The sequence below is a fragment of the Ictalurus furcatus genome, chromosome 28, assembly GCF_023375685.1.
Source record: "Ictalurus furcatus strain D&B chromosome 28, Billie_1.0, whole genome shotgun sequence".
Classification (NCBI taxonomy): Eukaryota; Metazoa; Chordata; class Actinopteri; order Siluriformes; family Ictaluridae; genus Ictalurus; species Ictalurus furcatus.
In genome coordinates, this window is record NC_071282.1 from 9,196,559 (window position 1) to 9,260,599 (window position 64,041).

General features: G+C 38.2%; 3 protein-coding genes across 3 annotated transcripts in view; 1 reads left to right on the forward strand and 2 right to left on the reverse strand.

Annotated features, from left to right (window-relative positions):
* The window catches only part of taok3b (TAO kinase 3b), an 18,754-nt gene extending 4,456 nt beyond the window's left edge, over positions 1 to 14,298 (reverse strand). The window contains exons 1-5 of the mRNA XM_053618401.1: positions 13,038 to 14,298; positions 9,482 to 9,610; positions 8,380 to 8,583; positions 6,412 to 6,651; positions 4,149 to 4,361 (exon numbers count right to left, since the gene is read on the reverse strand). Of these exons, the coding sequence (XP_053474376.1) occupies positions 4,149 to 4,361; positions 6,412 to 6,651; positions 8,380 to 8,583; positions 9,482 to 9,610; positions 13,038 to 13,223 (972 nt within the window). The 5' untranslated portion in view covers positions 13,224 to 14,298. The remainder of the gene's footprint in view (positions 1 to 4,148; positions 4,362 to 6,411; positions 6,652 to 8,379; positions 8,584 to 9,481; positions 9,611 to 13,037) is intronic.
* Positions 14,299 to 24,259: 9,961 nt separating this feature from the next.
* On the forward strand, positions 24,260 to 27,531 carry m17 (IL-6 subfamily cytokine M17). Its single transcript, XM_053618702.1, has 3 exons — positions 24,260 to 24,450; positions 24,779 to 24,927; positions 25,770 to 27,531. The coding sequence occupies exons 1-3, from the start codon at positions 24,393 to 24,395 to the stop codon at positions 26,229 to 26,231; spliced, it is 669 nt and encodes a 222-aa protein (XP_053474677.1). The 5' UTR covers positions 24,260 to 24,392; the 3' UTR covers positions 26,232 to 27,531.
* A 9,530-nt stretch (positions 27,532 to 37,061) lies between these two features.
* tescb (tescalcin b) lies at positions 37,062 to 48,619 on the reverse strand. The gene is made up of 8 exons (XM_053618434.1): positions 48,432 to 48,619; positions 41,479 to 41,548; positions 41,081 to 41,161; positions 39,339 to 39,478; positions 38,936 to 38,997; positions 38,425 to 38,532; positions 37,956 to 38,003; positions 37,062 to 37,787 (listed from the first exon to the last, which is right to left on the reverse strand). The coding sequence occupies exons 1-8, from the start codon at positions 48,493 to 48,495 to the stop codon at positions 37,710 to 37,712; spliced, it is 651 nt and encodes a 216-aa protein (XP_053474409.1). The 5' UTR covers positions 48,496 to 48,619; the 3' UTR covers positions 37,062 to 37,709.
* Positions 48,620 to 64,041: the final 15,422 nt, after the last annotated feature.

Genomic DNA, 64,041 nt, shown 5'->3' on the forward strand with positions numbered 1-64,041 from the left:
CTGGACAGACAAATCAAAGATATAGTTTTTTGACCACAGTAGCAGCAGTAATGCTTACAAGAAGTTATTTCTGCTAAATGTTTAAATGTTTGCTTGTCCAAATACGCAAAAAAAAAAAAAACGCCAACAATTTCCATGGGGTGTACTTATTTGTTCACATGAATGTAAATGTGGTAAAAGACCCACCTAGATGGCACTTTCGGAACAAATTTATCTGAGTTTTTGTATCCTTTCTGTCAGCTTGAACCAGTCTGGCGATTCTCCGTTTACCTCTCTCATCAACAAGGTGTTTATGTCTGCAGAACCGCTGCTCCCTGGATGTTTTGGGTTAATCAGTTTTTACTCCAGGAAGAGCAGATGCTACATTTAAATGTTTGGATTCATATGGGCTTGAAAATATTCAAGATCTGTATTTACCAAATTCTGATATTTTGATGTCTTTTGAATAACTCAGAAACAAATTTAGCCTGGATAAAATACATTTCTTTAAATATCTCCGCCTTGGAAGCTTTTGTAAAAGTAAATCAAAATAATACATTTTTAATTTTTAATTTTTCTACAGGATGTTTGCTGGTATCCTGCAGAAATTATGAAATCCTGCAGGACACATTGACAAACTGTGCAAGATATTCCTACAGGTTTTAGAACGGAGCCTTCAGTACAACAGAAACATACAGGAATGTCCAGCACATGTACTGCACAAGTGAAAAATACTGCAAGACTGCTGCACACATTCTGCAGAAATAAAATAAACTACCCAAATACTTAATCGATCCTGCAGGACAATTTCTTATTTCCTGTTTAAAAATAATAATAATTCTGCAAGTTATGTAGTCGACAAAATTAATTTAAAAAATGGTAGATCTGCTTTGAGTGAGTTAAAACATGCTGCTTAAACACTATTTCTGAAGTCTTTTAGTAGCTATGTAGGCATGCTCATTTTAGGATAATAAGATATGTTTTAGTCATGAATGATTCAGTTTTAAAGAATCAGTTCAATGAGTCATTCACAAAGCACAAAAAGACGCAAAGGAAGGTAAATGTGTCTTCGACTTATCAGTCGCACAGGTATTCAAATATACAAATTCAACTGTCACCAACCATCGTGTGTCTGCAGCGGTATAATCCCACTTTTATTAAATATTATTTCTTTAATAGTTATAGTGTACTAAATTACTGTTCTGTTATGTATTTGTAACACAGTGGTTAGCATAACATTACCTCGCTTACCATCAAACTAGAGCTGGAACAACTAATCGATAAAATCGATAATAATCGATTATGAAAATCGTTGTCAACGAATCTCATTATCGTATGTTGGTCTGCGTGCGGCATGGGGGAGATTTACTCATTACATTACTTCTGTTCCGAAAACACTCCTCGGAGAGTAAATACTGAAGTTGTGTCCCAAATGAGGTCTACTGTGTGGATATTAGAAAGGTAATATCATCTCAAATACATCACTAGCGGGTTTTTTTTAATAACTGGAAGTATAAGCCGCTTCCTAGTCGATGGCGCATGACGTCATACGCATGCTAGCATTAGCAGACACCCAGAGTCACAGACAATACTGACTTTCTTCAGTTTACTGTTTATGTCAACGTTATCTTTTATTCCCAACACGACCTCATTCACCAACATACGGAGGCAAAATCATCACGTGACTGAGGAAGAAAGTCCTTTAAGGTAGGGATGCATTTTATATTAAACACCGCGGAGATCAAACAGTGCTGCACGAGCACAAAGTTATGTTTATACCCAAAATGCTCCATTGTGTGTAAGGGGCAGGGAAACTGGTGCAAGTTGCTTAAAATGTTTAATTTAAGTTTATTGTCATTATATGCTGTATTTGCATGCTTGCAGTGTAACTTCTGTCGTTTATTATAACGGAAATGATGTATTAGTAATGAGACTGCGTTGCTGATCACGCGCAGTAAACACAAGTAAAATATGTCTAAAGACAGCGAGCAACAGAAACCACAAGGTGCAGTGAAAGTGAGAAAGTTTGTTATTAATTTAGGACTGTAGTTTAATTCAGTGCTTTTTGTGCATCCATAAAAAATAATGCATAAATACCATAAAATAAATTATATAAGTATTTATGCATTATTTTTTATGGATGCACAAAAAGCACCGAATTAAACTACAGTCCTAAATTATTAATATATATTCTGGTGTGTGTGTGTGTGTGTGTGTGTTGGGTTCTTTTCTGTTTTGGACAAACAGTTGTGTAAAGTTTTAGTCTGAAGTTTATATTTGTAACAGTCAGTTTGTGGATTTTATTTTAAATAAACAAAAAAAAAATGTACTGACAGTTTGCCCTGCCCCATCAGATTAATTGATTAATCGATAATAATAATAATAATAATAATAATAATAATAATAATAATAATCGACCAACTAACCGATTATGAAAATAATCGTCAGTTGCAGCCCTACATCAAACAGCTAATTTTATTATTTACCCACAGCAGTTAGCATAACATTAGCTTACTTACTAGTAATAAACACAGTTAATTTTATTATTTATACACAGCAGTTAGCGTAATGTTAGCTATCTTAATATCAAACACAGATCATTTTATTATTTACAAAATAATTCTTACCTTGTTTACTCTGTTTTTTGTTTTTTTTTAGGTGTGAATTGTACTACCACTTGGAAACTTTACACTTTGAACACTTGACTGCATCAGTCGTTATGCAATATCATTTCAATAAATAAAATAATTCCTTTCTGAAAATACTTTGCTTTTGTTGTGAAGTTATTTCTTCTGTATATATCCTGCAGGACACAAACACTGGTCATGTTCTGCAGAATTTCATATATATCCCGCACAATAGTCCTGCAGGAAATGTGTATTTTAATAGACCTGCAGGACATAATTCCTGGAGGACATAATTCCTGTTTTTCCTTCATAGAATTCCTGCAGTTATTTCTACAGGAAAATGAACTGAAAATCCTGTCTGCATCGATATCTGCATAATATTCCTGCAGGATTCCTGTAGGGTTTTTTATTTTTTTTGCTGCATATCAGACTTTTATCCTTTGTTGACATTGTGCTTTTATACAGTATAAACTAAATGCCTGGAATGAGAATTTGTAAACTGAAATCTCCAATGAGGACTGGAAATCATCTTGTGCAGTAACTCACACTCAGACAGTCTAATTTTTATATGAAGCCATTTTTTGTCTCTAAATGTAAATTTGAACAAGGATTTATGTATTCCCCGTGTATAAAAGCAAATAAATATATTGCTGAAAAACTATTTTAATTTAATATATTTACAATTAACCCAATATCAGTTGACTTTTCAAATTCTAAGGCAACAAAGGTTCTTGTTAGTATGGTGTTAACATACAGTTTTCATCTACCCTTAGAAGTTACTACAGCAATAACTGCAATAGCAATTAGTAATAGAAGCTTTAATAAATGAACAAATGACACAACAGGAGCCACTTCTCTATATATTTTGTTAGGATGTTAGTTACTGCCACTAGTGGGCAGTAGATCAGGTGTCTTTTTAGTTGAATAATGGAAACAGTATGAATCCTACTGAACCCTACACCAGCAGGACACAACTTCCAGTGCTCATGTCCATGGAGAATTACAATTATGGACAACTGAAAGACACGGAGGGCCTTGTAAGGGACTAGACATTAAATCCAACAAAGCTAACAGCACTGTTACAGAGCAGCCACTCCACACGAGTGATAGCACAGACTTTAACTTCCTCTGCAAACTAAGCTAACATACCTCACAGAGCCATTTAAATTTTCTGACATAACAAAAATTCATCATGGCCACTGACAGCTCAGTGGAACACTCTCATTGAGCATTGTTACACTCTCACTACAATTCACATGTAATTTAGCTACGATTAAAATATATTGCCAACTAAATTGTGATAAAAATGGTCAAATCAGGTGTATCACCAAACAGGAAGGAAATCACCAAACAGTGATCACAAGAGCTGTGACCCCTAGAAGGCAGCATGCACATTTTAAATTTTGTACTAAACATCTTTTAACACCTTGAATAATGTACTGCTTTTCTCACTGGCTGTAAATACAGCCATTTTTTACAAAACATCAGCTTTCTAGTTAAGTGGTCATAACTTGTTTTATAACAAATCTGGGAGTCTCTTACCGCTTGCGAGGCCATCATATCGTTAATGCTCTGTTCATACTGTTCTGCCAGCACAGCAAGCTTGCGTGTCTGCTCTTCCTTCAGAGTCTTCAGCAGGGCTTTGTGGTCACTCTTAGGGGAGACCTCTAGCTGATGGTTCCTCAGAGCTTTGTACTGCTTATTCTGAACCTTACAAGTGTCCTGGAATTGCTTTTTGATCTGCATTTCCAATGCCTGGTTTTATGGCAGAACAAAAAAATGGGTTTTGTGTAGCATAAAAAATATCACATTCAAACCAATTACAGAATTATTATCATTAAATTCTGTATATATTTACAGAAAACCTTTCACAGATAGAAAACAAGTTAATTTTCCCATTGAGGTGCCTTCATTTCCAATGCAAATAATATAATTAAAAATACAAAAGAAGTCTAATGTTCTGCCAAATATTAACCTGATTTCACTCACAATTCATTCACTGGTGAATTTCATATGAATTTCATTTCATATACAAAAAAACTGTCTGCTTGCCCTGTCCCTTTCCCCAACTATAACTGCATATTCTTATTAACCCTATTATAACTTTTCATGGCAGTTACAAATTTAAACTACAGTATCTCACAAAAGTGAGTACACCCCTCACATTTTTGTAAATATTTGATTATATCTTTTCATGTGACAACACTGAAGAAATGACACGTTGCTACAATGTAAAGAAGTGAGTGTACAGCTTATGTAACAGTGTAAATTTGCTGTCCCCTCAAAATAACTCAACATACAGCCATTAATGTCTAAACCACTGGCAGCAAAAGTGAGTACACCCCTAAGTGAAAATGTCCAAATTGGGCCCAAAATGTCAATATTTTGTGTGGCCACCATTATTTTCCAGCACTGCCTTGGGCATGCAGTTCACCAGAGCTTCACAGGTTGCCACTGGAGTCCTCTTCCACTCCTCCATGACGACATCACGGAGCTGGTAGATGTTAGAGACCTTGTGCTCCTCCACCTTCCGTTTGAGGATGCCCCACATATGCTCAATAGGGTTTAGGTCTGCAGACATGCTTGGCCAGTCCATCACCTTCACCCTCATCTTCTTCCGCAAGGCAGTGGTTGTCTTGGAGGTGTGTTTGGGGTCATTATCATGCTGGAATACTGCATACTGATCATGCTATGCTTCAGTATGTTACAGTACATGTTGGCATTCATGGTTCCCTCAATGAACTGTAGCTCCCCAGTGCCGGCGGCACTCATGCAGCCCCAGACCATGACACTCCCACCACCATGCTTGACTGTAGGCAAGACACACTTGTCTTTGTACTCCTCACCTTTTTGCCACCACACACGCTTGACACCATCTGAACCAAATGAGTTTATCTTGGTCTCATCAGACCACAGGACATGGTTCCAGTAATCCATGTCCTTAGTCTGCTTGTCTTCAGCAAACTGTTTGCGGGCTTTCTTGTGCATCATCTTTCTTGTGCATTTCAACCTTCTGGGATGACAGCCATGCAGACCAATTTGATGCAGTGTGCGGCGTATGATCTGAGCACTGACATACTGACCCCCCACCCCTTCAAACTCTGCAGCAATGCTGGCAGCACTCATACATCTATTTCCCAAAGACAACCTCTGGATAGGACGCTGAGCACATGCACTCAACTTCTTTGGTCGACCATGGCGAGGCCTGTTCTGAGTGGAACCTGTCCTGTTAAACCGCTGCATGGTCTTGGCCACCATGCTGCAGCTCAGTGTCAGGGACTTGGCAATCTTCTTATAGCCTAGGCCATCTTTATGTGGAGCAACAATTCTTTTTTTCAGATACTCAGGGAGTTGTTTGCCATGAGGTGCCATGTTGAACTTCCAGTGACCAGTATGAGGGAGTGTGAGAGCGATGACACCAAATTTAACACACCTGCTCCCCATTCACACCTGAGACCTTGTAACACTAACAAGTCACATGACAGGAGGGAAAATGGCTAATTGGCCCCAATTTGGACACTTACACTTAGGGGTGTACTCACTTTTGTTGCCAGCGGTTTAGACATTAATGGCTGTATGTTGAGTTATTTTGAGGGGACAGCAAATTTACACTGTTACACAAGCTGTACACTCACTACGTTACATTGTAGCAAAGTGTCATTTCTTCAGAGTTGTCACATGAAAAGATATAATCAAATATTTACAAAAATGTGAGGGGTGTACTCACTTTTGTGAGATACTGTATATGACCATGTTGTAAATATTTCACTCCTCCTAGGCATTATGAACTAGGTACTACATGAACCTTGAGGTTCCTGGGCTGCTGTCGGCGCTCCAGTGCATGTTTCCTGTGCAGCTCTCTCTGGCGTCGGTTGTTGTACTCCTCCTGGTTCTCCAGTTCAGTGTGATGCTGCAAACGGATTAGCTCCATGCGAAGCCTGTGCAGACACTCCAACTGCCGTCGCTCCATGTCCTGTGTTGACTCATCTTGCCGGATCATCAATGCATGCTCCATCTCCTTTTGCAGTTTCTTTTTGTTCAGCTCCTGGGATACAAAGGCAAACATTTTCTTAAAGTTGTAAGAGCAACATGATAGAAAGAAACCTGCTCTGGGCTGCAACCAATAATATATATATATATATATATATATATATATATATATATATATATATATATATATATATTTTAATCTTACAACTCCAATTCTAAAAAAGTTGGGACGCTGTGTCAAATGTCAATAAAAACAGAATGTAACGATTTGCAAATCTCATGAACTCATATGTTATTCACAATAGAACATAGAAAATATATCAAATGTTTAAACTGAGGAAATGTACCATTTTAAGAAAAAATAAGGTAATCTTGAATTTGATGGCCACAACACGTCTCAAAAAAGCTATGATGGGTCAACAAAAGGCTGGAAAAGTACGTGTTACTAAAAAGAAACAGCTGTAGCTTAATTGGCAACAGGTCAGTAACATGATTTGGTATAAAAAGAGTACCTTAGAGAGGCAGAAGTAAAGATGGGCCAATCAATGTTCACCAATCTGCGAAAAACTATGTCTACAATTTGTGGAACAATTTCAGAATGATGTTCCTCAATGTGAAATTGTGAAGACTATGAAAATCTCATCATCTACAGTACATAATATCAGCAAAAGATTCTGAGAATCTGGAGAAATCTCTGTGCGCAAGGGACAAGGACAAAAATCAATATTGCATGCCTGTGATCTTTGGGCCCTCAGGCGGCACTGCATTAAAACAGGCATGATTCTGTAATGGAAATCACCGCAAGGGCTCAGAAACACCTCCAGAACTCATTGTCTGTGAACACAGTTCGCCGTGCCATCCACAAATGCTGGTTAAAGCTCAATCATGCAAAGAAGAAGCCATATGTGAACATAATCCAGAAACGCTGCCTTCTTCTCTGGACCAAAGCTCATTTAAAATGGACTGAGGCAAAGTGGAAAACTTCTGTGGTCAGACGAAATGAAATTTGAAATTCTTTTTGCAAACAATGGACGCCTTGTCCTCTAAACTAAAGATGACTAAAAAGGAGAGGGACCATCCATCTTTTTATCAGCACTCAGTTCAAAAGCCTGCATCTCTGTTGGTATAGGGGTACATTAGTGCCTATGGAATGGGCAGCTTTTATATCTGGAAAGGCACCATCCATACTGAAAGGTATATACAGGTTTTAGAGCAACATGCTTACATACAGATTCCATCCCATCTTCACTTCTGAGAGACTCTGCCTCTCTAAGATACTCATTTTACACCCAATCATTTACTGACCTGTTGCCAATTAACCTAATTAGTTGCAAAATGTTCCTCCAGCTGTTTCTTTTTAGTAACACTTACTTTTCCAACCTTTTGTTGCCCTGGTCCCAACTTCTTTGGGACGTGTTGCGGCCATCAAATTTAAAATTACGTTATTTTTTTCCTAGAAATTGTACATTTCCTCAGTTTAGACATTTGATATATGTTCTATTTTCTATTGTGAATAAAATGTGAGTTTATGAGATTTGCAAATCATTGCGTTCTGTTTTTATTTACATTTTACACAGCTTTCCAACTTTTTTAGAATTGGGGTTGTACATGTTGTCAAAAGTAATTCATATATTTACTGTATTTCACAGATGTGAAAGGCTTTTTCTTCACTGCACTAACTATTTATTATCCTTCTCTAACTCCCACCGTGACATAGTAAGACAGGGCACGATTGGAACAAGAAAGTTTGCTAGAAATGAAATATGTGCACTTCACAACTTACCTCCCGTATCTGTTCCTGTTCAAACTCATGTTTTTTTATGAGGCTTCGTCTCTTCAGAGCACGGCAGCTTCTTTCATAGATGAGCCTCTGCTGGTTGAGCAGCTGTGCCTCCTCCTCGGCCTGTGAGCGCTGCATTGTCTCCTTGTGGCGTGACAGCCTCTCCTGCTTCTCCTCCTTTGGTGTGCTAAGGTCCTCATTCATCTCCTGCAGAAGTATTGGCACATTCAAGCCAATTATACTCACTCACTGACTTTCAATAGCCACTTGAAATAGATCACTGTGGACCCAAAATCTGTCCCTGGAACACTGGGCATGGGACAGGAATACACCCTGGATATCAAGGCACCATGCACTCACATTCACACATTTATGCACACTTAGGGGCAATTTATTTTTAGGAGGTGGGAACCAAGAGGACACCCATGTGGACATGGAGAGAACATGCACAGACATTGTGCAAGCCAAGCTCAGGGTTTAGCCTGGAGACGTCAGTAAACCCGAGTTCAGGGATCCTGGAGCTGTGAGGGGTCAACGCTATCCACTGCACAATCATGCCACCCTACAGTTGTATGTAAAAAAATTAACAAAGTTTTGACCCCTGAGTTGCATGACTATTAAGGTTTCCATAACACAGACATACATTGCTGGCTGTCAAAGAGAACATAACTGGCCCTGCTCTCTGGGCAGGAAATACAGCCTTGTTTTCTTCTCCATCTGTCATGTGATTAGTGAAAAGCTAGCGAATCATAAGTGTCTGTTTGCTCATGTATGTAGGATAGAGCAGTTAACACTCAACACCTACTGTATGATGTCGCACAAGCAGACATTCAAAAAGATGTCTGGCTTCACAAATGTTAGTTAGCATTGTAGCAGCTCAGCTTTCACCCTCCATCTGGTATATGTGAAATTGTCTATGACTAAATTTGGACAAAATTAGGTAAAATATAAAAATAAGTTTAAAGAATTTAAACTATTATAATGAAGCTTATGTTTAAAGGACATGACTGTATGCCTAATACACATTGCATATTTTTGGCTTCCTCATAATTAAAAATCATAATGCAGAGTGTAGCAGGAGAACTTTTGACTGAACACCACTCACTTCCTTCATCCTGTCCCTGCACAGTCTATACTGCTTTTTCTGTGTGTCCAAGAAGGTGGTCAGCTCCTTCTTCTGTTGGACCAAGATTTGTTGCTGGATTCTCTTCTCCTCTGTGGCTGATGCCTTCATCTGTTTTGGGATAAAGCCTAACTGGTCAATGATTACCTTAAATCTATTGAATTTCCCAATTCAATCTAATAGTCCATTGATTGTTAGTGAATTGCAGATACAGTGCATCCAGAAAGTATTCACAGCGTTTCACTTTTTCCACATTTTGTTATGTTACAGCCATATTCCAAAATGGATTAAATTCATTATTTTCCTCAAACTTCTACAAACAATACCCCATAATGACAACATGAAAGAAGTTTGTTTGAAATCTTTGCAAATTTATTAAAAATAAAAAACAAAAAAGCACATGTACATAAGTATTCACAGCGTTTGCTCAATAATTTGTTGAAGTACCTTTTACAGCCTCAAGTCTTTTTGAGTATGATGCTACAAGCTTGGCACACATATTTTTGGGTAGTTTCTCCCATTCTTCTTTGAAGGACCTCTCAAGCTCCATCAGGTTGGATGGGGAGCGTCGGTGTACAGCCATTTTCAGATCTCTCCAGAGATGTTCAATCGGGTTCTGGGCTCTGGTTGGGCCACTCAAGGACATTTACAGAGTTGTCCTGTAGCCACTCCTTTGTTATCTTGGCTGTGTGCTTAGGGTCATTGGAAGATGAACCTTCGCCCCAGTCTGAGGTCCAGAGCGCTCTGGAGCAGGTTTTCACCAAGGATGTCTCTGTACATTGCAGCATTCATCTTTCCCTCATTCCTAACTAGTCTCCCAGTTCCCGCCAATGAAAAACATCTCCACAGCATGATGCTGCCACCACCATGCTTCACTGTAGGGATAGTATTGTCCAGGTGATGAGTGATGCCTGGTTTCCTCCAGACATGACACTTGCCATTCAGGCCAAAGAGTTCAATCTTTGTTTCATCAGACGAAAGAATTTTGTTTCTCATGGTTTGAGAGTCCTTCAGGTGCCTTTTGGCAAACTCCAGGTGGGTTGTCATGTGCATTTTACTGAGGAGTGGCTTCTGTCTGGCCACACTACCATACAGGCCTGATTGGTGGAGTGCTGCAGAGATGGTTGTTCTTCTGGAAGGTTCTCCTCTCTCCACAGAGACACGCCGGAGCTCTGTCAGAGTGACCAACCGATCGCTCAGTTTGGTCAGGCGGCCAGCTCTAGGAAGAGTCCTGGTGGTTCCAAACTTCTTCCATTTACGGATGACGGAGGCCACTGTGCTCATTGGGACCTTCAATGTTGCAGAAATGTTTCTGTACCCTTCCCCAGATCTGTGCCTCAATACAATCCTGTCTCGGAGCTCTACAGACAATCCCTTGGACTTCATGGTTTGGTTTGTGCTCTGACATGCATTGTTAACTGTGGGACCTTATATAGACAGGTGTGTGCCTTTCCGAATCATGTCCAATCAACTGAATTTAACCACAGGTGGACTCCAATCAAGTTGTAGAAACACCTCAAGGATGATCAGTGGAAACAGGATGCACCTGAGCTCAATTTTGAGTGTCATGGCAAAGGCTGTGAATACTTATGTACATGTGCTTTTTTGTTTTTCATTTTTAATAAATTTGCAAAGATTTCAAGCAAACTTCTTTCACGTTGTCATTATGGGGTATTGTTTGTAGAATTTTGAGGAAAATAATAAATTTAATCCATTTTGGAATAAGGCTGTAACATAACAAAATGTGGAAAAAATTAAGCGCTGTGAATACTTTCCGGATGCATTGTACATCTTATATTTCATAACATTGTTTATTTACAAAATATTAGATAATGTTATGATATATCCTATAAAAACAAGCATAATATTTATAGAAAAAGAAATAGATCTTATATGCACAGGCAAGATAAACGCAAGCTACCATTTAGTTACATAGAGTGCCTCCAGAACATATTAAACCCCAATAATTATTTCTCTTTGTGCGGTATTGCAACATCAACTTTAAGCATATCAGAATAGGATATTTCACTGCTACCTTTGAAGTGACTCTCTACAGAAATAAAAGTATTTGATAAGTATAAAAGTAATTGAGAAGTATTCATCCCCTTAGTGTGAACTGTCCTATTTCAGCAATTACAGATTTGAGTTGTTTCGGACGTGTGAGCTTTGAACATATTGATTTTGACATTTTCTTCCATTCCTCAATGCAGATTTTCTCCAACTCTGTGAAGTTATATGCAGAATGTTGGTGAACAGCAATTTTTAGGTCATGTCACAGGTTTTGAATTGGATATAAGTATGGGATTTGACTCAGCTATTCCAAAACACAAGCCTTCATTTTTTCAAAGTCATTCCTTTGTAGTTTTTGCCCTGTGCTTTGGTTTATTGTCCTGTTGGAAAATTTTTTTGCCCTAAATCTTTAGGCCAAACTTTATCCTTTGGCTTTAGACCAAATGGCTCAACATTTGTCCCATCAGATCACAAAATCTTTTTTCAAAAGCTCCCAGATTTTCTAACATACCCTTCCTCAGAAATGGTTTTCTTCTGACCACTCTCCCGATCTGTGAAGAGCTGATGATGTTGTTGAGGTCTGCACAGGTTCTCCTATTTCAGCTAGTGAGCCCTGTAACACCTTCAGTGTTTTGTCGCTGGACTCTTGGACACTTTTTGCCTGAACACTCGGTTCGAATTTGGATTGCTAAAATCTCATTCTAATATACTTAAATTTGATGGTGCAATACATAAAAAAATAAAAATAATAAAATAAAATAAATAATAATAATAATTCCTTAGATTTATATAGTGCTTTTCTAGACACTCAAAGTCCTTTACATTGTATGGGGGGAAATCTCCTCAACCACCACCAGTGTTTAGCATCCAACTGGATGATGCTACGGCAACCAAAGTGCGCTAGAACGCCCACCACACACAAGCTATTGGTGGAGAGGAGAGTGATGTAGCCAATTCAGGGATGGAGATCATTAGGGGGCCATGATATATAGGGGCCAATGGGGGGAATTTTGCCAGGACACCGGGGTTAAACCCCTACTCTTTACGAGAAAAGTCCTGGGATTTTGAATGACCACAGAGTGTCAGGACCTCGGGTAACATCTCATCCCAAAGACTGTTTTTTTTTTTTTTTTTTTTTACAGTATAGTGTCACAATGACTATACTGGGGCATTAGGACCCACACAGACTACATGGTGAGTACCCCCTGCTGGCCTCCCTAATACCACTTCCAGCAGCAACATTAGTTTTCCCCAAGAGGTCTCCCATCCAGGTACTGGCCAGGCTCAACCCTGTTTAGCTTCAATGGGAAACCAGGGGAGAGCTGCAGGGTGATATGACATAAAAAAAGAGAAATAATGTGGGGTGGGGGGGGGGGGCACTGTGCATATAGTTTGGCAATTAAATATATTATGCCTGATGACTGATTATCCAAATAAAACTTGAACTTGAACATGAAGTGGCCTTGCACTAATGAAAGCTTTTAAAGAATGCACTGTTCCTCTTGATCTACCGTAGGACTCAGTTTACCTCCTTTTCTAACTGGGCAGCCTGCTTCTTGGCTAACCGCTCCAGTTCAATGTAAGTGTTATTGGCCTGGGTCTCTACTTCCTTCTGCAGCCGGAGCTTGTGCTCATCCATCTCAGCCTTCAGCTTGTTCTCCAATGCGATCAGCTGCTTCTGGTGCTGCCGCCGCATGCGTTTGTACCCTGACATCTGCTCCCGCCGCACAGAGTCCTGCTCATGCTCCTGGATCTGCCTGATGACCTACAGTACAAGCAAACACACATATGAATTTATTCATGCTTGTAGACATAAAAATGTTATTCTCTTATTCGCCTGTGTGACTATAAGAAATTTTGAAATGTCAACTAGAATCATAGAATCCTTTAAAACGTGTGGCAGATGACTGGTGAGTATCATATATAAAATGTTTGACAGCAGCAACCAAAATGTAAAAATACAGAATAAAGTGGAATGAACAATGAAGGTTTATACATTCATTGTAGACTGTCAAGATAATTCAGTGCAAAGAGAATTCCTCATAAAATTGCAAATACTATGCACATAGCTCCTGGTCATGGTTCCAAGTCAGAGGTTCTGGACTGAAGTACACTGTCAATGTTGAATCTCTAAGCTGCTTTTATGGCCCAGAGCGATTGCATGAATTGAGGATATTACCATAGCATACAGCTTCTAATGCAAGCAGCTTTTCGTTTGCTTTCACCTTGGAAAGGAAATGAATACCTCACACCTTCCAGCAAATTTAAGAATGAACAGCTGGTCAGTTGCAAGCTACCGCTGAGAATTAGCTAATAGCTAAACTAAGCTAAGGTACAGGCTCAATATGTCTAGCCACATTATAACTAGGCCTAGTAATTTAATTAATAAATTACTGATCCCTTTCTTAAGGATTAGCAAAGGCAAAAGAAAAGTCACCAACCTAACATGGGCCTGACGGAAAATCAAACTGACATGCACCATACTTGAATAAAAAAAAAAGAAAAAAAAAAAAGACATTACATCATACATGATATGGAAAGAAAAATCTCAAACAAAATGACCACCAAACAAAGCTAGAATGGGGAAAAGGACTAATATTTTCAACGCGTTTTAATATAAACACAACGAGAGAAAAATGAAAGACAGGGAGAGAGACGTGAATGGGGGAGGAGGAAGAGTATGAGAGGGGGAAAGGGCTTATTAACAAGATGTGGTTGCCATAGCTACAGATGCAGGGCCTGCGCGAGCGGCCTGTTCCTTCTTATGCAAAGAAATAATAAAGCGGACAGAAAAACGGAACTGAGAGCCTACCGAAGACGCCGGTGCGACGGTGGCGAAGGGCGTGCGGATGCTACAGGGGCTGTAACTTTAGCGTTGGCGCGCGCAGCTCCGGGTAGAAGAAGCAGGCCGCGGCTCTGGCCCGGCGCGCCCGTCTCGAGCCTCATCCCTCACTCCAGCATCCTCCTTCTGCTGCAGGGGGGGAGCGAACACGCGAGCCACGGATGATGTTGCGGGGTGGGCACCAGCCGCGCGCTCTGCCGCCGGTGCTGCTGAGGATGAGGATGCTGTTGATGAGGAGGAGGATAATGCCGCTGCTGCCGCCGACAATGATGATGCTGCTGCGTCTCCCTGCGTCCCGCGTAAGGCATAGTTCGCGCGCGGCATCCTCTACCTCTCTCCGTTTCCTCCCCTCCCCAACCCGCGGAGTTCAGCGTTCGTTGATCACGGGCGTCGCGCGGCACTCCTGACCGCGAACGAACGCTGCATGGCGGCGCACGTCGCGCGGAACGCCGAGGAGGAGGATGAGGGATATGAGAGAGAGCGAGAGAGAGAGAGGGAAAAGATGCGTTCTGGAGAGGAATATAAGGGGAGAGGTGAGGAGGAGGACGGGGGAGAGGAAGAGGCGGAGGGGAACGGATCCGGTGGGAAAGGGTGAATTATGCAATGCCCGGCGCAAGCATACCGGGGAAAGATACATGTAGAGACCAATTCTTCTGCTTTGAGCTATTAATATGCACACCGCTTTATTACTACAAAGTCAAACCTTTCCTATCTGTTAGTGTGGACTTTGTTCCCAAGTTCACGAAAAAAACGGCCACTTTAATATTTTCTGGTAGTTCATTCAGATTTCTCTGAGTAGCAAGACACACAAAAGCCTATGTCAAAACTACAGTGCGACCACAAAGCCCAAACTGGCAATTAACTAACACCCCAGTATTAAATTTAACTCAGGCTATGTCTACTGTACATTAATTCGGATAGATATCCGTCTACACTGGCGTTATCAAACGTTTTACAAAAATTGCTTGTCCCCACTGAAACATCTGAAAACGCTCACATCCCTACACTACACATACGTAAAAACGTAAGAAGCTCTAGCCTGCATCATTTCTGTAATGGGTTTATTTAAAAATGCAATCTGAAGGTTGTACAAAGTGACATTAATCATTAATAAAGCTATCAAATTGGATAGCAGGCACAACAACTGCAGTACAACAACGTCCTCTGTTTTGTTGGTTTTGAGTTGAATGGGTCGCAAACTGAGTCACGTGACTAAAAATACATCATCGTTTTTGAATAAATCAATTTTCTCCAGTCCACAATACAACGCGAAAAGGTCGTTTATAAATTCATCTATTTTCAAAAAGCTCAGGATTTTGCTGGACAAAAATGCCATCACAGTGTGGACGGAAGGCCAAAACAGAGAAAAAGATGCATTTTCAATTTTATCTGGATTAATGTAGATGTAGCCTCAGTCCTACACTAAACATAAATAGGCCTACTTCCTGTCTAGGGTGTAAATCTCAGGGTTCCACACAATATGATACAATTTTAACTAACAGTGTAACCAATCAAATTTGAAAATAGCATTTAAATTTTCAGGTGACAATATAGTGGCGTCAATGTGTTAGAAAATTTCCAGAGAGTTCGCAGTCATTTGTATTTTGCCAATAGTTGATGAGCATAATTACATTACATTACATTAGTAACTAGTGATGCTTCAAAGCCCTAACCCTATTTGTTAGTATCATGATAGGCATTGCTACTTTACATTGAACTGTGTGGTCTAAGATACAATATTTGCTTGGGTGTTCCTTTCTGTTAAATAGGTATTTTTTTCAATTTTAATTTTAATTTTATTTTATTTGTATAGCGCTTTTTACAATAGACATTGTCTCAAAGCAGCTTTACAGAAATATCAACATGGTATACAGATATTAAAGGTGCGAATTTATCCCAACTGAGCAAGCCACTGAGTGGCGACGGTGGCAAGGAAAAACTCCCTAAGATGTTTTAAGAGGAAGAAACCTTGAGAGGAACCCGACTCAGAAGGGAACCCAAATTCCCTTGTTTTTGTTCCAACAATTTTTTGTTGTATACATTTACATTGATTCATTTAGCAGAGGCTTTTATCCAAAGTGACTTACAAATTAGGAAATACAAGCAAAGAGATAACAAGCGGAGAACAATACAAGTAGTGCTACTAAACAATATTTTTAAAATTGAGTTCTAGAAAAGCAAAGTGCACAGAGTAAATTTGTAAGTGCCAGAGTAAGGTTTTTTTTTTTGTTGTCGTTTGTTTGTTTTTTAAAGGATAATGTGGGGTTGGCGTTTTAGAGGTTAGTTAAGTGTTCACGGAAGAGGTGGGTCTTTAGCTGTTTTTTGAAGATAGTGACAGATTCTGCAGTCTGGATTGAGGTTGGAAGTTCATTCCACTACTGAGGATCAGTTAGTGTGACGGATCTGGAAGGGACCTTGAGTCACACTGAGTAGGCACTACTAAGCGTCGGTCATTAATCGATCGCAGATTGCGTGAGGGAACGTAAGCCTTCAGGAGAGTGTTGAGGAAGCGGGGTGCTGTTCCAGACAAGGTCTTGTACTCGTGAGCATCGAGGCCTTGAATTTGACGCGGGCAGCTACAGGAAGCCAGTGGAGGGAGATGAAGAGGGGTGGGACCTGGGTTCTTATGGGCTGGTTGAAGACGAGGCATGCTGCTGCATTCTGAATCACCTAAAGAGGTTTGATGGAGCTGGCTGGGAGGCCCGGGAGTAGAAAGTTGCAGTAGTCTAGCTTTGATATGACAAGAGTCTGTACTAGTAGCTGTGTAGCCTGTTCGGTGAGATAGGGTCTGATTTTTTTTGATGTTATACAGAATGAACCTACAGGGCCGTGCAGTTATTGAAATGTGGTCTGTAAATGTCAAGCTGTCATCAAAAATCACCCCAGGGTTCCTGGCTGTCCTGGTTGATTTGAGTGTGGTTGAGCCGAGCTGTACATTGAGGATACAGTGTATGATGAAGCCTGCAATTTGGAGTCTTTCTCCAGCTTGCTAGAAGTGGTCTTACAGGTATTCTTACTTATACCACAGTGCAGTTCAGTATTTGACTGGTCAGAAGGTGGGGATTAATTTCATATAATAGCATGGCTCAGACAGTATTTCTGGCTCGGCTGTAACATGAATGATGTTTATATTGTGCTTGTTCTAATACGTTGTTTTTTCTACAGTAACAAGTCACACACAGGGACTTGTACGGCAGATGCTCCACTCAAGATTGCTCACATTTCCACATTTAGAGTTGAGTTATAATAGGAAGGGTCTCAGGAAGTCTCAGTCTTAACTTTTTAGGGGGTACTTAGGTAAGTATAATGTGCATGCAGTACATTTCAGGTTTGAGACTTCTCTTATTTTTTATGGGTCTGAGAAAGTGCAATTTAAAAAAAAAAAAAAAATTCCCCTTATTTTTGGGTTGAATATCTCTGGTGGGGGACCAGATACGAACATGAAATCTTCACAGAAATAAGTCCACTATAGTATTATGTATGTAGCACAGTTGGTACTGTACGGGTACAGATTTACAGTTGTTACTGTATGTGTGAATAGATTTTATAGAAATATGGAATTACAGTGGAATGAACAGTGTCATAAATGCATAAACAGAGTTATGGTATTGTTTCTCCTTTGATAAAAGCAGTAAGTGATTACAGTTCATAAGAAAATGTGTTATGGTGTTCCAATGGTAGGATGTGATGAAAATTACAGGCAGGTGAGTTTAGAGGTTGGAGCTAAACTGTGCAGATTTGAAGACCCCTGTGATAGATCATGCTTCACTGTTTTCAATATCAAATGGAGTAACATTTTAGACCCCACCGAAAACCATAAGCTAGTGGATGTCAATCATAAACATAACTACTGTAAAATATTGTTTATTTGAATGATTTTTATGCTTATATTACATCTGTTCAGTTATCAAAATTCTAACCCTAACCCCAGAGTTCTACTAGCCCTAGCTCTGTAACCAGTGGAATCTCAAACTCTTTATTTATTTATTTATTTATTTATTTATTTATTTTACAGCAGAATGCTATAGGGTACTTATTTCTTTGAAAAGTTTAGGTTCACATCTGGTCCCCCACCAGAGATATTCAACCTGAAAGTGAGAGGATTTTTAAAAACTTGCACTTTCTTGCTTCCATAAAAAAAAAGAGAAGTCTCAAACCTGAAAAGTTCTGCTATACTATACTTTAAATATGATACTAATGCTACTATACTTATGTAGGTACCCCCTAAAAAAATTAAGATTGAGACTTGGACCCTTCCCGTTATAAATTTAACCTAATTGTGGAACTATGAGCAATCTTGAGCATTACATTAGGACTTAAGTTCTAAGTCTAAGGAACAAGAATGTGCAAAGTGCTTATGTATGTGCATGTACCTTGTAATGTGCTCTAGAGATCAGTTTATGTTCCAAGGTGCTAGGACCATCCTGAGCTGAGATATTAAGGTTTCTGTAAACAGCTGTACAACGAAAACTTGGTGTGTGCCATTACACAAAGATGTCCGTCATGGTTAAACCAAGTAAAAAAATGATGGTTTTGCAATGCCAATACATAGAGGTAATCACTCAAAAACATTAAGAAAATTTAAAATGGTCAAGCAACCTGTATTGGACCACTTGAGATGGAATGACCCAGGGGCAGTGCTGCCTCAGTGGTTAAGGTTCTGGGTTAGTGAACAGAAGGTCTGAGGTTTGTTCCAGCCCCAGCACTGCTAAGCTGCCACTGTTGGGGCCTTGAGAAAGGACCTTAACCCTCTCTGCTCCAGGGGTGCCATATCATGTCTGACCCCAGCTTCCTAACAAGTTAGGGTATGTGCAGAAAAGAATTTCACAAATGTACAGTATATGTGACAGATAATGGCTTCTTCATCTTTAGGTGCTCTTGCAGATAGATACCAAATGCAAAATACCAACATTGCAAATGTAGTTAAAATACCAGAAATGCAGTATTAATACGCAACAGAGATTGTCCAATGAGCCCATTGAACCTCAAATGATGATTGACCATACCATACTTGCTCTGGACACAATCCATATGATCCACTTAAATTCAGGAATATCACTGTATGTGGATAGTTTTCCTACCTGAATTTACTATTATTATTGGTTCATGCATTTGACTGATTTGGTCATAATTAACTAAATCTGTGCTGAAAAGGACATGATTTAAGGTGATAAATTAGTGCTCACTGCAACTGTCATGTATTTCTGCACACTTCCAGTTTTGTGTGCTGTTTCTCTGTATGTTATTTGTCTTTTAAAATAAAGTTTGTGCATACATACCTATATACCTTAGTGACCTCACTTGGCCTTTGCATCAAATTAAATGGTGAAGTGAATTAAACTGAAACAAAATCTTGCTTGTTTGCTCCTTATTTTGTATGTATTTTCTCAGAAATGCTGGGGAATTTGCTCACTCAAGCATTTCCTGTGTGGTGAAGAGATTAAGAGAAGGTGTGTTTGATCTTTTTTTAATGTGAAGTTACACATATGTACAGTCTAATCTGGGTAAATACCAAGGTAGATGGGCACTTGTTTGTTAAAATGCCAAATACAATAATTTCATACAAATGTGGCCTTGACATGAGAGTCTCTACCCTTCACCCAAATTTGTTGCACCTATAATGGCCTGATTACACTGATTTGCATACACTGAGGGTCTGTATACAGCTGCTGCCTTAAAAGTAACTGGTGCTGTTCCTTCTGCTTGTACTAGGACCAAATGAAGCTGGAAATAAGCTTTCTGATTACATAGTATCTCTGGATGGCCTTTCTGTTCCATCATGCGCAGCAGTTAAAGACCTAGGTGTGATTATTGACTCCAGTCTTTCATTTGATGCTCATGCAGATAATATTACTACACTCTCAGAAAGGATGTGTTAATATCCTATACATGTTTTGTGTTATTACTATTTCAACACACATTGTGTTAAATTATCCAATAAATGTGTTAAAAAAAAAATTCACACGAGTGACCAACACACCATGTTAAACTATTGTCCAATCACGTTGCGGACTGCACTGCCGAAGTCATCATCCAACTCTGAACTCGCCTCAAAGTGAATGTTCGTTGCTTTGACCTTTTGATTGTGACCACTGGTAAGCGGTCATCACTATAATGTTGCTGAAAATGCCTGGCCGAGTTTGTGATATTTAGGCAGGGAGCTCTCAAAAATGTATTCACTGTAAAACAGTAACTCAGCTAGTGATGATTAACTTTACCTATAGTGACGGCTTCAAAAAATGAATATCATGTACTGCTTCCTCAGTGTTGGCGTTATGCTACTAGTGTCATGTGTTTATGTTGGCTGTGAAATATGGACTGAGGTTAATATATAATTCTCTGGGTCTGCATCTTATCTGAGGCTCCGAGTTAGGGTTAGCTAGCTGGATGCTGTCACCAATCACAGTAGGGATGAGTGATGCTAACCTAGACGCTCACTTGAGCTGATAACATTACTCTAGCATACAGCTCACAGTAATGTTAGATATTCCCATTACCTTTTTGAGATACTTATTCACAATGATGTAATACAGAGAGTGGGTTAGCATTAATTACATTTATCAAGTGTTTTGGACAAGGCAAGCTGTAGTAATTAGCATTAGGAGGATGGGTTAGGGCCATGTTTCGTCATGTATTTGGCGAATGGTAATGCTGGTTAATAGATGCAGTCAGTGGTTAATAGAACTTAGATAACTCAGTAATGTTGAGGCCAAAAGTTCTTCACAAGGTTAATGTGACAAAAAGAGAGGATGGGGATTAGGTTGTAATGCTTTCCACTATCTCTGTAATGTAGGTTAAATTAGTTAGGTTGTGCAAAAAAAATGGTGGTGATGTGCTAAAGGCTGGAAAATAAATACTTGTAAGTCAGCTAGATTTACCTGGTAAGTCTACAGTGCCATTTTGTTCATTGGGAGAGTTGAGGTCACATTTCCTCCACTCAATTACACAATTTGGGATTCTGTAACACAATTTCTCAGTTGAAGTCCAAAGGCATTTGTCCATATTTTGTAACTAACAACTAACCAGTGCCCTTTTACAGCTTTTCAAAGGAAAATAATTACATGTGTCAAATATTTTAATGATTTTAATAAATGTCACCTGAATTTCATGCAATTGTTTATTTTGTGAGTATTTTAGTAGAATTTTAGCATACAAACAAATTGCATTTAAGATAATTGTAGGGAAAAAAGTATAAGCAACACATCTGTGTGTTATTTTGCGTTATTTTTTCAAACATCATTATGTCGAAATGTACTAACACACAGTGTTGTCCTTAACTAGACACAGAAATGTGTTCAAAATTAACACATGGTGTATTATTTTTAACACATCTGTTTTAAGAGTCTGTTTTCACATTGTAAAAAATATAATGTCACTAAGGGTGCACGGTGGCTTAGTGGTTAGCACGTTCGCCTCACACCTCCGGGGTTTGATTCCCGCCGGGGCCATGTGTGTGCGGTGTTTGCATGTTCTCCCCGTGCTGCGGGGGTTTCCTCCGGGTGCTCCAGTTTCCTCCCCCAGTCCAAAGACATGCATGGTAGGCTGATTGGTGTGTCTAAAGTGTCCGTAGTGTATGAATGGGTGTGTGAGTGTGTATGTGATTGTGCCCTGCGATGGACTGGCACCCTGTCCAGGGTGTACCCCGCCTTGTGCCCGATGCTCCCTGGGATAGGCTCCAGGTTCCCCGTGACCCTGAAAAGGAGTAAGCGGTAGAAGATGGATGGATGGATGGATGGATAATGTCACTACAGGATACAGAAAAATTTGTTTGCAACATCTGACTAACAGGTATTTCTTGTTGCCCAAGAGTGCCCTGTTAGACTGATTGTTTAAACAATTAATAGCTCTGAATGTCTATTCTTGGTTTGAGCCATGGGATTTGCCTGTGAAGACTGCATTTGTTGTTAAAAAGTAAAAACCTAAAAACCTACATGAAAAACAACAGTAGTTGATGACAGAAATATTGTGAGAACCATGAAGAAAAAACCCCCAAAACAACAGCAGTGACATCACCATCAACCTCCACAGGGTGGGGTGAAGATAGCACAATCCACCATTTGAAAAACACTTCCAGAGCAGAAGTATAGAGGCCATACTACAAGATACTATCCACTCTTACCAATAGTAAGAATGGGAAGGTCACATTAGATTTCACAAAGAAATATGGAAATGAGCCACAAAATTTCTGGAACCAAGTTTAACCTCTAACAAAGTGATGGAAAGGCCAAATTGTAGAGAAACATACAAGTTCATCTGTGAAACATGGTAACACAGTAGTGTCATGGCTTGGGCTTGCATGGCTGCTTCTGGAATGGGCTCACTAATCTTTATTGATTTAACTCATAATGGTAACAGCAGAATGAATTCAGAAGGAAATGCACTCGAACTAATCAGAAGGAACTTCATCATGCAGCAAGACAATAATCTGAAACACACTGCCAACACAAAGGATTTCATTGGGGGAAAAACTGGATGGTTTTAGACAGATTTATTTTATTTATTTTACATGTTGTATTTTCTCTGTATATTGTATATTCTGTATATTGAAGTCTCTGCTAGCTTCTTGCACAAATCCTTAGACAAACCTGGAAAGTACCATGACCTGGAGTTGAGCGGCTGTTGCTCGTTTTATCTGCATTTTGCTGAGAAGACACAAGAGTTCCCCTCCATACACACAATTTAGCTGCTGACCACAGCAACCTCAGACTTGGCATGAACCTCAGACATTGCATGAAATGAAATCTATTGGTGCAAACGTCACTCAAATTCACCAGAAATAGCAGTGAAAACATTTTTTGTCTAAACTGTAAGCAGGCTACAGTTATGCTTTTAGCCTAGGGGTTTCCCATGTGGCTATGAAGTGAGACCCCACAATCTTAGCTGAGTTTTATGCATTTTAATTCACTCCTTATGTATTAATAGTATTTATCATACAGGATAAAATTTACACTAGTGATGCATTGTATCCGGGGTAATAAGAGGTCTAAAAAATCAAATATAAAGCAAGACCATTCAACTTCCTTCAACATAATTCCTCTAATGACGATGGTTTCTAAGCCTTTGCGTCATATTTTACAAAAACATTAATGAAAGTTTGTTATTGAGAAACATATTTCCTGTTGCAAAGCAGCTTCCTGTTGATCAATAAAAAATAAATGCTTGGGAGTTCAGAAAATATGACATTACAGATATTCTATAGCCACCTTTCACAGTTTAAGAGTATGGCATAATTTTTTTAAATACATTTTGTTGATATAATATTATCCCATTCGAACTCAATTATACTCATGATGCACCTCTCTAGGAATGACTTACTTTAGTAAACATTATAAAATGTGTTAATAAATAAAAAATAAAATAGCTAAAAAAACAAAAAAAAAACAAAAACAAAAAAACCAGTTGAATAAATTAAGGAAAACCACCAGTTGAGAGTGAAGAGAGATAAAATAGCATGTGCAGCCATTGCTGTGAGACTGATGTTCTTTCTCCTCCTCACATATAATCACAGAATATCTTACAACTTCATGGCAGTACAGGCAGATTCAAATTGGACTGTATATATGTAAATGGTGAACTGCTATATTAAGAATTTTAGTAATGAAACATCATCATAAGATGTTTCATTGTAACATCATATATGGTAACACAAGTAAATTAAACAGTAGAGACTGACAAACTTTATCATTTCACCTACGAGCTGATAGCATATCAAGTACATATGAAAACACACCCTTACAATAAAGTGTTCAATTTGTGTAGTGTATTCAATTAGTGTATATAAATTATTGTATATATTAGTATAAAAGGTATAAAATTTTTAAAGTGTGTGCAAAAGTCATCAGTAACTTCAGGAGGCTGGAGCATTACACATAGTGCATGTGATGCAAAGGCAAGAAGAAGAAGAAAAAAATTCTGGGAAATCTTGTTGTCTCACAAGGCTGGCTGCGTCATTTCCTTCAATGACAAATGTGTGGTTTCAGGTCTTTAAAATGTTATGCCGGGCTGCGACCATGACTAGTTTCAACCTCTGTGCATGGAGAAATGAATGGTCATGATAGGAACATGTTTTGGCAGGGCCACAGACAACAATCAACATCTAGTAAGTAGAACAACTACACGATAGCACACAAACCTACTGCAGACACACTTTAACATAATGGTTGAATGGACAATTTTATCTAATGACACAATGACCAAATACATTACTAATGTTAATGAATGAGATTTATTAAATTTACTTACTGTATATTCAAGAGATGTGGGTGCTCTGGTAGTGACACTAAATACTAGTTATGAAAGTGATAAGTCTATCAATAAATATTAAATGTAAATTATTTAGCTAAATTATTTACACCAGTACTTCTGTGTTTTAATCTATTGTTCATGGAAATTTAACTTAATCCTGATGTTTCTTCTATACTTCCCAGGGATCTTTCTCTCCCTTGTTCTGTTAACTGTCATTGAGTTAGTAAACACAACAATTCCATGCAAGGAGAGCTGCAATAAAACTATTCACAAAGGTGTGAAGCTCAGCAAGTTAATGAAGAAGAACACTGCAGAACTAATAAAGACATATGTAAGTACATTTTAAATCTGATGCCTAAAAAACATTCATCTTCATACATTTATGTGAACAGTCATGTTTAGCATTACATCATGGAAACTGTTCTAATCCTAATATGCTCAAATGCTGTCAATTTGTGTATCATGACTGAAAAGATAATGCCTCCCATTCATAAACTCATGTGCAACTTGTGGGTGTCTGTGGGTGTTGGCAGGAACATAAATAGCTGTGACAGTATACAGCACTGGGTCGGTTTCCGCAACACAACTTTGTAGTCTAGCATTTGGAATGGGATGAAATGGGGAACTATCACTCACACATTTAGTCCAGAATTAGATGTAATAGATATAAATAGATATGTCTATAGATATAAACATGTTAATACCACCTGAAAGTGTGTTATTATTTTAGTATATTCTGGTTGATTTAGTGGAAAATGTGAAATCAGAACCAATTGCCTGTTTGCTGTCAGTTCACTTGCAGTTCACTTGGCTCAGGTCACTTTTGAACTAGCTAGTTAAATTTCAATTACTTGCTGCAATTGACCTAATTCAGCTAATCAGTTAAGGTAAAGTATGATGGGAATTGAAAAGGCAATTGAAAAGGTTTTACAATAAAGACAGGCTTTGATTTTGAGAATACTGATGTGAAAAGTATGTAACACTCTTTATGTTATGTTACATTTAGTGAATGAGAGCTATAACGTAAGAAAATCTGCTGATTATCGTTGTCCAAGCAAATATGTGGATTCAATTTTACTGATGTCACATTGTCAGTTAAAGCACTTCAGTTAAAGGCTGAAATATTCCCGTCACTGTCTAAAGTTAATAAAATATTTATGTTCTCTCATGCAGCAAGCCAATGAGGGAGACTTTGCAAAGCAGTTCTGCAAAATGCAGAATGACAACGTTCCGACATCAAGCCTCTCAGGACAAACTTCAGCTGATCACATGTTGAACATTTACACACGTCTAAAGGAGTTCCAGCCTCACATAAAGAAAGTTCTGGAGCAGCAGACAGACCTGCTGCCTTCACAAAGCCCTTTGCTTAATAGCCTGAATCAGACTTTGCAACGGACTGGCCACCTTGTCCACAAGGTGACCTGCATTCTGCAGATCGTGCAGCCCAATATTCCATTATCCGAGCCAGCAGCCAGACCTACCGGAATTCCCCTGCCTCAAAATGTGTTTCAGCAGAAGGTCTATGGGTGTGTTGTCCTGACTCGGCTCAACAAGTTCCTCTCAAGAGTTGTCGATGAACTGAGGTCACTCAAGGGTAGCATGTGTGTAATACGAGAAAAAAAGGAACTGTGGTGATGTCATAGAACTAGTGGACAATGATTTGAAATGATTCGTCTTTGAAGGTTGATGGGTATATTTATTAATTATTTATTTTTCCACATAGAGTAAATATAAGAAAATAGCCCGGATAAACAGGGCATACGTTTGATAGTTTCATTTGCAGAGGTATTTATTCCATTAATTTATTGCTATGCCATAATTAATTAATGTATTACTTGAATGCACAAATGTTTCTAAATGACTATAAATTATACTTAGTAATTTTGCAACATTACATTTTTTGGCAGTGAAGAAAAATCTTATTTTCTTATCAAAGGGTCACTGCAGGTCTGAGAGTTTAATTCAACAAATGATCAACCAATGTTCTTAGCAAGTATTTGATGGTATCAAGCCCGACTTAAGTTAGCTATATCATTCTGTATGTGTTATTCCTCTGTAGATAGACAGATCAGACCCAGTATTGCACTTTGACCCAGATTAAGATTTCTTGCCACTGAGGGTCATATATATTGTTAGATGATGATGTTTGACTGCTCAGGAATTCACAAAGATTGTGATGACAGCTGTTAGCCATATTGGCTTTTATGGTATGTGCTTGAATGAACTGGTGGATGGAGCTGGTGCATTTGGGCTGCTGTCTGAGACATGTGTTGAAACAGGTTTAGCAGACAGGAAGTGAAAGAGACTGTGATATCAGCCCTTAATGACGCATTCAGCTAAACACATCAGATAGGAAAGAAAAAACACTGACTAGCTGTCGCCCCTGTCACAAGATGGATGTCTGAGAGAGAGTGTGTGTGTGTGTGTGTGTGTGGTGTGTTAGGTTTAAGCCACTGATTACTAGGCTAGGACAAGACGACATACTTATTCTTGTGAAATATTTTGCTCAGTTCTGATATTGACGCGCTATATGAAAAATTTACAAATCATTTATATTTAAAATTACTATTTGAGCAATTAATGCATATACTGGCATCTGTAAATACAACAGCTGATACAAACACACACATTTGTTTGTTTGTTTTTCTACAGTTAAAAACATGAGCATTACTAATCATATAGCTCATTGCTCTTTGTTTCAGTTTAGATTAAATAATGATAAGTTTGTATCAAATTAGTTTACCCTTCACCCAGTGTGCAACTACAGCATGTGATGATGAGATCCCAAAGCATAACACAGTGGACAAAACCACTGCTGTCAAAGTTGTAGTCAAGCTATAACAATCAGTGTTTTCTAGTTATCCTGTATTAAAATGCCGATTGGGAACTGTGGATAAAGGAACAAATATATAGGAAGTAGCACCAAAATATAATATACCCTTTTCTCCAGTCACATGTCCCTGTAAAAAATGGAAGCCAGGAGGTACATATTCGGTCAAGTCTGAAGTTCCTTGTTGAGCTCTGTGGGCAAATATCTTACTAAATTAGTGTAGCAAATTAGAGTGAAAGTTTTGGAACTATGATAAAAAAAAAAAAACTAAACAGTTTATTATAGTTCTACATATGGAAAGCTTAGACAGATGATTCCTTTATCATTATTATCCTGGTGCTTCCTCAGAACAAACTAACTATTTGTAATAAGGCAAAAGTATCCTCTCCAAATATTTTCTTAGATACAGTTTGAGGATCAAATCCTGAGTTCTAAGGAACTTTAACCTGAAGAGTTAATTTACTGATTCAAATGTAATGTACCTAGTTTGTTATATTGAGGTTTTCACAGAGAGCTTGAATAACTGGATTGGAGACATTAGGTTCTGTTTGAAAGTAATGTTTTTCCAAAAATGTTCCATTTTAAATCTTTCCACTTGAAAAATGAAAATACCTTTTCATAGTACCCCACAACAAGGGTTCTCAAACTTTTTACAGGCAGGGACCCCTTTAACTTCAAAATAAAATCCACAGATCCACTCAGTAGAGATTCCTTTTATAATTAAAGCCACAAACAGCGATAGATGGGCCCTCGCACCCTGGTGCAAGTGTGGGGCTGCTCTGCCAGGGGAACACCATTCCATTTAGCACTTATATGTTGTTAGGAGTGTATCACGATGTAAAACAAGCAAATTCTTTTTGGCAGTAGGTGGCGCTATGACTATAACTGAATATTGGCATGTAGATATCTTCAGGCCAGGACTCAAACATCTGACGTTTGGTGGAGACTGAACATTGTATGTATGAGTTCAAGCATGTTTAGGACTCAAAAATGTGATTCATTTCATGTCCAACTTCAGGCCACCACAGACACGCCCTTCAATGAAAACTCAAATCTTCGCAATTTAACATCGGTTGTTGTTGATCTGATTAAATCTCTGGGAGGAGTTTGTTCAAGTACAAGGCCTGAAAATGGCTGTTGCCAGTTGGTGGCACTATGACAATAACTGAATATTGACATGTAAATGTATTCAGGCCAGGACTGCTAAACATGTAAAGTTTGGAGCAGATGGGACATTGTATGTATGAGTTACAACAACTTCCCGTTTCATGGCGAAACATAAAATTTGTGAGACCGACATGCCCACACCATGCAGCGAAAACTCGATTTGAATAAATCTCTAGGAGGACTTTGTTAAAGTACAAGGCCTGGAAATGGCAAAATCTGACCAAAAATTTAAGAGAAAAATCAAAATGGCTGACTTCCTGTTGAGTTTAGGGCATGAGTTCAAGAGATTTTTTGTACAGATTGCCAGGTTACACGTCTACCGAATTTCGTATATGTAGGTGAAATGTAGCGCATGGCGCACATCGTTGAAATTTTGTAGGAGGCGCTATCGAGACATTTTGCAACGCTCAATTCTAAAACCTGTATCAGATGTAAATGTTTGCCACTTTTGAGGTGTGTGCAAAATTGCATTTGTTTTCGAGCATGGTTAGGCCTAAAAAATGTGATTCGTTTCATATGGCAATTTGTCAGGCCGCCATGGACACGCCCTTCAATGAAAACTCAAATGCTTCGCAATTTCATATCGTGGACTTTGATCAAACATGTGAAGTTTGGAGCAGATTGGACATTGTATGTTTGAGTTATAACAACTTCCCAAAATATGTTAGACCACCACGCCCATGCTGCGCAGCGAAAACTCAAAAGCTTCGCAATTTAGCATTGTCAAGGCCTTTAGATGAGACTGACCAAATATAATGTCTATCAGTATATTTTTCACCAGATGTGATGTGGCTCCAAAGTTTCATGAGTTTGCAGGTATGTTTAGGCCCTCTAAAATGTGATTCACTTGAGAAAATAATAATAATAATAATAATAATAATAATAATAATAATCTGAGCAGATCCAATAGGGCCTTGCACCATCAGTGCACAGGCCCTAATAATAATAATAATAATAATAATAATAATAATAATAATAATAAACGGAGCAGATCCTAATAACTTTAATAATGTTGGTTTGTAACTTCCACTGTAACTACTATTTTTTCCTTTCTTTTTTTTAAATCGTGGACCCCATGGCTATGCATCACAGAAATCTTTGAGTCCCTGGACCTAACTTTAAGACCTACTGCCATAGAGAACCTCTGTGACAATGACTACGTTTACACAGACAGCAGTAATCTAATTATTGAACTTATTCTGAGTAAGACAATATTGTGATTAAGGTGTTTAGATGAGTTGCTTTTAGCATACTCCTTTCATGCTCCCGTTTTACATGTTATAGAACATGGATCGATTAACAGCACACATCATTACGTCCCCATGCCACACCGTCCAACGTTCCCTCCAGAATTTCACATATCAATATACAGTTCGTTTTTGTTATGGTACCGTACACAGTTTTGGGTGTTTTTATTTTTAATTTTTATGAACACTTCAAGTGCGGTTAATTATTTGTCATGCTGTACGTGAAAATAGACGACTGGTTGAAGCCGTAGGCTGCATCCCAAACCGTGTACTTACAGTATCTCACAAAAGTGAGTACACCCCTCACATTTTTGTAAATATTTGATTATATGTTTCCATGTGACAACACTGAAGAAATGACACTTTGCTAAAATGTAAAGTAGTGAGTGTACAGCTTGTGTAACAGTGTAAATTTGCTGTCCCCTCAAAATAACTCAACAGGCAGCCATTAATGTCTAAACAGCTGGCAACAAAAGTGAGTACACCCCTAAGTGAAAATGTCCAAATTGGGCCCAATTAGCCATTTTCCCTCCCCGGTGTCATGTGACTTGTTAGTGTTACAAGGTCTCAGGTGTGAATGGGGAGCAGGTGTGTTAAATTTGGTGTCCTCGCTATCACACTCCCTCATACTGGTCACTGGAAGTTCAACATGGCACCTCATGGCAAAGAACTCTCTGAGGGTCTGAAAAAAAAAAAGAATTGTTGCTCTACATAAGGATGGCCTAGGCTATAAGAAGATTGCCAAGACCCTGACACTGAGCTGCAGCACGGTGGCCAAGACCATACAGCGGTTTAACAGGACAGGTTCCACTCAGAACAGGACTTGCCATGGTCGACCAAAGAAGTTGAGTGCATGTGCTCAGCGTCCTATCCAGAGGTTGACTTCAGGAAATAGATGTATGAGTGCTGCCAGCATTGCTGCAGAGGTTGAAGGGGTGGGGGGTCAGCCTGTCAGTGCTCAGACCATACGCCGCACACTGAATCAAATTGGTCTGCATGGCTGTCGTTCCAGAAGGAAGCCTCTTCTAAACATGATCAACAAGAAAGCCCACAAACAGTTTGCTGAAGACAAGCAGACTAAGGACATGGGTTACTGGAACCATGTCCTGCGGTCTAATGAGACCAAGATAAACTTATTTGGATCAGATGGTGTCAAGCCTGTGTAGCGGCAACCAGGTGAGGAGTACAAAGACAAGTGTGTCTTGCCTACAGTCAAGCATGGTGGTGGGAGTGTCATGGTCTGGTGCTGTACGAGTGCTGCCGGCACTGGGGAGCTACAGTTCATTGAGGGAACCATGAATGCCAACATGTACTGTGACATACTGAAGCAGAGCATGATCAGTATGCAGTATTCCAGCATGATAACAATCCCAAACACACCTCCAAGACGACCACTGCCTTGCTAAAGAAGCTGAGGGTGAAGGTGATAGACTGGCCAAGCATGTCTCCAGACCTAAACCCTATTGAGCATCTGTGGGGCATTCTCAAATGGAAGGTGGAGGAGCACAAGGTCTCTTACATCCACCAGCTCCATGATGTCGTCATGGAGGAGAGGAAGAGGACTCCAGTGGCAACCTGTGAAGCTCTGGTGAACTCCATGCCCAAGAGAAATAAGGCAGTGCTGGAAAATAATGGTGGCCACACAAAATATTGACACTTTGTGCCCAATTTGGACATTTTCACTTAGGGGTGTACTCATGTTTGTTGACAGTGGTTTAGACATTAATGGCTGTGTGCTGAGTTATTTTGAGGGGACAGCAAATTTACACTGTTACACAAGCTGTACACTCACTACTTTACATTGTAGCAAAGTGTCATTTCTTCAGTGTTGTCACATGAAAAGATATAATCAAATATTTACAAAAATGTGAGGGGTGTACTCATTTTTGTGAGATACTGTACCTACTATAGAGCAGCTGAGATGCATGTATTTCACCTACTATATAGTAGGTAAGTACGCGGTTTCGGACACAGCCGTGCTCTCCTGTTCCTGTCGCAAAATGCGGTGAAAACTCACACACAATGTTAATAGTGTGATTAAGGTGTTTACATGTCTGTAACGCACGCTGATAATGTGACTAAAACAGGAGTACTCCACATGTCTTAATTCGATTTGTGTTTACTTCGAGTATGATTTTAATCAGATTAAGGTAATAAAAAATTGCTGTTTACATGGTAGTTTCTTAATCAGAGTATTGTCTTAATCAGGTTAATATTGGATTATTGTTGTCCATGTAAACGTACTGAGTAATACCTGAGACTTCCTGGGGACATTCTGAAGAAGAAAGGTGGGGATTTCTTACTTTCACACATTGCTTACTACAGAAAACAGACAGCGAGAAAGAGGAGAAATGGGTTTGTCTTACGGTGAAATAGAAAGGAGGGCAGTGAGAACTAAACTTGTCAGTGCTTGCACAACTTCACTTCAAAGTGGCAGTTTTGTTCTCCACTCACAGCAGCTACCAAGAAGTGGTTTCAAGTCTTTGATATAAAAGCAACATCAAAGTTCTGATGATAATTTTCTAAGTGCTACAGGAATTTGTTGCAGAATGAGGGCAGAGCATCAGGGCATCTGGGCTTCAATACCTTCGTGAGTACAAAATTAATAAATAAACAAGCAAGCAAGCAAGCAAGCAAGCAAGCAAGCAAATAAATAAATCAATAAATAAATAAATAAATAATGGATTCTTCATTATATTAGTGCTAACTGCAACAACAGAGTAAAAAAAAATAAAAAATAAAAAGTACTGCAATAGGGATTATGCTAGTTTTAAACCAAATACAGCATTCTGATTTTTCCCCAAAGTAAGACAGAATCAATCCAGACATTAAAGATCACAGAATAACCACTAGAATGAGAGAGAAACAACTTTTTAGTTTGTAAACTGGAACCTGATTAATTGATTTACTGGTATAGAGTACATTAGATTTTGGAGCTTTTGCCGGTTTTCTGAGCCGTAGCATTCTGCTGTCAGGCCTTAAAAATATTGAAGTTCTTTTTGTGTAACTTTGTTCTGAAAAGTTTGGGGACAAGAATGATGACAGGTCAAAAAAAGTCGTGTTATCAATTTACACAGAAAGTGTTTCTCAAGCACTTTTTATTCCTCTGTATCAAACGAATCCCAAGGAAAAGATGACGTTTCTGATTTATCTAGCTTGATCCACACCAGCTTTCTAAAACTCTACAGTCTACAGGCTGACCAAATTGGACTTTGCATAATTGTATGTCATATCATAAAAATGAATAAACATAAAGTCAAGATTGCAGTTTACTGTAAATAACAAATGTCACTGTGAAAAGGCTAAAATGATATTTTACAATCAATTTGTATACACTTTTAAAACGTTGTGTGGACAAAATTACACCTATGCCAATCACTGTTGATTAACCAAATGAAAAAAATCAGATTTTATGTCAGCATCAGATAGGAGAAATTGTGTCTTATAGTCCAGAAAGTACAATACATGGCTGAACATTGACAGTGATATTTCTGGCAGTTTCCACTATATACTGTTACTGTATTATTACTAAAACAAGTTATGAAAATACTACTCTACTGTACAACTGTACTGACATCTGCTGGTCAGCAAATATAACCTTCATTCAAGCTCATCAGGACTGTGGAGTGGTATTCATAGGGCTATGTGACACCTGCATAAGCTCTAATGGAAAGAAAGATACATTAAACATTTATAAAGGCTTATTCCAACAGGTGTTATGTGCTTAGTCAATTTTGATGTCAAGTTGAGCAGAAACCTGAGCAAAGTGACATAGACTTTGTTGATATATGATTGTGTTATGACACGTTCTGCTCTGATCCAAGTTTTCCGACTTTGTAGCTCAGTATACTTCTGGTATGTCAGAGTCACATGATGGTGATAATGTAACATAGCTTGCCAAGATTAAGTAAAATTTTTCTTTGCTCATTTTAAGTCTTCTTTCTCTCTCAAACTCACTCACTAACACACAAACTCACTCTAAAGTCAGCCAAACTATACTGTATATAACAAACAAATTTCTGCCATGGAACTGTTTTCATAAAAGAAAAAAAAAAAAAATCTTCATAGCAAAATGAAACTCAAAAAGAAAATTGTGGACCAGACTTTGTTGTTACAGAGTTGCTGCTACTGACATAAATTTTGCTATGTAAGTTTTGTACAGGAGCTTTCAGACTGGGAACACCACACAAGATCCTCACAATTCTCACCTTGTTAAATTTTACTCACTATAATGTAATTCTGAAATACAGTAATTCTAGTAAGGCCACTGTACAAAATGACATCTTAGTGAGTGGAAATATCTTTAATATAGCCAAATGTACCTAGTATTTCCTATCGTAAGATTACAATTTACCAATATTGAATATCAAGGTTGAAGTAGTCTTGTTTTGGCTGATAATTTAAGATTCTGCTCATTTTAAGCATTTATTTCTAGAAAGAAGCAAAATGATCTACCAGTATAATAAGAAAATGTCAAGCATAAAATTAGTAAAAACAACATTTAGAAATTTTTAGTTTAATAATCTTATGTTTGATTTGTTGTAATCTTGTACGTTGTGTTGTAAGAAATACTAGATTTTTTTTTTTTGCCATTAAAGTGAATGATAATGTAAAAATGATAATAGGACTGATAAAGTTTGTACTTTTTTCATCAAACAGTAATTCATAACAGGCATTAATTTGTTCCCTAATGTTGTGGAAAGTTTGTGAGTAATAAAGGATATTCAGCTGACTTATCCTTGTTGTGGAGTTTTGCCCAGTTGAGAAGTTGTTTAGCTAGAAATCTCATAAACAGAGTAGTAACTAATTTCTCCATATTTTAACATTTTAAACATGTTTATATCAGGCAAGAGTGAGTGATGTGAACCCTCTGCTCACCTGACGTATGTCTTTTTATCCTCTGGTTTGGGTTTTAGCTAACACTACAGGGTTTGTGTCAAACTTTGATCGTCTGGAGAAGAAATATACAGATTATATAACAAAATACACACAGACTTAATTTAAAAAAACCAAAAAAAAAAAAAACAAAAAAAAAAAAACCAGAAGTGACCAGGCATTATAGCTTTGTCTTAGCTAGCTACATCTGGCTAACTTCTGTAGAGATGTATAGAATTCTCTATATTTAGGCCATGGTCCAGTGTTCCGTTTCATTCCAATGTTCAAAACCATGCCGGTAGGTGTTATAGTGACTAACTAGGTTGTGCAGTTGTGTGACTGGCATCTCTTCCAGGGTGTATCCCTGAACTGCACCACATATGTCCCTGGGATAGGCTTGGCATCCATCACAACCCTGAGGTAGGTGTTAGGTCAACTCATGCCATGAACTCCATTTCCCAGCCTGCACTATGGGCTACAAACATGGCCATCATGGACTACAATTCCCATAACACTCACACACTGACACATTCACTCTCAGTTTCATTTTGATCAATACACACCTGCAACTAATTCACAGCACAAACACACACACATAACAAAAGGACTTTTCATTCCACTCACTCATTGTGAGGTTTACACTCCATTCCTTGCATTTGTGACTATACCAAGCCTGTTATACAGTGCATCCGGAAAGTATTCACAGCGCTTCACTTTTCCCACATTTTGTTATGTTACAGCCTTATTCCAAAATGGATTAAATTCAGTATTTTCCTCAAACTTCTACAAACAATACCCCATAATGACAACGTGAAAGAAGTTTGTTTGGAATCTTTGCAAATTTATTAAAAATAAAAAACAAAAAAGCACATGTACATAAGTATTCACAGCCTTTGCTCAGTACTTTACCGAAGCACCTTTGGCACCAATTACAGCCTCAAGTCTTTTTGAGAATGATGCTACAAGCTTGGCACACCTATTTTTAGGCAGTTTCTCCCATTCTTCTTTGCAGGACCTCTCAAGCTCCATCAAGTTGGATGGGGATCGTCGGTGCACAGCCATTTTCAGATCTCTCCAGAGATGTTCAATCGGGTTCAAGTCTGGGCTCTGGCTGGGCCACTCAAAGACATTCACAGAGTTGTCCTGAAGCCACTCCTTTGTTATCTTGGCTGTGTGCTTAGGGTGGTTGTCCTGTTGGAAGATGAACCTTCGCCCCAGTCTGAGGTCCAGAGCGCTGTGGAGCAGGTTTTCATCAAGGAGGTCTCTGTACATTGCTGCATTCATCTTTTCCTCATTCCTGACTAGTCTCCCAGTTCCTGCCGCTGAAAAACGTCCCCAAAGCATGATGCTCCCACCACCATGCTTCACTGTAAGGATGGTATTGGCCAGGTAATGAGTGGTGCCTGTTTTCCTCCAGACATGACGCTTGATATTCAGGCCAAAGAGTTCAATCTTTGTCTTGGTCTAAGAGTCCTGCAGGTGCCTTTTGGCAAACTCCAGGTGGAGTCATGTGCCTTTTACTGAGGAGTGGCTTCCATCTGGCCACTCTACCATTCAGGCCTGATTGATGGAATTCTGTTGAGATGGCTGTTCTTCTGGAAGGTTCTCCTCTCTCCACAGAGACACGCTGGAGCTCTGTCAGACTGACCATCGGGTTTTTGGTCACCCCCCCCGACTAAGACCCCTCTCCCCCGATCGCTCAGTTTGGCCGGGCGGCCAGCTCTAGGAAGAATCCTGCTGGTTCCAGACTTCTTCCATTTATGGATGATGGAGGCCACTGTGCTCATTGGGACCTTCAATGCTGCAGAAATATTTATGTACCCTTCCCCAGATCTGTGCCTCGATACAATCCTGTCTTGGAGGTCTACGGACAATTCCTTGGACTTCATGGTTTGGTTTGTGCTCTGACATGCATTGTTAACTGTGGGACCTTATATAGTCAGGTGTGTGCCTTTCCGAATCGTGTCCAATCAATTGAATTTACCACAGGTGGACTCCAAACAAAAGTTGTAGAAACATCTCAAGGATGATCAGTGGAAACAGGATGCACCTGAGCTCAATTTTGAGTGTCATGGCAAAGGCTGTGAATACTTATGTTCATGTGCTTTTTAAAAAAAAATATTTTTAATAAATTTGCAAAGATTTCAAACAAACTTCTTTCACGTTGTCATTATGGGGTATTGTTTGTAGAATTTTGAGGAAACTAATGAATTTAATCCATTTTGGAATAAGGCTGTAACATAACAAAATGTGGGAAAAGTGAAGAGCTGTGAATACTTTCCGGATGCACTGTATATATAAACACCTTTTAGCGGCTCTAGCAATACATTTCTGAACATGTTCTTATGACTAAAGGAAATACCATGTTGACATATTTGTTTATAATGTGCTTAATACATCAAAATGACACTGGACATTATCTGACATTATTTAATCCATATATATATATATATACACACACACACACACACACACACACACACTTTATACACACGCATATACACACACGCACACACACATTTCTGTGTGTGTTTCACAGTGATAAAGGTAATTTATTGCTATTCTACATCTATTATGTCCCCTGAATAAAGTACATACTTTGCTTTTTAGACAGGTCAGTAGACATGACAATTAAATAACATTCAGGTCTCCAGAATTGAAAAGATCAAAAGTAACAGATAAATTACTAAGTCAATTCTACAAGCGATTCATCACAGATCTTCAAGGTGGTGCTTGCAAAGTCTATTTATGTCTAAATGTCAAGAGACAACTGTCCATGGACTTAAGCATGCCACACCTAAAACTCAATTAATTTACTCTGTGATTACACTGTATATTAGTTGATGATACCTCAGCACAGCAACAGTACTTAGCCAAGTTAATGCTATATTTTAAGTGCAAAAATAACCCATTTACCTTTGTGTTAAGCTTTAGCTTAATAGTTATCATTGGTGCCTTGGAATATCAGTTGAAATATCAGTTGCTGATAGGGCATCATTTGCATAGACTTGTTGTGTCCACATTTAAGAACCGGATGTGCATCCTCGTCTCAATTTCTATTCCTTTCAGAATCTGATTTGAAAACAAATGGATTATTAGGTTTTATATGTTCATAACGTCATTACCTGATAGACAAATCTTAAAAAATATATTACATAGACTAGATGTATTGAGTTACAATAAGGTATAGTTTTACTGATAAACTGTGTATGTGTCACTGAACCAAACATATAGACAAACCTTAACAAAATGCTCAAATGTGATCCCCTCATAAAATTCATCTGGACCCTGTAAAAGAAGAAATTACTCTTACACTGTACACCTGACATTAGTTAGCAACTTGTTAACACATACTGTGTAGTAGTGTAGAGCAGGGGTATCAAACAAAGGTTGACGGTTCTAATTAAGGACACTAAATGAATTTAAAGTCCATTAAGAACTGACAGAACCAAACAGCTAGTCTGTGTTATTCTAGTAGGAAGAAACTAGATAAATTAGTCCTAACTTCGTGACAAAAAGTGCAATCATATGTAATTCTTCATTAGCAAGCTACAAATTGACAAATAATTCCAATTAAGTTAATTTCCCAATTGAGTCCATGTCAAATGTCATCTCAGTTGAACCTGTTTCAGTTGCAAATTTTAACACTACCAATGTGCCAGTTACCAAAGATTAGCTTGACACCCAGTGTAGAGTGTAAAGAGCCTACCATGTGACCCACTGAAATGCTAGCAACCTCCAGCATGGCAGCATCTGCAATGCCCTTGGCTGTCTCCCTTCCGAGTGATCCACTTTTGGAGAGCAGCTCCTCCACCACCTACAGCAGGCCAATATGTTGTAAGTTACTGCACACCACACCTGCTATTTTTATAGAATCTTGATAAATATTGATGTACTTACTGATTTCTTTTCTGGGCTGAACTGAATAACTCAATTCAAAATACTAAGACTGAACAGTTCAATACAATTTGTATAACGTATAAGTATGCAATGCAATAAGAAATGGAGTGGCAGCCCATCTGGCATGAATTCTCAAGCCTTGTACCCCGTGTTGCTGGGACTGACCAGGATAGTGGAACCTAACTAACCTAGCATCTAGTAAATCAACTGATCCTGAAAGATCAGCCTTTTTTTGTTACTACTTCACTGAACCACTTGTGTATTGTATGAAGTGTCACATATGTCCTGTGCTTAACAAATATAGAATTTATATGACTTACATGTTTGTATTCCTCCAGTGTTATGGTCCCATCATTGTCAGTATCATGCATGTTAAACAGGACTGTCAGGGGAGAAAAAAAAAAGAGTGCATAAATTATTAATGTGGTTTGTAGCAGCAGAGTGAAGTGTTTAATAAACAGTGCACAGAGCCAATAACCAGACTAGGGTTTTAAATAACACACTTGTATTTAAGCTTGATTCAATTATATTTTCTATATACAAAAACATATTTCACAATATTTGTTTCCTAGACCTTTCTACATCAAAGTATGGTACTACTGAAAAGCCCAATCTGACATCAGTTATCAATCAGATGGGGAGAGGGAAATCCTTATTGACTGTCATGCTGCATTGTTGCCATCATTTTTATCTGATTTCATGATTAATTTATTGTATTCTTACAACGCAGTTTTGTCCTCCTTATCTCTTCTCTCTGCTCCTCCGTCATGTGCACTGAAGGAGCTCTGAAGTAAGACATGACAATGAGGAACTCCTCAAAGCCAATTTCTTGAACTGAGCCTTCACCTCCTTTCTGGAAGTTTCTGTTGAGTCAAAGCTTATGAGTATGAATGGCTTACAAGGCTAAAAAAAAAATGCATGTGACATGATTGTACAGTGACTTCTGCTGTTATAATCAGTGATTTTTAGGGATGCACCGAATGTTCGGCAACCGAAATTATTTGGCCGAAAATAGCAAAAAAAGCACTTTCGGTGTTCGGCCAAATAAGTGAAAAGGCCGAATAAATTTGACCGAACAATGACGTGTTTGATGATGCGCCAAATAGCCTAGCAATCAAAGTGAGATGCACGAATTTCATGACCTCCACTTCCAGCAGCGCGCTCGGAGCAATGAGGGGACGCGCGCATGCACGAGCTACGTACACGAGCGCATGCTCTTCGGATGTTGATAACCATGACATCGTTTACTGTGGACACGTGCGTTTGTTTTGTTTCTGTTCCGGAGTATTCTGTCACGTCGTGAGACGTAAGGGTACGGAAGAGAGTATGGAAGCAGGTAAAGACCTATTTATTTAAGGGAACATAACATTAACAACGTATCTAACTATACTATATCTACTATAATACTCTGCGAGGTGTACAAGGACGCGAGCGGTATATATCCCCAATATAATCAGCCGTATATAACCGAATAGAACCATTTTTTGCACTCTTGTCAATGCACTTTTTAATGCGCTTTTTTGTTGTAGGCAACAGAGTGTTACATTCTTTCAGCAGTCAGTTACAGGCCTAGCATAGGCTATTCAAGGGGGGCTCAAAGATGACCACATAAAAATATTTTTATTTCACTCATTTATTTATTTAAAGTTATTTTGTGCCTTGTTGGTAGCCTATGCCTGCTGGAATGAAAAAAAAATGTTCAGTGTTAAATATTTTGAAATTGTAGTTTTTGTAATTGATTTTTTTCTTTGAAAAGCAAGACAAAACATTAAAAAGCACATTTTGATTATTTAATTTATGCAATGGTGGAAAAAATGGTCAAATAAATGGAAAAAACATGTTCGGTATTCGGCCAAGTTTTTCATTATATTCGGTTTCGGCCAAGAATTTTCATTTCGGTGCATCCCTAGTGATTTTTGCAGAGGTTAGCAGTTTTGAAACTCAAACAATTGAGTACAAACCCTTCAGTGCCCTTTCCAAAACCACACCTCAAAATACATGCACATTACCCTGGCCAGAAAAAATGCTAGTGCAAGAGGCAGTGCATCCTGAGCTGACAGGGAACATGCCTGACACGAAAGCAGAGACGGCACCATATGCTGATTGGTTGGTCGTTGGTGGTGCAGAAGATTTGCTTTTCCCCCCTCCCATTCATAGTCTGGCGCACCACAGAGGTTGGAGTTTCTCCTCTGATCGTATAGTTTATTATGCTGCCAGAATGTTCTAACTTTAAAAAAAAAAAAAAAAAAAAAAAAACATTCACACTACCCCCAAGTTCACTATTCACACCAATGTTTAAAAAAGTTATGTAAGCCTCAAAAAACAGACTTCAATGCAGTGAATGGTCCAAAAGAAGTGTTAGACTGAGTAAATTTAACTGATCTTGAAACAAAACTAAAATTTGACTAAGTCATGGACACCATTAATAAGTGAATAACTAACCCACAATTTTACTCATCACTGACCTTCTGTCAAAGAAAGCAGCTACAATCTGGGATCGAATTGGGTTGCTTGCTAGGTCTGGAAGTGTGTTGAGATCATCTTTCCTTTAAATAGAACCATATAGATATGAAAAGGGATCATTTAGCTGTGGCATAATAAATTGCATACTATCATAATGAATTGTGTCTTTACTATATATACACACACACAACATACAGTATATCATCTATTTAGTTGAATGATTTCAATATCTACCAAGCTACAAAGAACACAAGAAGAGTAAAACTAGTATTGTATCCAGGAGAATGGAATTCTGCACCCTACTTAGAACTTGGCCATGAGAAATGTTCATTATATATAAAACAAAATTGAAAATGATTTGTCATTGAGCAAAATTAGGACAGGGTTGTGTATAACCTACCGTAGCGCATCGTCATTGTGGCTTAACTGCTTGAAGCGATTATGAAGTATCTTGATCTGCTCCAATGAAACTGAAGGAAAAATGAAAGCACAACAGCAGTATTTATCATTTGGGTTATACGCAGAGGGGCAGTTTTACAAAACAAAACCTTAAAATTGATATATTATTCAAGCTATATCCCGAATCGACTATTAATGAATATATACACTCTAAAAAATGCTAGGTTATTTTTTCTGCCCAAATGCTGGTGTAAGGCTGGTGACAAGATGTCTGAACCTAGAGAGAACTACTCTCTGAGAACAAAGAACTGCTACGAGAACAAACACTCAACCTGTCTCTCGCAGAATTAGCATCTCTATCTGAATTAGGACATCAGGCTCAGTGGAGACTAGGAAATGTCTGAACCGGGAGAGAACCACTCTCTGAGGACAAAGAGCTACTACGGGAACAAACACTCGACCTCTATCTCTCTCGCAGAATTAGCATCTCCATTTGAATTAACACCTCATACTGAGTAGAGACTAGGAAATCATCACTACACTGTTTCCTCCTTCCTCTCCTCACACCCTTCTCTCTCTCTGTGTCAAGATCACCCCAAACACACCCAAAGTCTACATACATTACATAACATGTTTTAATGCGAATAAGATGTCAACTATACATGTTTACTGTATTATACAAAAGGTCTCAGTGCGACTGGAAAATATGGTCTCATTCCTTCAGCAACAGTTAAAATGTTACATGCCGTTAAAGGCATACCCTCCCAAGGTCTCTCACTCAAATTACCTCCTGTATGTACATAAGGTACATCCTTTCACAACCATCAAATTGTAATCACAAACAACACCATTTGGTGGACCACAGAACATCTGGGTATTTAGGGTAGAGCTGGCCAAAGATTCGGGGAGTCTGTAGACAGATCTCCCACACGATCACTGTGTGTAGTTTTTCTCTAACAGGTATGTAAGAGTTGTCTCTCTTATGTTGTATTATTATGTTTTGAATTAGATTGTAATGCAACGTTGAATGTAATTCTTTCTTATTATAATCAATAGTAGAATTGGATTTGGATGTTTTCATACCTGGTTAAATAAATTATTAGACTTGATTATATTCTGACTTATTCTGAAATTATTGTCTCTAGTATGTTACGTTAAGTCCTTGTTACAGCAAATCTGCGACCAGGTTAGTACAGGCTAACAGTCTGGCATTAAGTTAAGTGTACAGGCTCGATAGGAAATGTCTGTTTAGGACAACATAAAGTTGATCGACCAAGCCTAAATAGGATGAAGTCTAAACCTCTGATTACTGTAATATTCTTCTAGCTAATGTGTATGTAGGAAACTATGGCATGATTACATAAAGCTAATTTTACTCAGATATTATTGGTCTATCTTTGCAGATTTTAGTGGTCATCACCTCTGGCTAGAAATAACGTTACTGTAATTAAGTGTTACTAACTAAGGGAACTAAGAGACCAGGCTAATGACTTGGCTCTAGTTAAGTGTACTTAGTGTGTACAGGCTCGATATGAAATACCCGTTTAGAACAACAAAGTTGATCGACCAAGTCTAAATAGGGGGAAGTCTAAACCTCTGGTTATTGTAATCTTTCTCTAGTTAACGTGTTCATAGGAAACTATGGCATGATTATATAAATCTAATTTTACTTAGATATTCTAATACTATAACTAAGTGTTACTATCAAAGGGGACTAAATAAAGTACTATTTAGGTACTATGTAGGGTAAGCATGGGGCGGTTGTCTAAATAGTATTAGTCAATTACCTCTCGCTAATGACCAAGACTGGCAAGTTTGTGACCATGAGATTCGCGTACACGACCGGCGCGAGACTCGACACGGAATCCGAATGTACGAGCACAGTTTAAAGTAAGTTAGAATTAATCTAATTAATTAATTAATACTAGAATTAATAAATTAGAATTAATCAAGTATAGAAGATCAAAAGTATCAAAATACAAATAACTAAGAAATAAATACAACATTGAGGTTTTTACAATTGGAGTCAGATTTAATTTAAGAGAGAGTCAAGCAGAATTGGACTGACAAATTTAAATGTATTCACATCGCTTCAAAAAGACAGGAACACATGGGAATCCTTCTACCACGTCATTGGATACCGTCGTTAGACCAGTGAGTGGACCCCTACACTGGGTTGAGCCTTTTGGGTAATTTAACTGGGTTATTTTCTCAGTCTTGGGTAGTTTTTGGATAGTTTTGTGTAACCCAACCATTGGGTTAATGGCTGGGTCATTTTCACTGATAGCTGAATCAATGCACCCCTCCCCCAGCCCGAACCATCAACCCAGCTACTTGGGTCAAATTAACTCAGCGCGGACTGTTTAAATTTGCCTCAGGTGGAGATAGAGCTTTTTGATGTGAGGAAATTAAATGACCACAGGAAAGTTAGCGTTCATCACTATTTAGCATTAATGCTGCTGAAAAATGCCTGGCCGAGTTTGTGATATTTTGGCAGGGAGCTCTCGAAAATGTATTCATTGGAAAACAGTAACTCCGTGAGTGATAATTAACTTTACCTATTGCGACGGCTTCAAAAATGAATATAATGTACTGCTTCCTCAGTGTTGGCGCTACACTACTAGTGTCATGTGCTTATGTTGGCTGTGAAATATGGACTGAGGTTATTCTACAATTCTCTGGGTCTGCATCTTATCCCAGGCTCTGAGTTAGGGTTAGCTAGCTGGATGCGGTCACCAGCAGGGATGAGTGATGCTAACCTAGACGCTCACCTGAGTTGATAAGATTACATTAACATACAGCTCACGGTAATGTTAGATATTATCATTACTTTTTTGAAAGTTAACAATAATGTAACATTACAGCTATTCACCATGATGTAATGCAGAGAGTGGGTTAATGTTAACTACATTTAGCAAGTGTTTTGGCAATTATTAATTAACATTAGTAGGATGGGTTAGGGCCATGTTTCTTCATGTATTCTGTGAATGTTAATGCTGATTAACAGGTGCAGACAGTCAGTGGCTAACAGAACTTAGCTAGCTCTGTAATGTTGAGGCCAAAAGTTCTTCACAAGATTAACATGACAAAAAGACAGTATGGGTTTTAAGTTTCCACTATCCCTGTAATGTAGGTTATGCAGAAAAATTGGCAGTGTGGTGATAAAGGCAGAAAACTCAGCTAGATTTTCCTGGTGAGTCTACAGCACCATTTTGATAATTAGGAGAGTGGAAGTTACATTTCCAAAATTACACAATTTGGGATTCTGTAATGCAATTTCTCAATTGAAGCCCAAAGGAATTTGTCCATATTTTGTAGCGAACAACGAACCAACACTCTTTTTTGCTCTTTTACACCTTTTCAAATGGAAAGAAGTGGGACTCTTGTCTTCCTAGATGGCCAAGAGATTTGTAAGAAGATGCATAAACTCCAAATCTTACATCTGTCAAATGTTTAAATGATTTTAATAAATGTCACCTGAATTTCATGCAATTGTTTGCTTATTTTGCGAGCATTTTAGTAGAATTTTAGCATACAAACATATAGCATTTTAGGATAATTTGTGTGTTATTTTGAACACATCTTTGTGTGGAAATGTTGAACACACAGCATGTGGTAAATGTATTAACACACTTATTGTGTTAAAAGCAACACAAAAAGTGTTGTCCATAACTAGACATGCAGGTGTGCTAAAAATTAATACATGATTGAGTGAAGATTCGGATCAATATATTTATCCATAAAACCATTACTGTACACCAGAAAAAGCAAAAACGTGTGATAACAGTCCAGTTTACATGACACTAACGCACTGCTATCTTCGTTGGCTTTGGGTTATTTGTAACGCCCACTGTATTGTAAGTTGGTTACTCGTTTTTTTTGTATATTTCAAATGTCTCCTTTGATTGAGTCAGTTACTTCAAATTCTACAGTGCATCCGGAAAGCATTCACAGCGCTTCACTTTTTCCACATTTTGTTATGTTACAGCCTTATTCCAAAATGGATTAAATTCATTATTTTCCTCAAAATTCTACAAACAATACCCCATAATGACAACGTGAAAGAAGTTTGTTTGAAATCTTTGCAAATTTATTAAAAATAAAAAACAAGAAAAAAAAGCACATGTACATAAGTATTCACAGCCTTTGCTCAATATTTGTTGAAGCACCTTTGGCACCAATTACAGCCTCAAGTCTTTTTGAGTATGATGCTACAAGCTTGGCACACCTATTTTTGGGCAGTTTCTCCCATTCTTCTTTGCAGGACCTCTCAAGCTCCATCAGGTTGGATGGGGAGCGTCGGTGCACAGCCATTTTCAGATCTCTCCAGAGATGTTCAATTGAGTTCAAGTCTGGGCTCTAGCTGGGTCACTCAAGGACATTCACAGAGTTGTCCTGTAGCCACTCCTTTGTCATCTTGGCTTGTGCTTAGGGTCGTTGTCCTGTTGGAAGATGAACCTTCACCCCAGTCTGAGGTCCAGAGCGCACTGGAGCAGGTTTTCATCAAGGATGTCGTTGTACATTGCTGCACATTGCTTTCCCTTGATCCTGACTAGTCTCCCAGTTCCTGCCGCTGAAAAACATCCCCACAGCATGATGCTGCCACCAGCATGCTTCACTGAAGGGATGGTATTGGCCAGGTGATGACTGGTGCCTGGTTTCCTCCAGACATGATGCTTGCCATTCAGGCCAAAGAGTTCAATCTTCGTCTTGGTCTGAGCGTCCTTCAGGTGCCTTTTGGCAAACTCCAGGCGGGCCGTCATGTGCCTTTTGCTGAGGAGTGGCTTCTGTCTGGCCATTTTACCATACAGGCCTGATTGGTGGAGTGCTGCAGAGATGGTTGCTCTTCTGGAAGGTTCTCCTCTCTCCACAGAGACACGCTGGAGCTCTGTCAGAGTGACCATCAGGTTTTTGGTCACCTCCCCGACTAAGGCCCTTCTCCCCTGATCGCTCATTTTGGCCGGGCAGCCAGCTCTAGAAAGAGTCCTGCTGGTTCCAGACTTCTTCCATTTACGGATGATGGAGGCCACTGTGCTCATTGGGACCTTCAATGCTGCAGAAATGTTTATGTACCCTTCCCCAGATCTGTGCCTCGATACAATCCTGTCTCTGAGGTCTACAGACAATTCCTTGGACTTCATGGCTTGGTGTGTGATCTGACATGCATTGTTAACTGTGGGACCTTATATAGACAGGTGTGTGGCTTTCCAAATCATGTCCAATTAACTAAATTTACCACAGGTGGACTCCAATCAAGTTGTAGAAACATCTCAAGGATGATCAGTGGAAACAGGATGCACCTGAGCTCAATTTTGAGTGTCATAGCAAAGGCTGTGAATACTTATGTACATGTGCTTTTTTTGTTTTGTTTTTTTAATAGATTTGCAAAGATTTCAAACAAACTTCTGTCACGTTATCATTATGGGGTATTGTTTGTAGAATTTTGAGGAAAATAATGAATTTAATCCATTTTGGAATAAGGCTGTAACATAACAAAATGTGGAAAAAGTGAAGAGCTGTGAATACTTTCCGGATGCATTGTATATATAAACACCTTTTAGCGGCTCTAGCAATACTTTTCTGAACACGTTCTTGTGTATGACTAAAGGAAATACCATGTTGACATATTTGTTTATAATGTGCTATATTTGACATTTTCAAAGGGTAAATATAACCCTCAAAATATTAACTCATTTATGAAATAGAATTAACCCAGCATTTTTGTAAAAATTAAAACATCCTTTGGGTTGGAAAAACAACCCCTTTGCTGGGTTAAAATTAAGAACCCAACTTGATGGGTTAGTTTAACCCAAAATGTGTTCTGTCCTATATTTACCCAGCCACTGGGCTAAAAATAACCCAATTTGGTGTGTACAGGTATTCTATTATTGTGCTGTTTATAACAAAATACCATCTGCTATTTTCTGTAGAACCTCAATAAATATACTAATTGAAAAAGAAACACAAGAGCTTATTGCTTGTGTACTATAAGTCTTTAAGCATTGTGCCTTTCCAGTCACACAAAAGCTCAACTTGGTCCAGAGGGAACAAGGTCTCATTTATGGATCAGTTTAGCTTTAAAAAGCTATTAAATTAAAATCATTGTAGAACAAATGCCACAGTTTACTGCATATCCCATAGTGTCTAAAATATCATGAGAAACAAGAGAGCAGTTGGCATATAATGTAAAGTCAGTTCACTGTGCTCTAGCTTCAGACAGTTTTAGCAGACTGTCAAGATGGCTGAGCACCTTTTTGTCTGTTCACCATTTTGACCCCAGAGGATCTGTGAGACATCCTGAATCACAACATCAGGTAGCGATGTGACCCTTTGCCTGCAAATGGCCAGTAATGTCAGGCTTTTCTGCAGGAAAGGGGAAAATGTCACAGTTGCACATTCTAAGGTAACAAAAATGGTTGTTGACAAGATGACTGCAGCATGACTCCAGTTAAATGAGAATGGTCTAAATCTACATCCAGATTTATGTAAAGCTGCTTTGTGACAATGTCTGATGTTCAAATGCACTATAGAAATAGAATTGAACTGTTCCTTGTTTACTGTTACCAGTTATATGGTTTTTATTATTTCCTGTTATTGTTTATATTTGTTGGATTGAACTGATTGGAACTAGAGTGTAATTGCAGTTCAAAAAGTGTTACTTTTGTATTCTATTTGAAAAGTATTGTTTTCTGACAAATTCATAATGTAGTAATGCTAAGTATTTTTTCTGTGGTAGTAGGGATCTGGAGCGTTTCTCATCATTTTCATACGTCATGCCACACATTCGCATTTTTAAACACACCTGACACCTCATTGTTAAGCTTTATAAATAGTTCCTAAAAGAACTGTAGGCTGTGTTGTGTCTCCGAAACATAACAAAAACAGGAGAGAAATCAAACAATTTCATCGCGCAAAACCACCTTCATCCATATATTTTTTAACGGTTTTACTTACAGCCTGTCTTCTCAGACAAAACCCGAAAGTGATGATCTTCCGGTACGGAATGAAAAGCCCCCATAATAGCAGGAATGCTCCCTCACGGATCTGTGTTTTGCTGTCAGAAGTGATCTACAGAGAACATCCGCTGGTTTTAGTTTCCTACAAGGCAAATGCAAATTTGAACCGAGCGAGTACGTCATTTCCCCGCGGTCCTAGTGCTTCAAGCGCATCCGCTGCGCTGTAACTCGTGGCAACGCTCACTATCTGCTCTATACGTGCATGAAGACACTGCGCATGCGCGGTGCAAATCGCGCCGTGTAGCTACTTTTTTTTGTTTTTTTTTTTGTGTACACTGATTCTGGTACATCGTGGTTACAAAATGGATTATTTATTAAGCTGTCGGTGGTTTTAAACCATTGCAATAACCATTAAAACAGGCAACTTAACTTGTATTTAAGCAAACACACCAGATTTCCTTTTCAGTGTTCTCAATTTTTATAGGTAAGCTATGTAACACTTAGTGAGCTTTTTTTATATATAGGATTTTTCTTTCTTTCTTTCTTTCTTTCTTAAAACAAATGGTGCAGAACAAACTGTAAGTCTTAGAGACATGAAACCAGGTCAACAAGCAGTACTCCTTCACACTACTCAAGTAAGCAAGATGGGCCCAATCGACCCAGTGGTGGCACTAGAGCTCAAGTGTTTACATTTTGGTCTATATATCATGAACTGTGAGTCCTACAAACCATTTTTTCCCCACTGATTCCTTGGGTTCTCTCAAACAACAAAGCCTCAACACCCATTTAGCTCTGTCCACTTTGATTTTTGCTAATTTGCCTAATATGCAAAACCTACTTTTGCAAACTAGTCCTAGGATTTTGGGCCAATATTCACAATATTGATGTCAAACTACTCAGGAGAGTAGGAACCTGAATAATTATCAAAATTATGTTGACATTTGTAAACACCATGTCCGCCACACGTCAATCAATTCTGAGGAGGCAGAGCTAGTTTACTTAAATAGCTGTAATTCATGCTTAGTCATATGGATTTGAACCAAACTGGAAATACAAGTTCAGTACAAAGTTCTGAGGGTGTCTGCAAAGGTTGGGGTGTGGTTATACATAGGGGGTGGAGTTTAAGTTCAAATAGCTGTTTTCTGAAGAACAGTAAGGCCCATCAAGCTGGAATTTGGTAGAGTGCATCTATATGCTAATCTGAAAGGGGATTTTTCATGATCCCTAATTACTGAAAAAAACATGGCTGCCATCGGCCAATCAGGATTTAGCAGGAATTTTACAAGGTTCTCATTATGATATTGTCATGAAACTTGAATGGTAGATTTGATGAGGGGGTCTACTAGTAGCTGATGCAGACTGACTTAAATTGGCCATTGGGGGGTGCTATTCATATTCATAAGGGTTGGTGTTAAGTTCATATAACAGTTTCTCAGGAACCAAGAGGCCAGCTGAGCTAAAATTTGGTGTGCTGCATCAATGCTGCTAATCTGTAACTGGATTTTGAATCATCACTGAATTCCATCAAAACCGTGGCCAATGTCAGCTTTCGACAGGCATTTAAAACAACTAGCATAACTTGATAAGTATATTCCTGTATGGTCTTTTTATGGTTCTATGTATCTTGGCAAGAACTGGCTACTGGGGGCACTATTTGTGAGGAGTGCTTGGGCCCAGCCGAAGTCTCAGGTACCTTCACACCAATTTTGGTGTACAGCACTCAAGCCCTCTAGTGCCACGAATCAGACAAATTTGGATATATGTTTACAATAATAACTCTACAATGCAATGTTGTAGAAATGTGATTTCACTTTCCTCTGATTCTTTGGGTAAAGCTAATTTTAATTGACACCATGATGTCAATTACCATTGAATTGGATTTTCCAGGTTTCAGCGGTGCAGAGAATGTGCGCCAAAAAATGAAAAAGGCTTTGCTAGCTGACGCCACAAAGTGTGCTAAAATAACGGATTCATGCAGTCTGCAGGGGGTGATGTGGCGAAGAGGCAGAAACATCAAAGTGGAGTGAGCAAGGAGCAGGTGCTTTGTCATGCATACATGCTATATGCTGTGAACTAGCTAAATGAATTAACTAAAGACCAAAATGTTTTTGTTAACCTTGGGGTTTGAATGCTTATGCTAGAGTCAGACAGTGCTGCAGGTTTGATCATTTCCAAGCTTTAACTAGTCAGACTCAGTGCACAAATGTTTAGAGAAGTTTATGCTAAATATGTGTTTAAAAAATGGTCATCAACTTTGAGTGTAAATGGATAAAATAAAGTTATTTTTTGCATTATAGCATATAAAGCATATACTATTTGATAGCCAGCCCAGCAATTAAAAATTATTTGTTAAATACTTTACAATCTAAACAAACAGGTGAACATGGCTCTGAACAAGAAAGGGAAAGGATACAATTAAAGGTGCACTATTGAATGTTATTGTGTGACTCTGATCATTCATATGAGGTTGAACTACTTCATTCAAGTTATTTATTGTTGCAGTACAAGAAATAGAATGAATGGCAAGTACGTGGCATAATACACCACATAGGTATTTATGTCAAGGTTGGACTATTCTTCATGAATTTAATGAACACAACAATATTTATTTGATGCTCATGTTAGACAGTCCAAATTATGCATTTTTAACAAACAAGTGAACCTGAGTCAGACAGGAATGTTCTGAGGAAGTCTTTGCAGGGACCTTTATGGAGACAGGTGTGTGTGACGACCAGCCAGTACAACTGAATAATAGAGTTTAAAAGTAATTGAAGCATAGATATGTTTTGCGCTCTTATGTGGTCTGACTGATTGAATACAACTAATTACTGGTAATCTGGAAAATTCAGATGCAGAATCAGAAAGGGAGAGGTGGAGGCCAAGAAAACAGCTGTGGGAGACAGAAGAGAGGGAGACAAGGGCTCAGAAGGCATTGATGAGGAGAAGACAGATTATAATTTTTCACACAACTTCATTCAAAAGAGCTGTGATTTTTATCAACTTTCCATCCAAAACAAGATGATCAAGAAACATGTTTTGTCAGTTCAAATTTGGTGTATCCAATTGAGGCCACTTGACAGCAAATTCCCAGGCTGCTTCTTTTATTTTTGTTATATGGGATGGTTCGTCCATAACATGCAAACAAATTTGATGGCAAACTGCCAAAAAGGAAGTGAAGGCATATCTCAGCAATATGGAGTGTCAAATGTAAAAAGTTGAATACTCTTTTCTCTCTGACTTTCTTTGAACATTTGAGGCCATTCTGATACATTTAGTAAGCAAAGTGTCCCGAACATTCATCTAACTGCAAATTTAAAATGTAATTTTCAAACATAAAAATAAAAACTATCTAGAACACTGAAAAAACAGCATTTGTTACCTGTCCCCACTCTCTAAAACTACACTTTATCATTAAATATAATGATTATAATCCTCCGGAAATCTTTTTTTAATGCATTGTTGTGTGATTCCATATCTCATCTATGCTTTAAAGAATTTTTTTTGCAAGAAATCCACAATTTTGTAGTTTAAATACACATTAAATCATATCCCCAGGTTTTCACTCAGTACTGTTACCCTAACACATTCCCCCTTCTGAAAAATTTGGAACAAATTCATAAGTCACATGTTCACCAGGAAGATCATCTGGATCTTCTGAAGGCCATGGGAAGACCAAAAGTAAGTTCTCTCATTTTATTTTCTGTATATTTGCTGATATTTTAACTATGACTGCGAAGGTCAATCTCAACATATAGTCCTGTTACCTAAATTATTTCTTAGATGTTATTTGTTTTCTTTTAAAAATACTAATTTTTGGTAAATCAGTAGAATGTGCTCAGTGTCCTTACATGCTATTAGCATGTACACCTGTGGCTATATTTTGTGTATTTGCAAATTCTATTCTAAAACCTCGGTCCTGTTACTTACAGTCCTGTTACTTATATAAAGAAGAAGCCTTCTTAGAAAAGGTCAGGCAAGTTTGTTTTCATAAATTTAATGCAATTCTAGCTAAAACATGATTGGATGTAGTTTTTGCAGCTGAACCATTTAGTCTTTTGTAGACAAGCAAAAATATTTTTTAATTGATCATAGGTGGTAGTCAATGCAGACATCCGAGGACTTGAATAATATCTTCAACTTTTTGTCTTTCTTACCTTTTATAGAAGAAGATGGATAGAACTCATACTATGCAGGGGCCCAAAACACCCACCCATTGCATGCTGCAGGAGGAGGATTGAGACACACTAACCTCGCTATCTCTCTCTGTCTCTCCCTTCCTCCTTCTCTCCTTCCTGCTCTCTCCCTCTTTCTCTCTCACATACCAAAGTGTCCTTGGGCAAGACACTGAACCCCAAGATGCTCCTGATGGCAAGTTAGAGCCTTGCATGGCAGCTCTGCTACCATTGGTGTGTGAGTGTGTGTGTGAATGGGTGAATGAGACACAGTGTAAAGCGCTTTGGATAAAAGCACTATATAAGTGCAGACCATTACTCTCTCTTTCTTTCTCTTTCCACCTCCTTTGCTATGAAGAACTACAAGCACATAGCACATCCCTTCAACATGGACATCTGACACACACACAAACCCCCCATGCATGCACGGCCATACACACACACAAAACACTCACACACATGCGCGCACACACACACACACACACACGGACACACAATCCCATTACCCAATGTTCATTCCTGTTACTATAATGTTTTTTTTTTTTTTAATAAATGATGTGATAAAAATTCATAAACTTAAGGTTTGTATTTCCTTTAAAAGTAATGTACTTGTGTGTATATATAGTGATTTTTTAGTCAATTATTTGAACATATAAACACTTTCTTGAGGGGAATATGCTTTTTAAATGACATGAGTGTGATGTATATGGTACTAATGTGTGCTTTTGGGGCGTCTGTGGTGTTCACGTGAGCAAAGCGTTGTTCGGTTGTGAAAAGTAATAAAATACACACTAGTGGTGGGAAGTTCGGATCATTTTACTGACTTGGATCTTTGAATCTCATTCAGCAAAATGAACAAATTTTCATTTCGTTTCGAATCATATTCATTTCCTTAATTTCAGCAGAATATAATTAATCGAATATCGATCACGATTATGATTTTGACTGCCCACGATTAAATGAACATGATTGACTGCGATATTGCCGTTTAAAGTTCGGCCTCCGCTCATAGAAAACTCCACTACAGTTCAAATCAAGCGCTTCTTAAATTTGTATCCAATCACCATAGAGTGGCGCAGTGATGACGTCATTTTGTAATGCCAAAACCCGGAAATGGAGTTAGAATTTTAGCGCTAGAGCTGCCAGTTTCGCGGCGAACTCCAGCGCTTGCGCGAGGGGAAATCATGACACTAGCACGATGCTAAATGGCACTGCAGAGGTTGTCGGGGACATTAAACGTAATCACACCAAACAGGAAAAAACTTTGCAGATAAACTCAGGGCTCTACAGTATGACCATTTCACTCGCGTTTGCGACTGAAAACTACTTTGTGCGACTGTGAATAAATATTTATTTGCATCGGTGCAAGTGACCTGTTCGGAGTTGTATAATACAATCTGAATAAAAACTACAGGGAGTCCAAAATGCATCTACACCGCGCAACAGTTACTTTCACACTGCTTTTCATCACCTCAGTCAACCGAACAAGTGTGGAAATACTGCAGAGAAGCCATTATGATGACAAGAGTAACACTGAACATCATCTGCTTCTCTCAACTTCCCGATCTCACAAACTGCCATCTTTTATTGATCCCGCAAAATGACCTGAACTTGCACCTGCTTGTGTAGACACAGCGGTGTCGGGCGGAGTATATTAATAATAATGCTAACGCTACAAGGTGAGTTTAATTCAAACTTCTTTATTATTGGTGAGGAATGGTTTAATAATCAAGATTAGCAACTGTTCAGAAGGAGGACGCTGCTGCTCTCCTTCACGCTCTTCACTAACTCAAATACTTGCATAGTCATGTCATTTAAACTTAAGGTTGCCAGATATCATCAGAAAAGTCAACTCCAGTTTCCATGTTTTGTTTTAGTCCCCCAAAAAACAATATTATCAGCAGACGTACTGGGGAACCGATCTAAAAGGAACAACTGATAAACAAACAAACAAACAGAAAACTAATAAAATCCTAGTAAAAAATCCTAGTTTAATGGTGTTCATCCCTAATGAACACCATTAAACTAAAGCGCTTTGCATCGAACGGGTAAATGAACTCACCCAATCACATCCTATATGAGATTATTCAGATATATATGCAATATACAGAGTGGTTCCAGAACTGACTCCAGCCCAGAACCATGACAGTAGACATGTCTAATAGTGTAGCTTTAAATATATTTAAGAGGAGCAGACTTCAAACACTGAACATTGATGTTTATTGTATTTGTTTACAAAGTGGAACAGGTTAACGGCTGTTTTTGCATACAGTCCTTAAAATTAACTGAAATTATTAAATTTAGTTTATCAGAAGGTAAATTAATTTGTCATGGCTCACACTATGTTCCTAAATTCTGTCATAATTGACAAGCTCAAGTTTTCTCATGCCTATTTGTGTGTTATATTGTGGCACATTAATGTTACCATCTCTAAAAAAAAAATAAAATAAAAAAACTTCAACTGTGCTCCTAAATTTTTGTAATTATTATTAAAGAAGTTGTCTTGCGTCTCTCCTCCTGTAAACACTGTTATTGCCTTTTCTGCATAGGTCTGAATTGTTTTCATTTGGTTGAATATCGTTATATTTGATTTCATATTTTCATTTGGTTGATGGCATTTTTATTTTTACTTATCCTCTATTTTGGGTACTATTTCATTTATGTTTTGCTTCTATGAGATGATGCACTTTAAAGATCAGTCTAATTTGCAAAGATTTGTACATTAGCAGGAATGTAGCACAACATGGAGGTGAACGCAGCGGTCTGTTTATTTAAATGTGAAAGTGCAATAAAAATATGTTGTCACTAAAATCAATGAATAATCGTGATAAATAATCGAGATCTCAATATTGATCAAAATAATCGGGATTATCATTTTGGCCATAATCGTGCAGCCCTAGGTGCAGCTCTCCTACACTGCACCCAAATGATGCCCCCGGACTAGCTAACATGCCGTCTTTATTGTATCATATTTTTATGCTAGTAAGTGGTGTTAAAAATTGGTCTAACCATTAATGTGCCGGTGTGCTATGTTGTGGCCTGTTGTGGGCCGTGTGTGGTGGTCCGAAAGTCCAGGGCCATTTGGGGCCCAGTTCACCCCTGATTATTGCTATTAATGCCAAATAACATATGCTGAAAATTTTTATATCGATGTTAACACATTCGTACATTTTGCCTAAGACCCCCAAATCACTAAATCTGCCTCTGGGTGAACTAATAATTTCTGTATTCAGTACAGAACTTGTTGCTGATGTTGCTGCGCATGCATGGTCAACACAAAATGAACGAACTCGTTGTTCCTGAGTCATATTAAAGATTCATTCAAAATGAAAGAATCATTTATAAACGACACATCAGATACTAAACCGCACTTCTGAGCGGCAGTCTACCGGATCCTCTCATTAAGATGGTGTCAGATGTAACAGCACAAAACGTTTATAGATAGTATGGCACTGCAACAGCCACCACCGCCATTACACCTGCAAGGAAATCTCTCGGAAAATTGGCAGAATTGGATTCAAAATTTGAACTTTTGTGCACGGCTAGTGGGATAGCCGAGAAATCCAAGAATGTACAATGTGCAACGTTTTTGCATGTGGCAGAAGAGGTGACGATTAAAGTCTGTAATACGTTCCACTTCACAGAGCAGGATACAAGTACTTAAAGACAAGTTTAAACTGTGAACCTCGAAAAAACTTACCATACATTAGACATGTGTTCTTCACACACTCACACTCAAATTCATGACAGGCTTGTATGTGGCATAAAAAGATGATAAACTAAGAGGCTGTTAAGGGAAGTGGACCTCACTCGAGAAAGCCATTGCTATTTTGAGATTTGAGATTACATCAAGTCAAATGAAAGCACTGAACGACGAGATACAATACAGGTAGAGCAGTACAACGGTATAATGGCTATCACCTTTCAGAGTAATAATAAAGAAAAATTGATTGTAACACAAAATAAATCAGAGAAATGTAAACCTTAAGCTTGACACTGGAGCTGAATGTAATGCACTGTCAGAAAGAACATAGAAAACACTAAACATTACAGGAAGGCTGCAAAAATCCAGTTGAAAGCTAGTTGCTTACTCAGGCCACAAGATGGAGCCATTAGGCAAGCAAGCACTCAAAGGACAGAAGTACAGGATCGTATTTGAAATCATACAGCAAGATGCACCAGCAATACTTGGACGTATTGCCTGTCAAAGGTTAGGCATGGTAAAAAGGCTTTATAAAGTAGAGCAAAATACAGACATTCTCAATGATTTTGATGACCTGTTTGCTGGATTAGGTTGCTTACCTGAAGAACACAACATACAGACTGACATCTAAGTCAGATCGGTTGTGCATGCTCCATGGAGGATCCCTGTAGCTTTCAGAGACAGAGTCATTAAGGAACTGCAAAGAATGGAACATTATTGCAAAGCAAACTGAGCCAACTGAGTGGCTCCACAATTTGTATATGCATAAAACCCAGTGATCTAAATCAAGTGATCCAATGCTAACAGTGGAAGAGATAGTTTCAAGGATGCTGCACACAAAGTACTTTTCAGTTTCAGATGCCAACCAAGGTTTCTGGCAAATTAAGCTGGATCAAGAGAGCCATGCAGAATGAACACAGTGATTGGACGATATTGCTTTGTTCATTTACCCTTTGGGATTTCATCAGCATCAGAGGTATTTCAGAGGTCCATAGCACAAATGATAGAGGGCCTGAAAGGTGTTGTTAACATCATTGATGACCTATTGGTGTGGGGAGACTCAATTAAAGAGCCTCATCATATACTGATACAGCTGTTGAAAAGAGCAAGATATAACAATTTGAAATTGAACAGAAACAAATGCAAAATTAGAATGAAGGAAATCAAATACATAGGCCATACCCTCAGTGCTCAGGGACTGAAGCCAGATGAAGAAAAGATAAAAGCAGTGAAACAGATAAGCGGGTAAGCAGGATCTGCAACAATTTCTTGGGATAAAACAATATCTGGCATCCATAGTGGTCATGTGAGCAAAGCATTGTTCAGCTGAGAAAAATAATAAACTTCTGAGCAACAGCATTCTGAGTTGTCTTGTCTATGTTAAGATATTACAATGAGTAAAATATATAGCCCTGTATATATAGTAATACATAGCCCTGGGCCCTGTTCTTCGGGTGGTTTAATTTCATGATTATCTACCATCCTGGTTCTAAGAACGCTAAGCCTGATGCCCTCTCCCGCCAGTTTACCCTAGAAAAAGGTACCTCGGACCCTGATCCTCTCTCCTGTCTGTGTGGTGAGGGAAGTCACATGGAAGATTGAGTCTGTGGTCCGGAGAGCTCAATGCACCCAACCCGAGTTGGTTGCTTGTTTGTCCCTGAATCCATGTGTTCCTAGGTCCTCCAGTAGGCTCACTGTTCTTAGTTTGCTTGTCACCCTGGCTCCCATCGCACTCTAGGCCTATGGAAGCAGTACTTCTGGTGGCTACCAATGGATGCTGACACCCGGACCTTTGCTGTTGCCTGCACCGTGTGCGCACGAAGTAAGGCCTCTCATTGCCTGCCGGCCTACTACAATCCCTGCCTGTTCCCAGCCGCCCCTAATCACACATCGCCTTGGACTTTATCACCGATCTAGCCCCATTGCAAGGTAACCCCATCATCTGTACACCTGTACCAACATGATAGATTAGGGTTCTTCAAACCATAACACAAAGATGGACGTCATAGTTAAACCAAGTAGAATAAAATAAATAAATAAAAATTAAAACTGGTGGTTTGGCCAAACCTGCCCCATGCCTGGTTAGTTTTGAAGTTAACTCACTTCGTGGAATACCACCTGCAGGTGTCAGAGCTAGATGAAAATCATGCAGAGCAGCCATTATTTCCCCACAAAACATTGTGTTGAGTGTAAATGTTGACTGCTGTTTACCAGTATGTTTTCAATTGGTATATTAGCTGCTTGTACTTACATTATTCTTATTAACATGATGGGTTAGCCAATGTCAGCTAGCTATCAAATGGTAACTCAGTCAGTCATTACTATATAACATATTGTACCTTGAGGCATGGTGGTTAATGCTAGAGGCATGAAGAGACATGCTAGAGGCACAAAGAGCACATGGTTCAGAGTATGTACCTTTGAGTAGTTGGGGGCTGCTCCATTTTTGGCTTTGTACAGTAGATAAGCATCAGTGTTTTAAATCTGATGCAGGCAGCAGCTGAAGGCCAGTTGAGGAAACACAGCAATGGGGTGATTCAAATCTTGCAACACACACACTTAAAAATAAATAGAAATGTTTTTGATTATGTTAATGGTACAAATAGCTAAATGTGATTGTTTAATATAGTGACAATCAAATAGTGACTTAAAGTTCATGAATCAGTAGTTTTATATCAGATGTAGCTAGAATTAAAAAAAAAAAATCTGGATTGGCTCTGGTTCAGTTTCTAAAAATGTATACATGATGGGAGCAAAATCCTCTTGAAAATATGTAAATAAATAAAAAGTTTGGTATTGTGATAAATAAGATCATGATATTGTTCTTTTTCTTATACATAATTTTAAAAAAGGGGGTAAATTATATAGTCAAATCTCGGCATCTCGGCCTATGTCCTAAGAGAACATACTCAGTTGAAACTTATAATTATTATTCAAAAATAATATTTAGAATACTTAGATTTTTTTAAATACTTTAATTAAGTAAATTTGAGTAATTAATTATTCAATTAAATTTAATTGAGTAATTAGTGCTGTTTATTTTAAACAGAATGTCCATTGGGAGAAATGCAAGTTCCTAAAGATTTCAGAAGTGCACAGCTTTTTATATTATATACTTGCTGTGCATAGTAAACAACCTGCTATGTTTAAGAAAATTAATAATTTAGTATGCATTCTTAAGGGTGCTTTGACTGTCACAACAACAGAGAAGGTCCCAAGTAGCAGCTAAGAAGCTTGCGAAGGTATTATGGTTTTACAGTAGTATCTTATGACAAATGTGGCTTTTATGTTCTTGTCTGTGACCTTACTCTAGTATTACTGTGGTTATGTTCATCTTATAACATTACCATAGCCTGTTATTTTGGCTGAAAGACATGATTTGATATTGAGTTTTAGATTTCATATGGGAGAAGGAACCATGGATTAGTTTTGAAGAAGAAGCCTTTATCTGTCACATATACAAAAATCACATAAAAAAAAAAAAAAAAAACTATAGTACATAAGGCCTTGTTTAATTGATTGCTATGTAGTGTTATTTTGCTATAGGATTCAAATAGTTTACCTTTTCAATTGTGTTTATCAGAGGGATGACCTAGTGATCATAAGAGGAGTACAAATATAACAGATATACTCTACCATACTAAATAATCACGATTATCATTTATGGGGGAAAGTGGCTAATTTTTTATAAGGCAGCATATTGATATGAATGCCATCTATCCCGAAGAACCTAACTCTGACCTGTAGTTAAACTAGAAGTGAAACTAATATGAAAGGGCTCATACTACATGAAATAAAAGTAACATGCCTCTTGGCAGCACTGTGTCATGCTTTCAAAACACTTCTACCTTCATTTGCTGTGTGTTGCAAAAATCTGTAGAGGGTCACCAAGGGGCAATGGAGCAGCTGTCCCAGAAACATCAGTGAGTGAACATGGACATGAGCATGAATTCAGGGATTAGGTATCTTGGGATACCACAAGAATCAAGTCATTTAAATTGAATTTTAGTAGTCATGATCAAAACCACTTTCTTTTTTTTTTTTTTTACTAAAAACTGTCTGATTTACATTTTTTTTATTGTCTGAACAAAAATACGGTATTTAAAATTTCCTTGGAATATACAGATATTAACTTGTCTTCTGTGTCAGATTAATATAATTAATTAATATATTATTTAGAATATACATTTTGTTGTCTTATAAAGATGTATTCTGTTAACATTGTAGCTAATGTACAAACCAATGTCAAACCTAATAACCTCCCCCCCCCCAATCGAAAGCCATTTTCCTGCTTAGTGTTCACTATTAATTCTATTAACTGCTATTAGTATTTGGCCAGGTAAATGAAGGGCATTTTAATCTTAATGTCAAATTAGCTAGGTCCCACTATTGCTATGTAGGGTAGGTTTATACTAATTAAGTGGAACTAATTTAGCAACTGACTTCTTTTAAGGCCAGCAGCAGAGAAGCTCAAAACATGAATGTAGCACTACAAGCATGAATGTCATATTGGATTGGATACAAGGGTTGCAAAATATAACTAATTATTGAAACTAGTTTAGATATAGTAAAGGTGAGATATAGTATAGTGCTGTTATTTTTTGTCCTTTAAAGGTCTTGTAAACAAAGAATAGTGTTCAAGTGATTTGAGATACCATACTTGAAATACCTGTCAAGAGTTAACAACTCCAGTAGGGTAAAACAGCATGTCATGCAGTTAACACACTGAGTGATAAAATGCTTGGTAGCTGGCAGTAATAAATTGTGGCTGTGGGGAAGGCTTGATGAGCTGCTGATCCAAAAGCATTCACAAATGTAAAGCTATTCCACACTAGCAATAAACACGATGTGCAGAGGTGTGAGGTTGCTGGCCTCAGAAATAGCAATGTCTTGTAGTTCATAAGTGTGTCAAGCCAAGTCTGACAAATAAGAAACTTATCTGGTTACTGAGTTGGACTGGGTTATGCTGTTCTTGTTGACTAGAGCAGATGAACACTACATACAGTCATGTGAAAAAATAAGTACATCCCATGGACATATTTGGACAAGCAAATATTTGATCCTCTTTGAAACATTGCCTCTTAATAAAGTTGATACACTATCAAATGACACAAAATTTATATTTTGTAATAAATTTTGATTTAATTTAATTAAAATGTACAAAAAAAAAAAACAGTCACATGGAAAAAGTAAGTACACCCCTACATTTATCACGCCTTCAAACCAAAAAAAAAAATAAGAATCAGGTGTTCAAGATTGGGTGCCAGTGATTAGAACCTGCTTAGTGCAGGTGGAACCTGTCTTATTTATACCCCTCTCACATCTAATGTCTGGTGTTCCCTTTGCTATTGAGGTGTGTGGTGTCATCATGCCAAGCTCTAAAAAGTTCTGTAAGTCCTTCAGAAAAGGTTGTGGATGCCTAGGAAACTGGCAATGGATTTAAAAAGATCTCCTAATTATTTGAAATACATCATTCCACTGTTAGGAAAATAATCTACAAATGCCATAAATTTCAAATGACTGCCAATTTGCCCCGGACTGTTGGTCCCAATAAACTCAGCTCAAAAGCAGACCGTCTGATGCAAAAAGAAGTCTCCAAGAACCCCCAAATTTCATCACAGGATCTGCTAGTAAGTCTTGCAACTGTTGGTGTCAAAGTGCATGCTTCTACAATCAGAAAGAGATTGCAAAAATTTGACATGCATTTGACCTACCTGTCAGTTTGCCAATGAGCATATAGGCAAAGACCAGGCCTTTTGGAATAATGTGCACCTGACATACAAAATCAAAGACAAAGTTGTTTGGAGACAGTAAAGGCAGACATGTTTGGTGCTGACCAAAGACAGCTTTTCAAGAAGCACGGTGGTGGAAACGTTATAATTTGGGGTTGAGGCCTCACGGACTGGACAGCCTACATTCATTGATCCTATGAAAATTTTTCATGCTATCGGGCGATAGTTTAAACACATCCAATGATCAGGGCAGATTATATCCTGTCAATCAATAGATGGTAAGAAAACGCATCGAATTCGTGCTGTGTGTAAGGAAGATCTCTCATGTGGAATTACTTTGAATTGGGTGACAATGACAAAACTGCAGTTTGTAATCTCTGCAGTGCTAAAATTTTACACTGCACGTTGTTTTCAGCGTGCGCGTTAATGAACACTGCAGCAGTGAAACGGGAGAGTGATTTTTTTTTTTTGCTGCACTGCTCAAGCTCCTTGCACTGAATTACATGCCAGTTCACTGTTGAAAGATTTAAATGAAGGTGAGTTGACAAAAAAGGTATATTGCACAGAAAAATATATTTGTAGAGTAGTATGTTTCATATCCAGTTAATGCTAATGAGTTAATATCAAAAAAGTTTATATTATATATTATCAGTTTGATGTCAGTGATGAAGTAGAAATGCTTTTGTTTGTGGTGAGTGAATATGAGCCGTACAGGAGGTTTTTTTTTTTTTTTTTTTAGAATTCAGTCAATGTTAATATGAATGAATAACATTCAGTAAGTTAAGAAATCTTGATTTAATCTTCAGACTTTAGTTCATGTGTTAATGTTAAGTAATGTATTTTATGAGAGCAGTTACTGTAAAACAACTTGTTGAAATGAAGTGAATAAAGTTTTTATTTGCATTTCCTTCAGAATTGTGGAATTAATTATTATTTATTAAAAAGAAGGTATAAAAGCCAGAACCACCAAACTATCGGTATCGGCCGATATCACGCTGAGTAATCAGTTATCGGCTGAGAAATTTTGTATTGGTGCATCTCTAATCTATACTGTATCCCTTGCACCTATAACAAAGTGGGTTTTTTTTTAAATAAAAATGTGGTGTTTACAATTGTTTGATATCCATGAAATCATTTTTGTGAATTCTTTTGAACAAAAGGTTACACAAAGAATTTTTCACAGCTTTCTTTGCTCATATTTACAAATGGTACCAATATTAGTGGAGGGCACTGTATATGTCTATACAGAGAACCACATGACTCTGGCAGCACAGCTAGCTAATAGCAGAATGCCCCCTTGCTTCAGACACACCCCCTTGTGAGTCACACCAGTGAAAGTTGGCCATGGTTAATTTTGTAGATTTAATTTAATTAAAAAATTAACTAATCTTTTAATGTAAATCCACATTGTTCACAGACAATAGACAGATTAATATTAAAACACTTAAAAACATGGATTTTGTGGATCCACATTTGTGGATAAACTATACAACTGTACACTATATATCTTTTTACTATGTATTTTTGTAAATGTCTTTCAAATAGAACTGCATTAATAACTAAAGCTTATTAATTATTAAGAATGATTAAGAATTAATTATTGGGAGTATTTGCAAATTAATGTAAGCAGCATGTATGCAAGTATGATATGGGAACAGATATAGAGACAGATATGTAAATAGTATGTCTTGGACTTGCCTTGGCTTTTGCAGACTTAGACTCAAGTTACTGTATTGAATTGCAGCTCAGTCAGGTTGCCATAAAAGTCATGCCTCTAAATTTGGCAACACTTTATGTGTAGGTGACAGATGTACTACAGCTATTTCAAATAGGCCAAGCAGGTCTTTGGCATATCATGTTACAGCTAGATTCTTTTACTGAAATAATCTAGCTACAACATGAATTATTGAAATTTTTTGTATACTTTTTTTTTTTTTTAAATTAATGTAACAATACAAACCATCATTGTCACTTGGGATTTCTCACCTAAAAAAACCCAAA

Coding starts and splice junctions, on each gene's coding strand:
- m17 (XM_053618702.1), top strand. CDS start 24,393: ATGAATGGTCATGATAGGAACATGTTTTGGCAGGGCCACAGACAACAA. Junction 24,451..24,778: donor CAGACAACAATCAACATCTA/GTAAGTAGAACA, acceptor TATACTTCCCAG/GGATCTTTCTCTCCCTTGTT. Junction 24,928..25,769: donor CAGAACTAATAAAGACATAT/GTAAGTACATTT, acceptor TCTCTCATGCAG/CAAGCCAATGAGGGAGACTT.
- tescb (XM_053618434.1), bottom strand. CDS start 48,495: ATGGGGGCTTTTCATTCCGTACCGGAAGATCATCACTTTCGGGTTTTG. Junction 39,479..41,080: donor GCTGCTTTCTTTGACAGAAG/GTCAGTGATGAG, acceptor TTGACTCAACAG/AAACTTCCAGAAAGGAGGTG. Junction 38,004..38,424: donor GCATTTCAGTGGGTCACATG/GTAGGCTCTTTA, acceptor CTTCTTTTACAG/GGTCCAGATGAATTTTATGA.